Source organism: Physcomitrium patens, chromosome 2 (genome assembly GCF_059467195.1).
Source record: "Physcomitrium patens ecotype Gransden chromosome 2, ASM5946719v1, whole genome shotgun sequence".
Classification (NCBI taxonomy): Eukaryota; Viridiplantae; Streptophyta; class Bryopsida; order Funariales; family Funariaceae; genus Physcomitrium; species Physcomitrium patens.
This window is the reverse complement of record NC_143411.1, coordinates 6,382,270-6,443,217: the sequence shown is the minus strand read 5'-3', so window position 1 is coordinate 6,443,217 and position 60,948 is coordinate 6,382,270. Positions and strand designations below refer to the sequence as shown.

General features: G+C 34.7%; 4 protein-coding genes and 3 long non-coding RNA genes across 18 annotated transcripts in view; 2 read left to right on the top strand and 5 right to left on the bottom strand.

Moving 5' to 3' along the window:
- The first annotated feature begins 11,838 nt into the window (after positions 1-11,838).
- LOC141046526 (uncharacterized) lies at positions 11,839-13,223 on the top strand. The gene is made up of 2 exons (XM_073540929.2): positions 11,839-12,352; positions 12,606-13,223. The coding sequence occupies exon 2, from the start codon at positions 12,639-12,641 to the stop codon at positions 12,879-12,881; it is 243 nt and encodes an 80-aa protein (XP_073397030.1). The 5' UTR covers positions 11,839-12,352; positions 12,606-12,638; the 3' UTR covers positions 12,882-13,223.
- A 2,056-nt stretch (positions 13,224-15,279) lies between these two features.
- Positions 15,280-16,372, top strand: LOC149989707 (uncharacterized). Its single transcript, XR_016498522.1, has 3 exons — positions 15,280-15,406; positions 15,579-15,727; positions 15,934-16,372. It is a non-coding gene; the product is annotated as an uncharacterized LOC149989707 (long non-coding RNA).
- A 15,009-nt stretch (positions 16,373-31,381) lies between these two features.
- Positions 31,382-33,103, bottom strand: LOC141045072 (uncharacterized). 2 transcript variants are annotated; one of them, XM_090244580.1, is made up of 4 exons: positions 33,021-33,103; positions 32,458-32,568; positions 32,005-32,337; positions 31,382-31,866 (listed from the first exon to the last, which is right to left on the bottom strand). In XM_090244580.1, exons 3-4 carry the CDS (start codon positions 32,261-32,263, stop codon positions 31,721-31,723), a joined length of 405 nt encoding a protein of 134 aa, XP_090100706.1. In that variant the 5' UTR covers positions 32,264-32,337; positions 32,458-32,568; positions 33,021-33,103; the 3' UTR covers positions 31,382-31,720. The 2 variants fall into 2 exon arrangements, with proteins under 2 accessions (XP_090100706.1, XP_073388237.1); XM_073532136.2 differs by lacking the exon at positions 33,021-33,103 and having other exon boundaries at positions 32,458-32,927.
- Positions 33,104-33,145: 42 nt separating this feature from the next.
- Positions 33,146-35,092, bottom strand: LOC149989706 (uncharacterized). The gene is made up of 3 exons (XR_016498515.1): positions 34,764-35,092; positions 34,135-34,349; positions 33,146-33,826 (listed from the first exon to the last, which is right to left on the bottom strand). It is a non-coding gene; the product is annotated as an uncharacterized LOC149989706 (long non-coding RNA).
- Positions 35,093-42,183: 7,091 nt separating this feature from the next.
- LOC112293425 (cyclin-A1-4) lies at positions 42,184-46,159 on the bottom strand. The gene is made up of 7 exons (XM_024542805.3): positions 44,380-46,159; positions 44,109-44,254; positions 43,871-43,963; positions 43,578-43,711; positions 43,404-43,479; positions 42,916-43,311; positions 42,184-42,746 (listed from the first exon to the last, which is right to left on the bottom strand). The coding sequence occupies exons 1-7, from the start codon at positions 44,870-44,872 to the stop codon at positions 42,678-42,680; spliced, it is 1,407 nt and encodes a 468-aa protein (XP_024398573.1). The 5' UTR covers positions 44,873-46,159; the 3' UTR covers positions 42,184-42,677.
- A 6,810-nt stretch (positions 46,160-52,969) lies between these two features.
- On the bottom strand, positions 52,970-57,312 carry LOC149989705 (uncharacterized). 3 transcript variants are annotated; one of them, XR_016498469.1, is made up of 5 exons: positions 55,629-57,312; positions 55,161-55,388; positions 54,978-55,038; positions 54,568-54,706; positions 52,970-54,229 (listed from the first exon to the last, which is right to left on the bottom strand). It is a non-coding gene; the product is annotated as an uncharacterized LOC149989705 (long non-coding RNA). The 3 variants fall into 3 exon arrangements; XR_016498459.1 differs by having other exon boundaries at positions 55,161-57,312; XR_016498480.1 differs by lacking the exon at positions 52,970-54,229 and having other exon boundaries at positions 54,245-54,706; positions 55,161-57,312.
- Positions 57,313-57,571: 259 nt separating this feature from the next.
- Positions 57,572-60,948, bottom strand: part of LOC112275291 (uncharacterized) — a 5,322-nt gene continuing 1,945 nt past the window's right edge. For all 9 annotated transcript variants that reach the window (XM_024505558.3, XM_024505543.3, XM_024505566.3 and 6 more), the window contains 7 exons: positions 59,716-60,948; positions 59,411-59,512; positions 59,217-59,282; positions 59,014-59,079; positions 58,508-58,852; positions 58,246-58,394; positions 57,572-58,081 (listed from right to left, as the gene is read on the bottom strand). The exon at positions 59,716-60,948 is cut by the window's right edge. In XM_024505558.3, the coding sequence (XP_024361326.1) occupies positions 58,248-58,394; positions 58,508-58,852; positions 59,014-59,079; positions 59,217-59,282; positions 59,411-59,512; positions 59,716-60,948 (1,959 nt within the window). In that variant the 3' untranslated portion in view covers positions 57,572-58,081; positions 58,246-58,247. The remainder of the gene's footprint in view (positions 58,082-58,245; positions 58,395-58,507; positions 58,853-59,013; positions 59,080-59,216; positions 59,283-59,410; positions 59,513-59,715) is intronic.

The following is a 60,948-nucleotide window of genomic DNA, read 5'->3' as shown; positions in this document are numbered from 1 at the left end:
GAATAATAAAAGATTAATAGAAATGTCTATTGCAAGGAACAACCACAGTTCACTATAAGTGACAAGGTATGTCTATCTTATTGCAATATCAAGCTTACTTGTCTTTATTACAAGTTGGATTATTGGAAGCTTGGATTTTTTATTATTTGTAAATAAATCAATCATATTGCTTATTGATTATATCTACTGGAGTCTATAAAGATCTATCTTATATTTTACATGTCTCGTTTTAAGCCATATAAGACAATGAATATTTTGAGAAGAAGATAAATCCACCTCTTCTTATACAAGTGAATAATAATCAAGAGTTTGAGTTCAAAGAAGTCTTAGATTTACAGTGGTGCTAAAATAGATTGAAATATCTTGTTTATTAGTACGAATATGATATAAGTGAAAATATATAGGAGCTAGCAAAGAATCTTAAAAATGCAACAAAGAAGATTGGAGCTTTTTATCAACAACATCCATCAAAATCAAGATGAAGAATAGCAAATCTTTGCTATAAAAAAAACAAGATTCAAGAAAGATATCATTCTATCTTCTATCCTTATTTGTAACTTCTATGTATTTGTGAAGTTAAGAAGATAGAGAATCAACAACTAGTAGATTCAACTCAAGAGCTATCACTTGCTAACTTACTAGTGTCATATTATAATGCAACTATATGATAAAAATATAATAAAAAATAAATTTTTAATTAATATTCAATCATCTTGATTCAATAATAATTCAAGATATTTAAACATGGCTTTTATAAAAGCCTCTTAATTTATTTTCTTGTCTTAATAACTACTAGATTATAGGTTGATTAATAATTTTATCTTCTAGGTTGTAGAAATTTTTTTATTGCTTAAAAAGGCCATAAATTGATAAAATCACATTAAAAGAGATAAATAATTAGCATGGTTGGTACTAAAATTAAATTGAGGATAAGATTGGACTAAAAAATCCCTAGGATAGATTAGTTTGATATTCAAGAGTTGACCATTTGAGGGACAAGGTCAAAATTAGACTTCTAGCCACTAAAACAATTGCTTAGGACAAAATAGGGAAGAATTTGAAGATCAACAATTAAAATTGGTGAACTAGCTTTAAGTTAATTTTAAAAGTATAAGGCTTTTTTTTAGAAGATTTGGAATGACTTTGCAATTGCTATTCAAAATCAAGATATATATCAATGATTTGGAATTTATGCAATATAATTAAAACTAGCACTCTCAGCTAGTTCATGTAATTGGTGTCACATCTATAGTTCAAAATTTGGTAGTGCTTGGTTGATTGAGTGTCCTGAGATTATATAAAATTTTATATTAATTTAATAGTATAATTGAAAGATATTTAGGTTTTGGTATAAGAAAGTAATAGAAATTGGTAGTTTAGAGTTGGATAGGATTTCTATGATATGTAAAGATTTACTAGTTGAGTCAAGGTGAAATTTAGCATGGTTATAGAAGACTATAAGATCAAGGTATACATTGATTTTGAATTGAAATTAATTGTTAGAAAAAGAGAGATTGCTACTTGAATATCTACATTAACTTTCAAGTTGGTAGCCAAGTTGTATTAGTACAATTTTTGGGCTTTTTTTCACAATTTGTAAATTGAATTGGATTGAATTTTTTTGAATATATAAAAGGCTTATAGTAGTATTTATATGAAAAAATTTGCATCAAATGGACAGTCAAATTATAGGTTATAGTTCACCAAAACTTATTGACTAAGATTAGAATTTACAAAGAAAAATCAAAATTACCTAAATATGAAAGTAATAAAAAAATTAGAATTTATATATAATTGAAATTACTAAAAAGAATATTTTTGAGTACTTTGTATTAACTTTAAGCTCTTTTGAATTAAATTTGAATTGCATTCTTTTTATATGGGTGAAACCTATTAGGGTTTCTTAGATATTTATAAAACACAACTTCACCTTCTATAGTAAGGTGCTTGGTGTATTCTCAAACAAGACAACAACTATTACAACATTGAACAAGACATTGTGATTGTCACAATCTTTAAGATGACATGATTGAGATGAAAATCTTTAAAAATAACATGTCTTTCTTCAAATATATGATGAAATACAATGTATTTGATATGACAACCTTGGAAGAAACTCTTAATGCTTGGTGATTTTATTAGAGGTAGGAACAACTCTTAACAATATTTTAAATGTTTTATTTGAAAGGAGTTACAAAGGCCTCAAATATAATTAAATAATATGGTGGTCTTTCCACTCTAGTATAGAATACTTTCTATGGCTAAAAAGACTTATTAACTATCTTCAAAAAGAACAAAAATAAGAATATGTAATAAACACAATTTACTACATCTTCGATTCTCTCAACATATGATGATTGCTTATCATGGAACTTGTCTTTAGAAGAGGAAGTAATATAATGGACTTACATATTTAGTCTCATATTTTGTCTATATGATTAAGTAGAAATAAATATAAATAGATTTATTTCATAATATTTTTTAAAAAAAAAACTTCCTAGAAGCTTCATAGATGTTGTTTTGACTTTATATGTATTTGTAGTTGATTAGTAAGTTAGAAACTTAGTCAAAAAATTAACCTTATATTGATAGCTTGCAAAAAAAGTTAACTATGTGGCATATACATAAAAAACTTGCCTTGCAAGTTAAAATACATATCTTGCAAAGTCAACAAGTTTTGTAGGTCCTATAGGATATTGCTATATAGTACCTAGTTAAGAGTATATATAGAAGCAAGAGTGAAGCCTTCTTCACTCTTATCAATGCCTTTCTAATTGTTAATTTTAATTTAATACTATATTATCTTTGAGTAATTTTTTAGACTTTTTAAGTAACACAAGAGTATATTGACATTTTAGTTCTTTGAAGTTCATTTCTTCAATAGTAGATTGCTTAATAGCATTTTTCTTCTTCAATGAATGAAATTCAAAAGCTTCTTGCTTCTCAACTTTTGAATTTTTGAATGGTGCCTTTTTAAGCAACTTTGGAGATTTTGATATTTTTATTTTTTAATTTGTCCTTAGTTGGTTTTTTTTCAGTAGAAAACTTTCTTTCATTATCTTTTTTAGAAAAATTGAACTAAAATTAAAAAGTTGAATAAAAATCTTTTGACTTACTTAATAAAATTGAAAATAAATACATATAATCACAAATAAAAAGAGATGGCAATTGAAGTGAAATCACATCAAGAAAGATAAAAATCTCATCTCCTAGAATCACTATTGGTTTTGGGAGTACTTCTCTTGCTAGCATTTACAACTTTCACTGTCTCTTCTTTATTACTATTTTTGCCATGAAGAAAGAAAAAATAAAAAAATATGCAATCACTTAGTAAAAAAATATATAAAATAATAATAATGACAGCAATGAATCCTTGAACATAGAAAATAATGGAAAATTATAAAGTTAATTATGCAGAGTGGATATTGTCATTCTCATATTTAATATCCTTTCTATTACTTTGATGATATCACCAAAAATTCAAGACAACTATGAATCATCAAATTGATTCACTAATTATTTTAGGACAAAAGAATGCATGTAGAGTGCTAAAATTATAATTGTTACAAGAAGATGTACTTAGAGGATGTTTGTAATAAGATGTAGATAAGATAATTATATAAATAGTTAGAATCATGGAAGTTTTTAGAATTGGGATTAGATTAGTGGATCAAATAGGATCCACCATGAAACATTCTAAAAATAATTTAGGATGGTTATTTAGATGGAGCCTACCATAGAACCTTCTAAAAAAGACTTAGGATGGTTATCTAACTAAGGCCTTCTAAAAAACCTTCTAAAAAAGAAATTTAAGATAGTTATCTAGGTAGGATCCACCACCTAAGAACATTCTAGAGAGCCTAAGGTAGTAGGACAAGGTATAAATAGGATTGGCAAGGGCCTTTTGGAACATTTGGTTAAATATGGCTTTATATCCTTTTCTTTTAATAAAGTTTGGTTCTTCATCTTTCTATTCAAATTTGTTCTATTCTATTCTATTTTTGTTTGCTTAGTTTTGCCTTTCATGTCTTATTTTGTTTAATTACATTCAAATTTTTTTTGGTATATTTTGACCTATTCTATGGTGAGGCTTTATGTTGCTATGGATTAGAAGGATCTTGGTTTTTTGGAATAGTTTAGTCTTATTTTATTGGTATCACAACAAGTGTTAGACTATTTATTTTTGGTAGCATGTCAATAGTCATCATCTAGTATAAGGTCAGTTGTTATGGTCACACTGAGTATTATGTTGAGGCTACCATGGGCTACTCTTAAAAAATCAATTGAAAAGTAAAAAGATATTACAATAGCGGAGTCTACTAAAGAAATTATAGTATGGAAAATATGGTAGAGCAATCTTAGATGGAAGCTCAAATACAACACATCTTAGGCCAGATAGCTATTTTACAAGGAAAAATAGAAGCTTCAAGGATAAGAAAGTCGACATCTGCTAGATTGAAATTGAGTAAGCCTAATATATATTCTAGCACTTCAATACAAGAAGATGTATGTCAATGGCTCTTTAACATGTGACAATACCTCTAACTATCTAGATAAATACCATTGAAGGAATTATATATGCAACAAGCTATTTAAAAGATGCGGCAGTCATTTGGTGGTGACATCGAGTTCAAAGCTATGGAGCTTAAGGTGGATTTTTTGACTAGAAGGAGTTTTAGACCGAGTTTAAAAATCAATTTCGACCCATTAATGTAGAGAAGATAGCACACAATCAATTAACAAATCTTACACAAGCTAGGTTGGTGTAAGATTATGTCTTCCGATTCAAGTCCCTATGTCTCCAAATTGGCAATGTTTTAGAGGCAAAGATGATGGATCAATTCCTATGAGGTTTGAAACCTAAGGTCTAGCGATAGATAGAGCTAAGAGATCCACAAATATTCAAAGAGGCAATTTGAATTACAAAGAGGGTCGATACTATAGATTTTAGAAAACATGGAATACGACCTATAGTACAAAGTCTTATGCCATTGTCTAATACTATGGCACAATAATCAATGCCAATAGAGATTGATGAACTACAAGGATCATTGAGACTACAAAGATGACAAATGTTGGTACAAAAGAGATTGTGATTCTATTGTTGGGAGCAAGGCTATCAAATCGGAGGTTATCTAAAATATCACAGTACAAGTATCAGGAAGACAAGATGAGTTTACAATCTCAAAACTCATCAAGTTGATAATAAGTCAAAGCAAGAAAACAAAGATCTCTAATAAAGGTACTAAGGGCAATATTAAAAGTAGTTATTATTTTCAAAGACAAATAGCATAGCCTCAAACAACTATAAAAAGAGTTGACTAATACATCTAATATAACTATTAAAAGAACAACATGTCGAATGCTTGTAGATTGTGGCTCTACAAAAAATTACATGTCAATTAAAATTGTCAATCGACGTAGAATTAAAACCAAGAAAATTAAAGGAGGAAGTATATACCTTGTAGATGATTGAAAAAACATATTGAGTGAGATGTGTGAAAAAAAAAACCTTAAGATTGATAGACAGCTATGTCTTAAGAAAGTGATTTAGGATGAAAAAGCTAATGTATGATATTATCTTTGGTATTCCATGGCTGAAGATGAAAAATAAGCAAGTTAATTAGATAACAAAGACTATTTCTTTTAAAGATGGAAGACGCAAGGTGATTCTTTGTACCTCCACATCAAGTGAAGAAAAAAGACAATCTGCAATCAAAGACTTATTTATAGTGACGATCTTTATGAAGAAGCAACTACAGCATGAACAATTGGTATATATGGTGGTTTCAAATCTTATGTCAATGGTCGAAAAGATAGCCAAAAGAATAGAACAAGCAAAGCAATTCATACATAAATATCATGATGTCTTTCCAACCGACCTATCTCGTGGCATATCTCCTGTTTAAGGTGCCTTCTTTCAAATAGAACTATTGCTTAGAGTCAAATCAGTAAGTCGATTAATTCATTGCATAGCACCAAAAGAACTTGAAGAGCTATGGAAGACATTGGATGAGCTCCTAGAGAAAGGCCTCATTTGAAAAAGTACATCACCATGTGGAGCATCTATACTCTTTATATTTAAGATAGATAGTAGACTTCATATTTGTATTGACTATCAAAGTCTCAATAAGCACATTGTTAAAAATGTATATCCACTACCATGCATGGATGATCTTCTTGACTAATTTTAAGTTGTGACCATCTTAGTAAATTGGATCTTTGAAGCAACTATTGACAAACACCTATTACAAGAGAGGATATAAAAAAGATGGCATTTTATATGTGCTATGGATATTTTGAATAGTTGGTTTTATTCTTTGGCATCACCAATACTCTGGTCTCTTTTATAGGTCATATGAACAGATTATTTTGAGACCTTTTAGATAAGTATGTAGTCATCTTTATTGATGATATCTTTATATATAATAAAATTCTTAAAGAGCATGAATAACGCCTATAAGAGGTGTTGCGCCAGCTACAAATTAGTTGCTTCTACTGCTAGCAATCAAAATGTGAACTTTGGAAGTCAGAAGTCACTTTTTTGGGGCATGTCGTATCCTTCAAAAGCATGCATATGGAGTAAGATAAGATGAAAGCAGTAGATGATTGACCAACCTCCAAGGATGCTTGTGAAGTATGCTTATTTTTAGGCCTTGTTAGATACTATCAATATTTTATTCAGCAATTTAGTCATATTACTACGTCATTGATAAATCTATTAAAAAAAAGTGCCTCATTTGAATGGAAACTAGAGCAGCAAAATGCCTTTGATAAGTTGAAGGAGATACTCATTGTAACTCCAATATTGCAACCGTATGATCTTAATCTCTATTGTATACTTGACATTGATACTTTTGACTTTGCTATTGGAGTGGTCCTTCAACAAGACTTTAGTAGGGACCTTCAACCTATAGCGTATGAATCACTCAAGCTTAGAAGGGCAATGCATAATTACTCTACACGTAATCAGGAATAATTAACAATTGTACATGCGACAAAGTTGTAGCGACAATATCTATTAGAAAAGCTAGTGGTTGTTCAGATTGACCATTGGCGCTTGCTACACGATTTGCATTTAGAAAATATGAAATTGCAACATCATCGTTAGGAAGAACAGTTGCACCTTTTTGATATGCAACTTCAATACAAGTAAGGACGACAACATACTATGCCAAATAATTTATCATGGAGACTAGACTTGAAGGACAAATCAAAAAATAAGGCAGAAATCACTACCATTAATAATACCATTTTAGATCTAATCAAAGAGGCAAAATAAAAAGAAGCTATGCAACAAAATACTTATTTTAAAATGATTAGCGATCGGTTAAAGATAGGTAATATATAATATCAGAATTACATTCTTAATGATAGCTTGCTCTATTTTAAGAAGTAAATTTATATATGTGACAATGTTAAACTCTAAATGGACATATTTCAAGAGAGACATTACATTCCAATATATAGATATTTGAAACAAGAGAAGATCCTAGAACGGATCTCAAGGACATGGTTTTGAGCATATTTGGATTGTGATCTTCAAGTCTTTGTACACTCCTGCGAGTCATGTTAACATAACAAAGCATGCAATTCAACATCTCCTAGTTTATTGTAGCCTATTTTGCTACCTATGACATGTTGAAAGCAGGTGACTATGGATCTCATTATATATTTTTTGCAAATACCTCATAATTATACTATAGTTGCCATCTTTGTGAATTGATTCTTAAAGAAACTTTACTTGGTTGTAATGCAATTGGATATTGATGTCTTAATGTTTACACAAGTCTTCTTTGATGTTGTCTTTCATCACCATGGATTACCTACTGTCATCATTTTATATTGAGATCCATGCTTCAAGAGAAGTTTTTGACAAGCTATATTCAAACTAATAGATACATGACTTGCCATGTCTACAGCCCTCTATTTCCAAACAAATAGACAAACAGAGCATGTAAATCAAACCTTGGAAGATATGATGCATGTATTTGTGGTGATTCATCATAATAATTGGGATGAATATTTGACAGCCTTAGAGTTTATTTACAACAATAGTATTCAAGAAAGTACCAATCATTCACCATTTTTTCTTAATATTGCTCAATATTTCATTATACTAGCAACTCTCGATCATCCCATCAACACCAATAATCCAACATTGAAAGAATTTATATAACGGCTTACAACGGCCTTACAAGTAGTATGGCACTACTTCTTTATTGTACAAAATTGATAAAAGTAGTATGTAGATAACCATCAAAAACATAAGATCTTCTAAGAAGGTGCTGAGATATTACTCTCTAATACCAACTTATGACTTGCTACATCAATCCAAATCCACAAACTAATACCTCGGTGGCTTGGACCTTTCTGCATTTCTACAAAGATTTCTAATGTCGCATATCGTCTTGAACTTCTACCACATATTCGAGTCTATCTAGTCTTCTATATTTTGTAATTATAGGAATTTTATATCAAGCCAAAGGGCTATTGAGATCGATATCAACTACCACCACCACTAGTTGTAGTTAATGACCAATAAGAATATGAAGAGGACAACATTTTGGAGCATTGCTACCTTTGTTGTGGCAATAGGCATCCACAACTTTAGTACAAAGTTCTTTGGAAAGGTTATCCCATTCACAATGTAGCATGGTAACTTCTACAAAACCTCACCTATTTTCAAGAGACAATTTGAAGATACCATTGAGAGAAAAACAAGGATGTTCTACACTAGTAAAGGGGGATTAATTCTAACAAGGTATAGATAAGATAATTATATAAATAATTAGAACTATAGAAGTTTTTAGAATTGAAATTAGATTAATGGATTAGGTGGGATCTATCACAGAATTTTCTAAAAAAGGCCTAAGATCGTTATTTAAATGGAGCCTACTATAAAACCTTCTAGAAAAAGAAGTTTAAGGCGGTTATCTAGGTGGGATTTACATTCTAGAAAGTTTAGGATTGTAGGACAAGAAATAAATAAGACTAGCCAAGGCCTTTTAGGATATTTGGTAAATTATAGCTTCGGACCTTCCTCTTAGTAAAGTTTGGTTCTGCATCTTTTTGTTTAGATCTGTTTTGTTTTGTTTGTGTTGGCTCAGTTCTGCATTGCATATCATAATCTCTTTAATTCCGTTTAGTTTTATTCTATGATGAGGCTTTATGTTGCTATAGATTAGAAGGATCTTGAATTTTTGAGATAGTCTAGTCTTGATTCAATATTAAATGAAGATAAATAGTATTAATGGAGAAGAAATAGAATCTTAGTAAGTCTTAGAGGTAATTATTGTAGTTTGTTTAGGATTTTTACTTATTGTTGAGTAGAGAATATTAGTTATTAAGATTAATATCTATATTGACCTTTTATCTATATTTATTAATTATGAAAAAACTATAAATATTAGTTAGTAGTTAGAAGAAGGATGAGAAAGAATCTCATGTCTTTTTAGTTATTTATAAAGAAAGTAGAATTTATAGTATATTTAAATTAATTTTATTTCTATAAAAAATCATCAAGGCTAGAAAGTGTAGCTTCAAATTAATTTTAATACTATAAAAATATTACAAGAATTTTTAGAATTTATTTAGAATTTTTTAGGAATTTTTAGAATAATTTTCAAGACTTTGATAAAAATGAATTTTATCACTTTGGAAGCCATTATGAAGAAAAGGAGTAAGATTTGAAGGCCACACATAGGTCTTAGGCTAATTGGATGTTTTTAAAGACAATGGAGAAGTCAAAAATAAAAAATTATTGGTTTTACTAGTAGAAAGTAGGAGGACTAGCAACTACTGTAGTCCTTGTAAGAAGGAAAGTGCACAAGTCCTATATGGGTTGTAGCACCTCGAAGGTAGTTAGGAAGATAAGACTAAGGCCTTGTAGCCTCTCTTAGCAACCTATATATACTACTTCTTAGCCTTGGTGAGGCTTGAACTCTTGATCTCTTAAGCAAGTTATCCATGAGGTAGATATTATTTATTTAACTTTTCATTTATTTATTTGTTATTTTTCAAACCTTCATAACCTACTCATAGTAACTTAGATTTTTATGTTTTTTTATACCATTAGAAAGATAAAAAAGATCAAATTTCTAAAAATATATTTTTTTAATTTTATTTTTTATTGAGTGAAAATTCAATGAACAGACTATGATTAATTTTGTAGTGTACAATTGCTTAATTGCACTTGTTCCACTCATTTTGTGTTTTGCTTCTTTTGTTCTTGTTCTTACTACTTTCACTTCACATCACCTATTACAAACAACTTTTAATTGAGGTTGTCTTGTAATTAGGTTAAGAAGTGAATTTTACACTCTTAACAACATAAAACGCCTTGTGAACTTCCTATGATCAATGGTAAAATATTATGTTAACTCTTGACAACCTTGAGTTTTTTGATGAAAATAAAGGGAGGTACATGCAATAAATGAGAGCCACATTTCATTTCTGTAGAATCTAAACTTTTTTGATAAAAATAGAGACCAAATGAATGCATGAAGGTTCCCGCTTTGCAATATAATGTTTTGTAAAATGACCTATGAATTTTATGAAACAACCTATAAACTTTAGAGAAGGTAAACTTTTTTGATGAAAATAAAGATCCATCTATACAACTATTGAAAACCACTATTTATTTTCATTGAGCATTTTTAATATATAGATTAAGTGGCAACCATGATTGTAATCATGATAAAAAAAAAAAAAAATGGTAATCATGATAAATGTTATTGGTTTTCGTTGATTGCATATCCAATTGTAGAAAAATGAATGTAGATTTCATTTTTTTTTTTTTTTTTTTTTTTTTTTTCATGATGGTTATGATGGATGGATTGATTTAGTAAAATTTTGGATCGATTTAACATTCTCATGTATATATATTGAGCCATGATTTTGAATAAATAATATTATAATAAATACATGTTAGTAAGAAATTTCCTATTTGAATTTGACATTGCCATTAAATATTAAGGTAGGTTTTAATCTTATCAACTACAAAAAAAAATAAAGAAGTAAAAAGATAAAAATATAATTTAATACATATTGAGAATATTTTCATTAAAAATGCTAATAGATTTTAACATGAAAAAATAAAAAATGAATAATTTTGTGCTTTCAACAAATACATTTTGGCAATTGTTTTATATTTTTTCCAAAGTATATCTATTTATTGTAATTTTTATAGAAGTTATCACAAGTTGAATACAAAAAATATTAGAAAAAAAAAAAAAACAATTAAATTAATCCTTGCAACAAGAATCCTTTGTAAATTTGGATTTCAGTAGAAAAACTTGATGTTCTGCTTATCCCACCTTAGGTTAAAATATACAAATCTCTCCTAGCTCTCTCTTAGGGTAGTTAAAATGAATACTTTTGTGCAACAAAATGACTTCACAAAAACATCCAAGTATGCAAAATGTCCTAAAATACACGTTGCACCTGAAAACCAGATTAGACAAATTTACGAAAAAAACCCACAATTATTTGTGCCATGTCAGCAAAGTAGCGCCCGACATCATTTGTCCTTCCAGGAAGGACCCAAAGCCGAGGATTACAAGAGCAAAAGTCCTTTTGTGCCACTTTTCCTCCGACGCAACGCTGGCGTTGAGTGCGCAGCGGCTCCTTTGAAACACGTTCGAGTTTCCGTCCGAGAACATATGCGGGACACGTGCTTCTCAAATTTCCTGTAAAAAGAGGGAAAAAACGGGGAAAAAACGGGGAAAAACAGGGACTCACTAACTGGGTGTTGTGGATCTCGGTTATCCTCTCTATCCATCGCATGGTTTTTTCTTACAGCTCGTGACAACCTCGAGAAGCAAACCTGGTTTAGCACATGTGTTCGCGGTGTTGCTTTTTCCTCCTGATTTTGACCTCGGCTGGTGTGCCCCCGATCCATGAATCCCACTTTCGCCACTACGAGGATCCATGTTGCTCAAGCTGCGGGATCGGGGCATAGGTAACGGATGATGTTCTACTGCGGATGGTGCAGCAGTGACTCAGGATTCGTTCCTGGGGCTGGGCGATGAAGAAGTTGTTATGGCGCTAGAATCTTCCTCTTGCAAGTGGCCCTAGGCCAACCAAAGTTGCTGCGGTAGGTGGAAGAAGTGCTAAATCAGTGAACGCCCCGAGCCAGGCTTTGAGGCTTATTCTGGGCTGGTCTCTTGCTTTTTTACCCCGACGCTTACGGGACCACAATGTGCCCCTGGCTCGCGCATCGCTTCGCTGCCGGCGATTTAGTATAGCCAGAAAGCGGAAGTGGGAGTGTGCTTGCCAGTTTCGCCACCACCGCTCCTCCTTGCAATGCATGCAGGTGCAGTGGAGTCGCGGCTGCCCGTCTGCATCGCAGGTCAAGCTTTGTCGCTACCGTCGTCTGGTTGTTTGGAACCCTAATTTTTATGACAAGTTGTGGCGAAGATTAGTCCGAGAGGTTCTTGGATTGCGAGTTGGTGGTGGTGCAGAGTAGGGCATGTGGAGCAGCGCGCGTTTGGAGGAATGCGAAGGGTGGTGTTGTAGCATGAGTTTGTGGATCGAGAGGTCGTGATTGGGTTAACAGCTTGGAGTAAGATCTTGGGTTGGCGTGGTGGTTTGTCGTTGTGTAGAAGAGGGAGGGGCGAGGTTGAAGACGAGGGGATATGGTACTGGATCGTCGCTACGACGACTTCGCCAACAACAACACCTACTCCGACTTCTCGAATAGCAAGAGCAAGATGCCCAGATCGAATGCGTGGGCCACAACAGATCCCGAGATCAAGCGCAAGAAGCGTGTTGCCAAGTACAAAGTGTTCACGTTGGAGGGGAAAGTGAAGGATACCGTAAGGAGTAGCTGTCGCTGGATCAAGAATAAATACTTAGTTGTCCGATATGGCCAGTGTTGATCAGTCTTGTACAGCATCAGCTTCGCGGCCCGAGAAGCATGAAGGTATTACCTACCGTCACTCCTGCACCAGGTTAATGTAGAATCTCTAGATGTGAATGTCTTTCTGGCATGGACTAGTTATGTATTGATGCCGGGGTTCATTCTGGGGTTCATAGCAAAGATGCTGTAAAGCGGTTTGAATCCACAGATCAGCATCCGAATTCGGACGCTGGGTCTGCGTTGTTTTGATTATAATGTAGGTCATTCTTATGAGGGATGCGGTCTCATTGGACCCAATTTTTTGTTCGATAATTATAGTGTCTTATCAATACGAAGAAATTCTCATATCCCATTCCAGATAGTCAAATTTTCTCAGATTTGAGTGCATGAGAATGATGGGTAACGAAATCTTCATACTACATTGATGTGAGTCGCCTCCAATGCCGCAATTGTTATCTGATGTTACTGGAGCTCAATCCGTGGAACGGAATCAGTAATGCAGCGAAGAATGTTTATCATCTGAATTTTGTAGAGAACTATTGCACATAGTCGTAGTCTCAAGGTATTGAAGTAGAATTATCATTTCCTTAAGGATCCCTCGAAGGATCGGCTGTCATAATTTATCTAATATAGTCGAAAAAGTTAAGAGGTTGACTGTGGAAAATGAGCTCTTTTTGTCCGATACTGTTCTGTTTATCCAATGACTATCTAGTCCGGACTTTTCAGCATTATCATTGTCATCGATACTAGAAGAGGCGTCTTAAGCTCTGGGTTGACTTATTATTTTGAAAAAAGAAAAAGGTATCAATCTACGGTTGTATGTGTGTTCCGCTCTTGTAACTGTTAGGGCAACAACAGTTAAGATAATTTAGCGATCCATGAATTGGACGTACACGCAAATCTCTCGAAACTACTTCGTAGATTGTCCCTAAACGCCATGGGAAGCATGGACTGCGAATTGCGTAACCACTGAGAAGGCTCCTAGGAAGCGGAGGCTTGCACGCTACCATTGTTCTGCGCAGGCATGTTGTGATTGAGAAGGCTTGTTCAATGACCCTTGTTGCTGCTGTGCAAGTGCTGTGTTATATCGATATTATCACGTCGGTTTGAAAAGCTGGATTCAAATGGCAATTCTTTTTACGTTTCTTGTTTTAATTCTAAAAGTGCATGGTAATATGTGGGGAAGCCTAAATTAGGTACTGGACTAACTTAATCTCTGCAAGATCAAATGTGGTCCCACCACTTAATCAGAGGAGATTTACACGATCCGCGTTTCCATGAACCAAACACGTTGGTCATCTTGTATCACAGTACTTTGTAACAACGATACTTCCAATCTTAGCCGTCTAAGCATGGACAGAGGGCTCTCACCTTCACATGTCTTGTGCATATCTCAATCTTGTTAATTACCATCCTAAGTATGCGAATGCAAATTCTAAGCACCAGTGTCTGTTTGAGTACACATAGAGTCCAAATTCCCTACTTGAGTTGTTGGACTAAAACGGTGCTCGACAGTTTGATTCAAACGCAGACTAATAACTTGCTATGTAATGGCTTGGTCGCAGATTAGAAGCAGGGCTATCTTTTTCTTTGAATACTTGAGATGAAGTAGCTAAAGTTCGCTAGCAAGAACAATCATGAAGAATTCTCATTGTTGTAGACTTCCATTTTTTTCATGTCTCTCAATGAGCAAAGAGGAGAGTGCTTCATGCTTTTAGAGGTCTCGTTATGATCGGAGTCTCTAATAATTTCAATGTTTTTATTATGCCAATATGCTTCATACATGTCGAAAGTTTCTTTGAATGTGCTAAGACAGCAGTTCCAGGTACCACTCCTCGTGGCCTGTTTTGTCTTGGTATCCACGACAGAAGTGTAATATTGGGTTGGTCTATTACCAGCTGTCTAGGGATCTCTGCTCTACATGGAGTTTGAGATTGAATTGTTTTGTCCATTATTTAGTTCCACAGATAGCGGCTCACATGGAACTCGACCGTTATCCCGGGTTGTACGCTTGACGAAATTGGTGCCGGTACGTGGCTCTTCAGAATCCGTTTTAATTTGCATCTCTCCCAATGCCTGCCATGGTCACCTTGGCCCTGACCCTGACCCTGTAGCACTGTTTTGAAGGTGCACTATCTAAGTAGTGATGGGGCTGAAGGAGAGAATCCTTGTCATTGGAGACTAGCTCATTGATCCAAATAATATTCTCTTTTTCATGTCCACCGAGATCTGACGAACCTGCAGTATTTCTATATTTATCCTTCATGCGATGTCGCTATTGCCTAGCTCACCAGATTCGGTTGACAGTCTGCTGGTAAAACTTCTCCTTTCTGCGCATTCTACAACTGCCTCACATAACGATGAAGGGGACTGTTTGCTTCAGTTCTATCGTTTTGGCAGCTCATTCTCATGTGACTGACGTGGTTAACTGACATGATATGTTTTTGCTTGTGATGTACCGGGCGAAGCTGTAGGGCTGGCATCTGTAGTATGAGGATCTCTGGATGAGCTTCATCTGGTGACTTTATCGTTCAACTTGCATCGGTAAGACCCCAGTGAACATTTACACATTTGACATCGTGGTTGTAACTGGTAGTTGTTGTCAAAATTTAACCCTGATGATCAGCGGCCTGTTCTCGAGTGATATGTAACTCGGTAGTGGCGTTCTTAAATGACTATGAAAGGTTGCTACAACCGTTACACTGTCCTTGAGCAGAGTAGGGAGCGCGAATCCCTGAAAGCTCAATTTAGAGTACCAAACAGCTGGTCAGAGAATGCCGGTTTTTCTGAAAAGCGATATCCTGAAAGTTTTCGTGATAATTGGGAGAAGTTGTGAGATCACACTCGAGGAGGTTTCGAAGTGAGGTATTACTCGCAGACATGTGAATTGCATCTGTCAGATTAAGCGTAGTTCCAGTCCGTCTAATTGGGTATTAATCCTGCACATCTAAGAGAGATCGATTCTTTCGAAATCAGTGCTGCTTTGGTGCTGCAGTTCGAAACGGAGCCTACACTATCTATCTTTCAAATATCATGAACACGGCAGCTAACGTTTTCCAACACTTCCACAGGATATCATAGAATTTGCTACGTCGCAACGAACATTCAGTTGTTTCAGTGATGCTTAAGAGCAGTCGGAGCTGTTCGAATCAAATAATCCTGCCGAAGATGTAATGATCGAACAAGCCATGCATGCTGGATGATTAGTAAACCTCGAATCTCTTCTTACGTGCTCCAAAACGAGAGTGAAACATCAATCCACTACTTAGACGTGAAAAGCCTGCTCATTTACAGCCGATTTTAGATGCGCATTGTGCAGTGGCCGATAACAATGAACATCATCAGATGGTGAATTTCCGCATTAGTGATTGCAGTCTGAAAGCAAGTAAGAGCGAGAATTGCTGATACATCTGGCATACATAAATGACAATGAGGTCTTACTACTTCGGAGCAAAAGAAAATCGACCATCGAAAAACGATGATTTGATCAAAGCAATAGAGAATTATGATTTCCTTACCTGAAAATAGATTATATCTATAACTATGAAATATTAAATAGACCAATTCTTTCACTAAATAGACCCACTCATGGATTAAAAGTATAGTGGTTATTATGAATGTGGTTGGTTTCTATTGATTGCCAATACAATAGTGAAGAAATGGATCTAAAGACCATTTTTCTTTTCTCATGATGGTTAGGATGGATACGTCTGTTTGGTATAAACTTGGGTCTATTTAACATTTTCTAATATGTATAGGAGAATGATAAAGTGACCCAAATTTTTATTAAAGCAATCCATCTATCATCACAATTTGTATATAGATAGTGTAAATCTTCTTCATCATTAGGACCATAATCTACATTTAGATAAACAAAATCATTATTTTGGATATAGTTTCTAATGGTTCTTAATCGTTCCGAATGGTTCTCAATAGTTCCCAATGGCTAATAATAATATCTCTTTATTCCTCTTATCTTACTTGCCTTGTAAGTATGTGTGTATTCAATTTACTTCTTCATCTTATTCTAGTATATATTCTTTTTCAGATTGTATGTAGTGGACAAAAGAGAGAAAATTGTATATTTTATAATTTTTTTATATTTTGCAATGGAAAGTGAGGGATATATGTATGTACCACCAAAGAGGTATTTTGAGAGTATAGAAGAAATGAAAAGGTATTATTGCATTTGTTCATAATCAAGGCTATATCATATGCAAATTACATTTGCAACCGGCCAAAAAAGAACTAACTTTATAATTTCTACCTGCAAGCATCCCACCAAAAAATGTTGTTATTGCCTTACATGAAAATGATTCTAATAGCAAAGTCATTGCTCAAACTATTTATAATGAATAGCAAAAATTATATTGCATTACATTTGCTAGACAATCACTTGTTATATGTCTTATAGAAACTTTATAAGGTACTAATTACCATTTTATTTATCATTATGATGAGAAGGATAAAATTACTTATCTATTTTTTGCACATTCCAATTGTATTCAACTTGTAAAAAGGTACCATTTTTCTATTGTCATGGATTGTATATACAAAACAAATAGATTTAAAATAAAAATGTTACATATTGTAGGAATGACAAGTTTCAATATCTCATTTATCATTGGTATTGTTTTTTTCCAAGAAATACCAGAATCCTTCTATTGTTGGACATTAATCCAACTTCAATAAGTGTATGGAGAAATTCGATCCATTTGCATAGATGCTGATAGAAATTTAGCATTAATAAATGTCATTGAATTAATATTTTATACTTCAAACATATTACTCTCTATTTGGCATATACAAAAAAATGTATTAGCAAATTGCAAAAAATACTTTTCAAATGAAGTAGAGTTAGGATGGTCTTCATTCCTTGCAAATTAGACCATTGTGATTAATGCATGTTTTGTAGAGATTTTTTATTTGGAGTGTAATAATCTTTGCAATAAATCCATTTTTACTATTATTCATGAAATTATTGAGTACTTAAAGAATACTTGAATACTATACAAGAAGAGATTTATTAAAACTTGGATAAATAATCTAATTCATTTTAAAAGTGTTACTACATCTTGAGTAGAGGGTCAACATTCAACATTGAAATCCTACTTAAAAGTCTCTACTAAAGACCTTAGATAAGCTCAAATTTCTCTTTCTTATTTTTTTGAGAATACAACAAGACAATTGAATGCTTAAGAAAGTTCAGAACAAATTCATATTTCTCTTCAATACAATATTGGTTTCTTCACCAACGTTGTGAAACATATATTTTTACATGCTTTTAATCTTGTTGTTCAGCAATATAAACAAACAAGAGTAGAAATTGATGAACACAATTTTTCTTGCAGAAGGACAATAATAAATACATTTGATCTATGATATAAGCATCAAATGAAAATTTTATTGAAAAGAGAAGATGTTTTGTCAATTAGTAATTTTCATCATCAATATTACTTAGTAAATACTCCTAACTAGTTTATTCTAATACCACCTAGAGTTCCATTTTCTTCTGAAAGTTAATGTCCACTTTATACTATTAGTCAAAATTTGGATGTTTTACATCTTCATCAATAAAAGAATTTACATAAAATATTGGTTGAACTTTCAATAGGTAACTATGTCATTAGAAAATCCAAAAGTAAGTCACCCAAAGGAAAGACCACAAAGAAGAAGAAATAAAACCAAAAGTAACATGTATGCAATGATTTGTATCATAGTTTGAAACTATAGAAGTAAGAATAAAGAGGCACTTTTACAGCAATTGCAAGTTCATGAAACATAATATTTTCATATGTCTTATAAGAAAAAAAAAATCCTTATAATTATCTACAAATAATTTATAAATAGAATAGAGTTTAATAATATACTAGCAAAACTATTTTTAAAAATTACTATATATAGTTATTTAAAAAATTATGGATGGTTATTACTTCAAGTAATATTAATTATCAATTTATTTCATACTACTAAAGTAAAAATGATGTATATAACCTCATTTTCTAATTAATATTTATTAACATTTTAAAATAATGTGTATATCTAAATTTTATTTAAATGATATTCAAATTTTGTTTAAAGAAAAATTTAAGTTTAAATGAGTTTGGCTACATAGAGATTAACAAAATCTAAGAGTTGCTTTTAATTTTATTCTATTAAATTGATAATTACAATAGAAATTAATAATCGCAATGTCATTCAAAGAAAGATTCTTCTTGTAAAAGAAGGAAAGGCCAATCTTACCCTCATCTCAAGTAAGAATAGGGCAATGAGATAAACTTTTGCTTGAAGTTGCTTCATGGAGGCAATAAGTTCAATTGCTTACATAGAAAGAACATCTGATTCAGATTGCAATCATGATGAGTGCAATAAAACGGCCTCTTGAAAAGCATTATATTTCTTGATCAGCTTAGTGATATCATTCAACATACTATAGATGGCAAAGTCAACTTTTGCTTTTACAAAAAAGCCTCCATTGCTTTCCAACACACACTATTCAAAATCTTACACATGCATCCAAATTTTGCAACCCAATCTTTGGCAACACACTAACAAATCTATTTACTTATCCATCTATCCTTGCAACAAATACATAATCAAGAAGATAATCAATAGAAGTGAAGGCAACGATGGAGAGGATAGTAATGTAATGAGACATTGGTAGTAAAAAAGAAATAAAATACTAAGGAAAAGAAAGCAAAGCAGCTATTTTTATAAAAGAAGACAAGTCCAAGGACTCCGCCTTCATTTTAATAAGAAGCAAGGTAGTGAAATAAATCTATGGCAGGTCCCTCCTTCTTTTAAACAAATAATTAGACTTCTAAAATTAAAGATTACGGCAACTATCATTGTCCATGGTGGCAATGAAGATTAAATTATCTTGATTGTGGATGAATGTACTTTCATTTTATAGGTTGTGGATCAAGTGGTCAAAAAATGAATCACAAGTAATTATTTTTTCATGATTGTGATGATGGATGAATTCCTTTAGTAAAAATTTAGGTCACTTTATCATTCCCTTATATATATATATATATATATAGATATATATATACTTCTAAAATTATACAAGATTACATTGCTTGCGGGATAAATAACAATTGTGGTTTTGTTAGTAAAACCAATGTATGGAGTTGTTAAAGAATTGAACACTTTTTACATAACTAATGCTTATGATTGTAATAATAATCATTGGTCTAATTTTTTTTAAAATTAATGATAGATGAAATTTAGGTGGTAAAATTTAAAATTAGAACCATATAGATTTCTTTTTTGATATTGTAGTGAAAATTTGTATAAATCTTTTTAATGTAATTAGAAATAAATTTTATTATTTGCCAACAATCCTTATCTAAGAGAATTTCTTTTATAATAATTTTAAATTTTTATTAAATATTAATTTTTAAATAAGTAATAAAAATATTTCTAATATAAAAGGTATTAATATAAAAAATAGATAAGAATACTATTATTTCTTCTCCAAACTAAAAAAATTTGTATTGTATAATAAAAAAATATATTCATATTAAAATATAAGAATATAAAATGATAGCTGATTTAATAGTATAATGCTCTTTAATGATTCTTTTTTCTTCTTTTCTAATTTGTTATTGATAACTTTGTATATATACTTTCATTTCTTAAATACTGTTTTTTATAAAGTAATCCTATTTTTTTTTTTATACATATATTAATTGAACAGATTGTCTTATTAAATTTCTACTTGCTTCTTCCATCCATACTTCCTTCAAAAATTACTTTTAATTGACCAATTTATTGCTATATTGTGTGATTTCAACCATTGAAGTCTAATATTTATAAAATTTGAAGAAGATTGGATGATATTAAAAATAATAATTAATTCTTGATTTCTTGCAATTATTGTTAAATATTTCATTACTTTAACAATTTTACTTGACATTAGATGTTACACATGAATGACCTCAAAAAGAATTGAAAAGGCCTTCTTTGTAAGTACTAAGTTTCATTACTTGAAAACAAGTATGCCAATGCTTTGAATTATTACTTATAATAACTTATACAATGAATTAAATTGACACATTAATATTACAAGAAGCTAATATTGAATATCTTGAAATTAGATTAAAATTGATTGATAATTCTTTATATTATTTGAACCAATGTACAATCAAGTTCTTAAAATTCAATCATATATATTAAAGTAAGATACATTTATTTAATTTTAATTTAATTTAAAATAAATAGTATAACTTTTCTTAAGAAAAATTCTTTTTATTAATTTTTTTACATATTTCTTTACATTTATCAATAAAATTTTAGAAATTTTAAGAATTTTAGAATTTATTTTTAATACAATTTTATACCAATTCAAAGAAATACTACTTAGAAAAGTATTTAAATATTTACTTATATAAATCTATTATGGTAATCTAAAATATTTGTTTAAATGTTCTAGTGATAATTGTAAATAAAGTTCTTAGGATTTTTTCTTTCTAAGACACATCTTACTTGGCTTCTTGATATTTAATTTTAATATAATTGATTATTGATTCTTTACAAAAAAACATTGTGTGTATTTTGTTTTACATAAATAAAAATATTTTAAATATAAGTATAATTAATTTTTAAATCCTTAATTTTTTTAGTTAAATAGTACCAAATTGGATATTAAATAATTTTATGATTATTATTTAAATTTTTTTTGGAATTTTAGTAATCTATTGTCATGGACATAATCATGTAAGCTAGTAATTACATATACAAATAGGTAGAAGTAAGTAAAAGTACATAAAAGTAAATTAATTCTATAGTATTTAATATGGAAGCTTCCTAGAAGCTTCATAGACACTGCTTTGACTTCATAGGTGTCTTTAATTGACCTTTTGGATTAGAAACGTGGTCAACAAGTTGGCCATGTGCCACACATGTTGTTAGCTTGAAGATCAAGCTAACTATGTAGCCCACACGTAGAAAAACTTGCCTTGTAAGTCAAGGCATGTGTCCTACAAAGTCAACACATATTGGAGGTCTTATGGAATGTTGCCACGTAGCCCCTAGTAAGATAGTATATATAGAGACAAGAGTGAAGGCTTCTTCACTCTTGTCAACTCCTTTCTTGCTTCTAGTTTAGTTTCAAGGGTCTCTAGTTTTCTTATCTTTTGGCAATAGCCATTCCAGTTTCTCTTTCAATATATATACTTGTTTATTTATATTTTGGTACCTCTCTTTAATATACTTTATACTTATTCTACAAGCTATTATATAGTGAAGGCTCACTTATTTGAATTATTTTTTCATCGAGTTCTTGTCCTTGACAGATTGACAAGAGTACACCTGCAATATCAGAGCTTTGTCTAATCTTGATTAAGAGTGGATTACTTCTTTTTCTTGATAAGATATAAGCATATTAGAAGTTACGGATTACCCTCTTCTAAACTGATATTGTCCTTAGTATTTTCTTTGTTCTCAAGTCCTCTCTTCTATTTGTCTTGAGCGATATTAGACATCTTCTCTCTTCTAAGTGTTATCATGGCAGAACTTGTTGAAATGAAGAGTGCAATGGTACAAATGCAAGAGCAATTGAGGGAGTTAATGCTTGTGATGCATCAACTCAATTTACCACCATAAGGAGTAATAAGATTGGCAGGAAGTGAAGATATAGAAATGGTTGGAGCTGCTTCAATATCTGCACCAAACCATATCCTTTCTCCTATGGTGGAACGCCCTTCAAATGTTAGAGAACTAAGAATTGTCCTACCCGAGAAGTTTGATGGCACGAGATCTAAGTTTTGAAGATTTATCAATCAAGTGCAACTTCTGATTGAACTTCAACCCCAAAGCTATCCAACTCCAAGATCGCAAGTTAGATTCATTGGTATGTTTCTTTCAGGTTCAGCACTATCATGGTTTTCATCTTTTCTTGAATGACGAGATCCAATATTGGATAATCTAGAGGCTTTTTTGGCAGAGTTTTGATCCATGTATGGAGAACATGATGCAATTCGTGTTGCAACCAATAAGATCCGTATTTTACAACAAGGCAATCGATCAGTAACGTTATATGCTTCACAATTTTGTCAACTTGTAACTGATATCAAGTAGGATGATGCTGCACTTATTAGCCAATTTTTCTATGGATTACAATATGAGGTAAAAAAATTAATGCTCAACTTATCTGATCCTCAAACATTGAATCAAGCAATTCACTTTGCTCTAAAGTGCGACAATCGCCTTTTTGAATTCTGATCTGAGAACCGTATAAGTGGACCTCAATATTACTATAATTCAATGGCAACACCAACATCTCTTCAACACATACATTCGAAAGTAGAGGATATACAAATTAATGCAGTACGTTTCAAACCTCTTACTAAGCAAGAAAAGACTCGTCGTCGTCAAGAAGGATTATGTTTATATTGTGGAGAACCAAAGCACACTGCTCAACATTATCCAAAGAAACGACACAATCACAAAATGAGGAGTATGGCTGTGAAAGAAGATAATATGTTGGAAAACAAGTTTGTCTAGCTACAATAGGGACCGTGCGGCTGGAACCTTGCACAACATCTAGTAAAGGTCCTATTCTCTCCTCAGAGCCCTCTCCTTGTTTTACATTAAATATTATTTTAGGACCTAAACATTACAAAGTCTTTGCCTTGTTAGATTCAAGAGCCTCAGCATGTTTTTTAGATGAAGAATTTACTAAAAGACATAGCATATCTTTAGTAAAAAAAACTAAACCTGTTCATATAGAAGTCATAGATGGTCGTCCATTGTCTTCTGGAGATATTACTCATGAAATCCTTCCTATAGAAGTAATAATCAATGGTCATAATAGTTTTGTAGTATTTAATATCATTAGATCTTCCTCTAATCTAGTCATTTTAGGTTTATCGTGGTTAGAAAAATATAACCCTCAAATAGATTGGATTTTCCAAACTCTTAATTTCTCTAAAAGTATAACTAACAATGTAGTTAATCAAGTAGAGAGTCATAAGTCTAGTTTAATTAAACCCGTATTTATAGGTACAAAAGCTTTCTTGCATGCTATTATGAAAGAATCACCATATATTATTTATGCGACACCCGTTTCTACTGGTGAAAAGACTTCAAGTGGCATTCCAAGCCAATATCAAGAATTTCAAGATGTATTTGAAAAAAAGAATGCAGATACACTCCCATAACATCGTTCCTATGATTGCTCAATTGACCTTCAAGAAGGAGCACAACCGCCATTTAGACCAATCTACAGTTTATCACAAAATGAATTGGCTAAACTCAAGGAGTATATTGAAGAAAATCTAGCTAAGAATTTCATACGCCATTCTAAATCTCCGGCAGGAGCTTCAATTCTATTTGTGAAGAAAAAAGATGGATCATTACGGATGTGTGTTGATTATCGAGGACTCAACAAGATTACCATGAAGAACAGGTATCCACTACCTTTAATATCTGGACTTTTTGATCAGTTGAATCAAGCTAAGATCTATAGAATAATAGATCTTTGGGGAGCATACAATCTAGTATGCATCAAAGAAGGAGATGAATGGAAGACTGCGTTTCGAACTAGGTATGGACATTTTGAATACAACGTCATGCCTTTTGGACTTACAAATGCACCAACAGCTTTTCAACATCTAATGAATGATGTTTTTCAAGAGATTTTGGACGATTTTGTGGTATGTTATCTAAACGACATCTTGATTTATTCTAAGAATCCAAAAGAACATGAACTTCATGTTCGTCGTGTGTTACAAAAATTAAGAGATGCACGACTCTATGCCGAGATAAAAAAGTGTGTATTCCACACTACTCAAGTCGATTTCTTAGATTACATCATTTCAAATGATGGACTTATGATGGATCCTAAGAAAATTCAAACTATTATAGACTAGAAGATCCCAAAAACGGTAAGAGATGTCCAATGTTTTTTGGGATTTGCCAACTACTATCAAATCTTCATCAAAGACTTCTCTCGAGTTACAACTTCACTTACACGTTTGACTTGTAAAGACAAACTCCAATGGAATCAAGAAGCGGAAGTTGCTTTTGAATCTTTGAAGACAGCATTTGTTTCTGCACCAATCTTGTATTGTGTTGATTTTTCCAAAGCATTCTTTATGGAAACAGATGCATCAGACTTTGCTCTGGGTGCAGTTTTATCACAAATGGGAACAGATGACAAACTTCATCCAATAGCCTTTCATTCAAGAAAATTCTCAGCAGTAGAAATCAATTATGAGATCCACGACAAAGAACTTCTTGCAATTGTGGATTCTTTTCAAGAATGGCATCATTATCTACAAGGTGCTTCCAGTCTAGTCACCGTGTATACGGATCACAAGAACCTCGAATATTTTATGTCAGCACGTGCATTAAATTGTCTTCAAGCTCATTGGAGCATGTCTTTATCAAGATTTGAGTTCATCATCACTTATCGACTAGAAAAACAACAAGGTTTGTCTGATGCCTTGTCTAGACGTTCTTATCTTGCACCAAAAGAAGGAGATGCAGCTTTTGAGCAACAAAGAATGGTTCTTTTGAAGCCGGAGCAATTTCATCTTCGAGCAATAAAATCAACATTGACTATTGATTTAATTTTTCTTAAGCAAGTCCAGTTAAGTATGTCTTTAGACCTTCTTGTTCATGATATCAAGAATAATTCTTCTAAATCTCATAATCCCTCTAAATTTGAATTCAAGAACAACCTACTCTATTTTGAAGGACGCCTATATGTTCCTGAAGGAGAAGCATGTTTACGTGTTCTTCAAGCTCGTCATGACTTCCCTGTAGCAGGATATTTTGGATATAATAAGACTTTGGAGCTGATATCTAGGGATTTTTGATGGCCTCAAATGTGGAAGGCAGTTAAAGATTTTGTACAATCATGTGATGTTTGCTCAAGTTTGAAAACTCCTCGTTATCGACCTTTTGGACTTCTTCAGCCATTACCCATTCCAGAACAACCATGGTCTTCTATTTCTATGGACTTCATCACGGATCTTCCAATCTCAGGTTCTTATGACTCTAAATTCATGATAGTAGATCGTTTTACCAAGATGGCACATTTTGTACCATGTACAAAATCTATCACAGGTGAAGAAACAGCTAAGCTCTTTCTTGACAATATCTATCGCTATCATGGATTACCCAAGGATATTATATCAGATAGGGGATCTCAATTTATATCAAGATTTTGGCGTACTCTTTTCAAGATTCTAAAAGTGGATATAAAACTATCTTTGGTATTCCATCCTCAAACTGATGGACAAACGAAGCGTATTAATCAAGTTTTGAAGCAATATTTAAGATGTATCATTAATTACCAACAAGATGATTGGACAATTATTTTGCCATTGGCAGAGTTTGCTTACAATAACACGGTACATTCTTCTACAAAACAAACACCTTTCTTTGCTAATTATGGTTATCATCGATGACTTGATACTTTTGACTTTTCAAAAGTTGATAATCCTGCTGCGAAAGATTTGGCGATTCATTTATCAAAGCTACTGTCACGGACACAAAATACAGACTTGAAATCTAACAAGAAGTTCAAGAAGAAGTGGCAGAACTAGATTAAACAGATGAGTACAAGAACAACACCAGAAAGGTGAGCTAGAACTCCAAGAGATGTGTTGTCGAGACTGAAGAACCCTTCAACCTCGACTCCTATATATACTACTGAATAGGAAGCTTCTCGAGCTACTTCCGCTAACTAGGACGCTTCTCCAACAACTTCTACTAATTAGAAAACTTCTCGAGCAACTTCCTAGAATCTATCAGAATATTCTAGAACCTTCTAAGAATATTCTAGAACCTTCTAAGAATATTCTAGAACCTTCTAAGAGAATCTTTAGGAAATATTCTAAGAATCTTCTAGAACCTTCTAAAGGACACGCGCCGTGTTGATTTGCATGTCTGTTGCCTCCGAATGTGAGTTTAAGCTATTTACAGACATAGTCACGTCGTAACGAGTCATTTGGTGTCTTGGACGTTGGTCTTGGCGACGCTGGAATAGGCGGTTGTCACACTTTACAGCTTGGCTAATAGCTTCGTTGAGCGTTTGAGGATCAGGAAGAGATAACAGCAAGTCCTTCACATCATCCTTCAAGCCCCAATAAAACTGACTCACCAACGCCTCTTCACCCCAATTAATGTCACTTGCCAATTGTCTGAAATCCGAGGCATAGACTGATGCAGAGTGTGTTCCTTGTCGTAGCGATCGGATCTTTGTTGTAGCCCATCGAACTTTATCATGCTCGCCAAATGCTTCTGCAAACGCCTCCAAGAACGTTTCAAAGTTGCTCAGGATTGGCGATCGCTTCTCGAACAAGGGAGTAAACCAAGACAAAGCTTGTGCTGTAAGCAAGGTTCCAACAAGCCCAACACGCGCTTCCTCCGTCGGATAACGTTCGGGCTGTAAAATTGTTATCAACCTGATTTGGTTGACAAAACCTCGAAACTTGGAACGAGTTCCATCAAACTTATCCGGAAGACTAACTCGAGGCTCCTTTCATTGTAGGACTACTCGATCTTGTTGAAATGGAGGTAGAACTGCTTCTTCTGGCGCAGAAATTTGAGGCTGATATGCTTTAGATGGCGCTATCCCAGATGCTCCATTGTTATGGAGTCCTACCATGACTCCTTCGATCTCTGTTGTCCTATGTGACAACGAGGCAAGAGCATTTATGATGGCGTCTAGTTTGGATTCCAAACTTTCAGCCATTTTAACGTCTTAACCTTCGGCTAACCTTCAGAAAGAAGAAAAAAGAGTTTTGACAAAAGGACAATATTGGTTCAGAGGAGAGTACTCCGCAACCTCTAAAACGCCTTAAGACTCCAAGATGAGGGGTAATCCACTCTCTCCAAGAAGAATAAGGCTCCAATATTGAGAAAGAAGAGATATCAGTTTAGAGGAGGGTAATCCGCAACCTCTAAAACACTAGCACACCTTCAAGAAGAGGGGTAATCCACTCTCTAACAAGAAGGAACTAGCTCTGATACCAATGAAAATGCAGTCTCGACAAACTGTCACGGACACAAAATACAGACTTGAAATCTAACAAGAAGTTCAAGAAGAAGTGGCAAAACTAGATTAAACAGATGAGTACAAGAACAATACCAGAAAGGTGAGCTAGAACTCCAAGAGATGTGTTGTCGAGACTGAAGAACCCTTCAGCCTCGACTCCTATATATACTACTGAATAGGAAGCTTCTCGAGCTACTTCCGCTAACTAGGACGCTTCTCCAACAACTTCTACTAATTAGGAAACTTCTCGAGCAACTTCCTAGAATCTATCAGAATATTCTAAAACCTTCTAAGAATATTCTAGAATCTTCTAAGAGAATCTTTAGGGAATATTCTAAGAATCTTCTAGAACCTTCTAAAGGAATCTTTAGAGAATATTTAGAGAATATTCGAAGAATCTTCCAATGTATGTCCATGACAGCTACATGCAACGATGAAGGCGCAGTTAAAAGAGGCTCAAGAACAACAAAAGGTCAATGTGGATGTCTATCGAAAGGAACAACCATCATTCATCTTGGGTGATAAGGTATGGTTACTTCATCGCAATATCAAGACCACTCGTCCATGTGACAAGTTGGACTATCGGAGGCTAGGACCATTTTCTCTTTCTGTACAAATCAATCCAGTTGCATATCGTTTACATCTACCGAAATCAATAAAAATCCATCTAGTATTCCACGTGTCTTTTCTTGAACCATACAAGATAGTGGACATACCAAGAAGACGACAAGTTCTACCTCCTCCTATAGAAGTGGACAATAATGAAGAGTTTGAAGTAGAAGAAGTCTTAGATTCAAGGTGGCACCGAAATAAATTAGAATATCTTGTCCAGTGGCACGGATATGGTATTAGTGAACGCACATGGGAGCCAATAAAGAATCTTGCAAATGCAGCAAAGACAGTGGAGGCTTTTCATCGACGACATCCATCAAAATCAAGATGAAAACCTTCTTTATAAAAGAAACAATATCTAGGCAAGATAACATTCTACTTTCAATTCTTGTTCGTAGCTTCTTTGTAGTAGTGACGCTCAGGAGATGGAGAACCAACAAGCAGCGGATTTGACTCAAGAGCCTTCATTTGCTGACCTGCCGGACGAGACATTACGATTGTCACAACCTTCAAGACGACGCAATCGAGATGAAGATCTTCAAGAACGACATGTTCTTCCTCGAATAGATGGCGAGATACAACGCGTTTGGTATCACGATTTGGGAAGGGACTCCCGATGTTTGGTGATTGTGTTAGAGGTAGGAACAACTCCTGATGGTGTTCCAAATATTCTATTCGAAGGAAGTTACGAAGGCCTCAACAATGATCAAATAACTGGGTAGTCTTCTCGCCTTGGTATGGGACACTACCGATGGTTAAGAGGCCCTATCAATCATCTTCGAAGAGAACAAAGATGAGAGTATGTGGTGAATATAATTTGTCGCATCATAGATTTTCTCAACATATGATGACCGCTCCTCGTGGAACTCGTCCCTAGAAGGGAGGGTAATGTCACAAATATAATCATGTAATCTACTAATTACATATACAAATAGGTAGAAGTAAGTAAAAGTAGGTAAAAATAAATTAATTCTATAGTATTTAATATGGAAGCTTCCTAGAAGCTTCATAGATGCTGCTTTGACTTCATAGGTGTCTTTAATTGACCTTTTGGATTAGAAACGTGGTCAACAAGTTGGCCATGTGCCACACATGTTGTTAGCTTGAAGATCAAGCTAACTATGTCGCCCACACGTAGAAAAACTTGCCTTGTAAGTCAAGGCATGTGTCCTACAAAGTCAACACATATTGGAGGTCCTATAGAATGTCGCCACGTAGCCCCTAGTTAGATAGTATATATAGAGACAAGAGTGAAGGCTTCTTCACTCTTGTCAACTCCTTTCTTGCTTCTAGTCTAGTTTCAAGGGTCTCTAGTTTTCTTGTCTTTTGGCAATAGCCATTCCAGTTTCTCTTTCAATATATATACTTGTTTATTTATATTTCGTTATCTCTCTTTGAGTGAAGGCTCACTTCTTTGAATTGTTTTTTCATCGAGTTCTTGTCCTTGACATCTATTTAATTTTGCTTACTACTATAAATTAATAATTTTTTGTACAAATATAATATTTAGTTACAATTTTAGTTTAGAAGAAGATTATTTTCTTAATTTAAAACATATTAGTAATATCAAAGGCCAAAAATATCTACTCACTTTTCAATTTATCCTACACCTATATGTATATAGAAAAAATTAAAATATTAAAAAAATAGTACTTCAAATAATAATAATAATAGTAATAAAATTTTATAAATAAAAAATTAATTGAACATTCGGTTTTTTAAATAAAGATTATTCTTAGGTATAATCTGAACTCAAAAGTGGATATTTTGTAACCTTTAAGATCGAATATAATCCTTCAAAAAAGATAGTAATTTTTTTACTTTAAAGAATATAAAACTTCTATAAAATAAAAATTTGTACAAAACTATTAAAGGTAAAAAATAAAACAAAAATAAAATAGAACCAGGAGACTTAAAAGTAAAAAAAAAAAAAAAAAAAAAAAAAAAAAAAAAACGAGATACTATGTTACATAAGAGACTAGAAACTTTTTAATTTTTTAATTTTTTGAAAATTTAATTTAAATAATTAAATTAATTTTTAAAAAAATGAATGGATAGGACTAAAGTGTTTATTTTTTTACCCCCTTATTTTTACTATAGGAACTAGGTCCTAACAAGATTTTTGGGAAAAGTTCTAAACATTGTAAACTAATTTAGAAATATGAAGAATTTTCTATATCAGTCTTTGAATGACTTTAAAAGATTTTAAGCTATTAAAGAAGCTTTTAGAATATTATAGAAGTTTCTTAGATACTTTCAAAGAAATACATGAGCGTCAATGATCTGATAAAAGGTAATATAAGATTTCTATGATTTTTAAAGTCTCTAAATAAATGATACATCAGTACTTTTCTATTAAATTATGTAAATATTAGAGATTTCATATCAATCAAATTATTTTTTTAATCTGAAAAAATCTATTTTTATGTCTTTGATTTGTTTAAAATGTACTATTTTAATTTTATCATTCAGGTATTTAATTTATTCAGAGTATTATCATTTCAAAGTTTGAATAAATTACTTTTTAATTTCCATATATAAATATATTAAAATTATTACAAACTACATGTTAGAAAAAATATAGATTGATATATTTTTTTTAAATTAGATTTATTCTACATTATGTTTATTTGCTTAATACATGTACCTATGTGTTTGTATGAAATATATATGTGTGTGTGTATATATATATATATATATATATATATAATTTCTCATACCAATTGTGATGGTAAAACTTAAAAAATCAAAACAAGTGGTGTTATTTTTAATTACTTCTGATAAAATTAAAATTAATGTGAATTTGGAAAAATAAAAATATTATATACATATATAATATATGTGTTTTCAGACAGTTTAAAAGTAGATCACAAAATAAATTGATAAGATATATGTTGTTGCATCTCAAGTTTCTTTTCTTTGATTTATTTTTACTATCTCACATGTTTGTTTGTTTGTTTTGTTTTATTTTTTATTTTTTTTCATTTATGAATGTTAAAACCTAAATTTTAATTTTTTTTTTTCTCTATGCAAATGTTCGTTTTGTATTCTTCTTCTTACCAAATTTTTTAGTGTTTGTTTAGTAATAATATGTTTGCTGAATTTTGGATTACATTGTTAGCATAGTAATTTTATATTGTATTGTATAGTATTGCATACCAATAACTTATGTTAACATATCATTCCAAAGCAAAGCAAGGGGGCCAATGCTAGTATAAACATTTTTCAGTGTACTACACTACAGCAAAGGATTGTATTGTAAAGGTAATCTCCCCTGCACATTCTGGTTTGTTGTTTTTGCTGGGGGCACTCACCAGTACAACGATGTCCCTTCTGCTGTGCAGAGCTCTTCTGTCCATTTGTGTTTCCGTCTTGGAAGCTGCAGTTACATGGCAACGTCAATCCAAGGCTTTTGTCAGGAAGCGGAAGAGTTTCGGTGCCTGCCATGACCAGACCCCATCAGCCAGAAAACTCAAAATGTCATCATCTGCTTACCAATTTTGTATTTGAAACATACCCAAGTTTTGAATAGCATTCTCTTCATGGTTCAGGGGTTGTTCTTCCTGCCTCCTCTTCCTCCTGACAGTCAGTGCTCTGCTGCCCTTCAAAATCCTTCCTGGGTTCGTTGTCAATCCCATTGCAGTTATTTGCGAAAATCTCAGGAGATGACGATCAGTACAATCATGCCGGTTCGAAGTTCCAAGGAGAAAAAAAAAAGTTCCAGCTAAACGATTTTCACCGCTCTTCGGTTCTCCCTCCAGTTCCATCTTTGCCATTGTTTTTGATCCGCCTTTCTGTTCGTGAACGTAACTGGCTATTTTCTCTTGAGTTTAGGAAGGAGCGATGAGGCCTGAAAACATTGTCACTGGTCATTAGCTTTGACTTGAAAAATACTTTGTTAAATCAACACTGTTCAGTGCCTTGGCTCTAACACAACGCAGTTAGATTGTGGTTATGGTAGATTTCGTACACATGAGACATATATTTGTTGTAAAGAAGCTCTTCACGATGCCAGCGTCAAGCGTAGAAAGCCCTTGGACTCTCAAGGATTTGAAAAGCTACGATAGGCACTATAGCCAAACTGGCAGCCACACGTACACTGAATTAGCAGTGATAACTTCACATTTAAGGAAGGTCAAGCAAATGATGAGCCTGCAGTCACTGAGCCATATAACCTCATAGAAACAAGTTCTGCGAGGTTACAAAAGCAACTACAGTTTTGGCCCCCAGTGCTGCAGTCTGGTGCCAGGCTCTCAGGTAGTTTAAGGCAACCGAATTCTCCACATTGCACAACCGGAATGCATCATTTAAGTGATTGACATCCTGAAGTACACGACTGCTAGACCAATCCATCCACACTATCCATAATGATATTGTTTGGCAGAATTGCTTTCACAATCGTGGCACCTACTAGGGCAGTGGAATCAACACAGTTCTCAGCCACCATCCACTTCAAAATTACAACCTCCTCCACCTAATTTCAAATGGACAAAAAACCGTAGATACTCTCACTGAAAGTGATCGGATGCCAACCCAGTTCGGATAGGCAGGGAGTCAATCAGGACTCCATGGTCCCAGTCATTAAACGATTGCAAGAAACAGACAGGCCTGCACAAGAATAGAAAATTTTAAGCCAATGAGCGGCAAAGGAGTAACAAAGACGCCTCCGACATGCCAGAAATTTGCCGACTGAATTGAAAATTGGGAGGGAAAGTTAAGACAAGCCAGCATAAAGGATTCAAGTTTTTCAATCAGTTTGGGATTTGAAATTTACGACAGAAAAAGACCCAGCATTAAATACAACATTGACCGTTGTACCCCACCTCCCCTCCCCCCTGCCAAGCCCTGCCACGCGGACGGAAATAGTACATGAACCACAATTTTCATCAAATGATAAACCCAGAGCTGCTGTGGCAACGGATTTGAAAGTGGAGGCCCGTCCGCGAGGACGATAGATGCAGAGACGGCGCGCCTCGTCGCTCCCAAATTCCAGTGTAGCTGCTGCTGCGTGTGATCTCTCCCTTTCTCGCCCTCTCTCTGACCCTGATTTCTACTTTCAGTTGCAAACGTGAGCTGTAACGGACCAAAATTCGTGTCTAAGCAGTAACCTCTCGAGATTCCGGATTCATTGAACCATATTACAAGGGACTCATTCAAGCCCTCGACTCTACAATCTCCAGGAGTCCTACTCTTCTTGTCCATGCCCTCCTCTCTTCCGCTGCCAAGTTACTCCTAGTATCAGGCACAAGTAAGCAGGTTGACTTCTATATCCACGTCCAGGTTTAATTCCTTACATACACAATAACATATCGTGTAGAATTGTCAACGAGAAAGAGCCCCTGCAGACATCGTCCACAATTTGTATTTAAGAACAGTGTGCTGAGTTGCTATGAGGTTTTTTAAATTATGGAGAAGAGAATACGGAGAATATAGCTTCACATACCCAGAATCTTGTTGAAGTCATCATTTGGTAGAAAACACTTGAGAACAGAGTATCATTACCAACTGCGAGTGAGCAAAATCGACTAAGACTTGGATGATACGAAGATGAGAACGGTGATAATACAACTTTACATGTACGCGCTTCTTCTACAGGCAATGAAAGTATTGATAATAAAAAAAAGCTACGCTCAATTTAGCAATATACCCGAATTTCAAAGTCCCCAGTGAAAATTCAAAAGGTGTTCTTTATCTTCATCTTCTGACGAAGAATTTTGTCAAAATGGCACGGTTCGACGAAAGCGTCTTGCTTTTCGTGCGAAATTTAATCTTCTGCAGATCGGCTCAATCGAATTTGACGTGCAAATGAGAGAGGACGGAAACGTCTGGCTCGTACCCAGGAAGTGCACCAGAAATGGCAGCCTGTGCAAACCAAGTGAACCGTGTGAGCCAGTACCATAGAGCTAGTACTACCATCGACGCATCTCACCGCTACACATCGTGTCCAAGATCGGCGACGCGTGTGCGCACCGTAGCTATACTCCAACACTCAGCAGCAAATGATCACACAAATCTACACCAATGCAGTGAAAGATGGAATGGAATCACAACACAACGCTAAGCAGGCGTTCCAACACGTAATTCGTTCACTGGAAGGGCAGTCAATGATTATGCTCTCCTTCGGCTTAACGATTTTATTTTTAACGGCATCGGAGACGTCTTACACAAATTGCTCACTTCTGACCCTTGACAGACATAATTTTATACGAAACCCCTCAGTCTGTTGCATGATTCTCTCAGAGCAAGTGCTCAGTTAAACTAACTTTAACAACCCACCTTTGGTTGCGACACAAGTTTAACTGGGATTAGCTTGTGTGGCCGACCAGGGATGGAAACGAGAAAACAAACGTGAGCTTCTGCTGCTGCTACGAGGTCATTCGCAACAAGAGCATCCCAGCTTCTTCGACGGCGCTCTGTTTCATGGCCGGGCACTTCAGTGCACTTCCAGGGTACCGAAGTGAAGGTGGAAAGCTGGAGAACCCTCACTCACTCCATGGACTTATTTGCATCGCAGTCCAGCTGAAGTGTAGAAGGTTGCAAAACTGAAGGGTGGCATTTGTTCGATGCCAATGTTGGCTGAGGGAGAGAGCGAGAGGATTATCCACCACCACTCAGTCGTCGAAGGTGTACGTAATGTTCAAAAATTAAGGTTTGAACATCAATGCGCAACAAATTTCAACCCTTGTAACGTTCAAGTGTGATAAATATCTTATCTCTACCCATAAGGATCTTCTCATTGGGCTGAAATCAAAGAAATTATTAACTAGTAGAAAGTCCTACATAACTTGTTAAAAGATTTCTAGTTTATTATTTGTAAACAATTTTTCTGTACCCAACAACACATGTTTTTGCTGGAATATATTTTATATATATATATATATATATATATATATAGAAAAATGTAAAAATGATCTATCAATTTACTAAATTTATCCACCTTATTATAACCATCATTAGAAAAATGAATCATTTCTAGAAACCATCATTAGAATCTCAACCCTCTTTACTTCCAATCCCCGCTTTTTCCATGCTTAGCCTTTATCCCAACCTCCCTTGTTCTTAGGCCCTACTTCCTTTATTCTTCGCCTTCATCTCAACCCCGTCATTTACAGCCCCTACTCCTTCCATTTCTAGCCTTCATCTTCACCCCCTTTGTTTTGAGGCCCTCCTTTTTGTGTTCTTAATCTTCAATCCAACCCTCTCAGATCTTCCCACTTCTAATCATCATCCCAACTCCTTTTAGATTTATAGCTTCAATGAATATTACAAACATAACTTCATCTATATACTAAAAGTTGCACCAAAGACAATTACACACTCTAACAAAGTTCCTAAAGACATGCTAGTATTGCTAGGGGGAGAGATTCTCATTATTAATGATAGTAGACAAAGAAGTGTGGATTAGAAATAGCAATTAAGCCAATTCTTAGGCATATGTTTTATAATCTTTCACTCAACATCTTTTTTTACTGAGAAACCACCATTAGATTCTAATTATATTATTGTGTGGCAATTATCCACCTCAATATAAAAATCCTTACTGCTAGTAGTAATCCAAATATTGGATATAAGTTTAAGAATGTAGAATACAAGACTAAGCATTGGATTGAAATATATAGTCTATAATACATTAATAAATCATACAACATCCAGCAATCTAAAAAATTACTTCACCTTGAACTATGAACTATAATATTGGCTTCATAATTACCTTTATACTTAATTTAAAATTATATTCAAATACTATTATGTTGACCATGTTCTTCTTCACCAACCCAGCCATCTTCTACTCAATCTTGGCACTTGCCAACAAAGCACAATGTTCTTAATTGGCTCTACTATTGCACAATTATTATGTATCATAAGCCTCTCAAAAAGATTTATATTACTTTGCTTGAAGTGTCAAATTTATACTGACATAAATAATAGTGAGATTAAAATATTTGCAAATTTTTTATCTCAGAGCCATGATTGAGCTTAGACAAGATGACTCTATGTGAAAGTTTTGAATTTGAAACTTGTATTTGTAATTTTAAATTTGAAGTATAGATAATTCTTGCATGGAATATTAGGAAGTAAAATGTCGATGGGGATTTTTGAGATAGAGAAGAGATTTAGCTTTGATTTGTGGATTGTAGGCATGAAGACAATCCAATTGAAGCATTGGCATAATGCTTACATATTGAAGTCAAAGGGTGCCTCAAAAAAGCCCACAATATTGTTTCTTCATAACTTTTTGATGAATGGGACTTTTGGCTAAAAGAGACAATTCAAATATTTTACAAAGAAATTTAATTTTTATGTTCTTGATTTGGTGTTCTTTAATGGATCGTTGTCAACTTCAACAAAGAAGACAAAGATATTTTCAGATTGCATAGTGAAGATGTTCTACATTCTAGAGGATTACAATGAAATAAGTAAATGAGCATAACATGCTTATAGCTAGAAAGGCTCCCAAGGGGGTAGAAGAAGGATTAAGATGAAGGGAACAAAGGAACAAGATGTTAGGAGCAAGAGGGTCAAGATTCTAATGATGGATTCTAAAGATGATTCATTTTTTTTTTAATAATGGTTACAATAGGGTAGATTATTTTAATATTTTATTATATCTATATTGGTATTGGAGCTCTTTGCTTTGCTTAGGAAATTATAAGTTAAAGAATGGAGGTCTTGAGACATTTTTAAAGAGATAAAAGTTAATTGCTAAGGTCAATTTGGTCTATAAAATAACATCATAGCAAATACCATATGTCTCTTGCAAAGTAAAAAATACATAATAAAATTAAAGATTATGAAGTGTGGTTCTTGATATTAGATTTAGATGCTACATCTCCCTCAACTAGAATTGGCTAATAAATCTTATGAATTTATTGATAGATAGATGCATAAAGAAATGGATGGTAATTTGGATAGATGTATACAAATAGGAGAAAAAATTATATATATAATAAAATGATAAATTTCTATTACTAATTCAATAAGAAAATAAAATTAGTTTAACTTTAACAAAATCCTTTCATAGAGCTTTTGGAGCCTTTTAATAATAATAATAAGCTTATAATAATAATAATAATAATAATAATTGTAATAAGAACTTAAATATATAATAAATATTTAATTACAGTAAATTTCTATTTTTAGTATTGTATTATTATATTTTTATTATTATATTTAGAAATTTTAATATTCATGATAAAAAAAATATATTCTAATATAAAATTAGATAATTCATAATAAAATAAAATTTGGTTAATATTTTATTTTGTAATGATTTTATTAATATATATTTTTTAGAATTAATCATTTCAAAGAACTAATGAAAGTATCAAAATCTAAAATATTATAAAGCATATGTGCATTTTAATTATTATGCAAGGAAATATTTAAAAGAACGTCATAGATTAAGATTTTAAAATATATATATTTTTTATAAATTCAAATAATCTGTTTTAGAGAATAATATTTGTATTTTTATGTGTGTGTATATATATATATATATCAAGTTTAATATTTTAAATTATTATTTATCAATTTTATTACTATCTTTTTAATAATGCAATTGGTACACTTTTTATTTCTATTTTATTGTAAAATGTAAAATTTAGAGTTTTATCTTCTTTTAATTTTATTCTTCAACCACACAATAAAATTATCAAATATATACTCTCTTTCTATTTTATACTCCAATTTTTTTATCTACTAGTTACTCTAAGTCTTTAAATATCGTCCACTACTTAATTTTCACTTCAAGGAATTAAATCTAACATTTATTTAAAAAGCATTCAATGAAGATAAGAATTTTATTAAATTCTTTCAATTGATAGAATTCTTATAAATCTTCAAATATCATAATTTACAACTTCCCATAACTTGGTGCCACATGTTGTTCCAATACTAAGATATAAAAATCTACATTTTTACCTACAAATCATCTTTTATAAGTGGATAAATTACTTTGATTAGATCTAGATCTAAGTTATTTGCAATTTTTTTCATACCTTTTCTATTCTTTACATTTTAAATTATTATTGTTGGATAAAAAATCAGTAAAGAAAATAATTTCAATTCTATTGGTTTTTTTGTAAATAATGACATGAATGTCATTACTTACAAATTGCTAATAGCCACCAATTCTCTATAGAAATCCTTAATAAAATATCTTTAAAAATAAAATAAAATTTTAAATTTTTTATGAAAAATAGATTTTATCCTAGATTTTTTTCATAAAATATTTTTTTAATATAAATCTCTTTTTCATACCTCTTAAAATATATTTTTTTCAAATCTACTTAATTTAAATAGCTTTGACCATATTATTATATACTATAAATATTTTTAATGAAAGAATGTATTTATAAGTGTCTAATAAATTCTTAATTCGTATCATTTATTTAGTAGCATCCAAATCTACAATCTAATTGGATATAAAAACTAAAGAACTTCTTTTATTTTTTGAAAATATGTAGTTATATCTTTTCAATTTATATCTTCTATTTATGAAATATTCTATCTTTAATTTTTTGGCATTAATAAAATTTTAAGTAATATGTTTTGTTTTTTACAAATTAAATAAGTATGATAAAAGATTTTCCTCTTATAACTTTATGATTCAATCTTGTCCTTATGTAATTAATTATAATGATTTAAATAGAATTTGAAGCTATAATAAAGTATATATATGGAATTTAAGAACTCATAGAGAGATACATCATTATATCCAAATGTTTTAAGAAATCATTTGTAACAACAAATAAGTTTGCAAAGTATCTTATTAATATATGCAATTAAGTCTTTATTTTATTTTATTTTTTGTAGATGTTGCAAAATTTCTTCTACAATGTTTTTAATTTATTGCAAAAAATATTTTGTAGGAAGTTAAGATTTTCTAAATTAGAAGTAAATATGCCAAAAAAATATTTCACATATCAATTAATCTCCTACACTTTAAAATTTGTACATTTTGGTAGAAGATCTTTAAAATCCATCAAAATATTTAAAAAAGATTTTTTTTTTGTAGTAAATATTATATTATTAAATTTTAATAATAGATTTTTTAAAAAATAATTTAGCGATCTTCAATTCTTTATTTTTATTTAAAACTATATCACATACAACAGATTATTTTTATTCAATCAATTACTAATATTAGATATTTTAAAATTATACTAAATTACTTTTAAAAAATAATATAAAAAAAATCTTAGAATTTTAAAAGGCTACTTTCAACTTCAGACAGTTTAAAGTTTTGATATGCAATTATAAATACTTAGAAGATGAACAAAATGCATGTAAGAATTTGTGTAAGATAAATGCAAATTTACTTGTACCATATTTAATTCATGAATAAAAATATATATTATAAAATTTCTTGTGATATATTTAACATTAGATTATATCCAAAGATGATTATTTTTGTAATTTTTCAACTGAAAATTCTATTTAGTTGAAGTTTTCTTTAAAATATTTATTCTAAACTTTTATCTATTATATAAACTTTAATTATTGTTTGCTTTAGTTACCACTAATCTTTTTTTTTCTTCAACCACAAGCAATCTATATTTTAAAAGCTTCAGGGTCTTAACTTTACCTAGAATTTGTATCATAAGTTAATTTTTTAATTCATTTATAACTATTTTTAAATAGAAAAAACTTAATAAATTAATGAAAACTAATTTTTACTATTAACTTGATATAATATTTTATATTAATAGAAAATTTAATAAGTTCAATATAAAATAATAAAAAAAAGAATTTACCTACTACATATAGAATAAATATCTAAAGGTGATTTTCCTACAATAATAGACACATAAAAACACAATAAATAAATAAATAAATAAATGAAATTAAAAGGAAAATAATTTGAATAAAGTCATAACCTTTTACTAATTAGAAATCTAGAACATGAGAAACTAAAATATTATAAGAAAATCCGTTTATTACCACATCAGAATCTAATTTAATCTACAAATAAACTTGTAGTATGTCTGTATTGTTTCCAACCAATTATATTTAAGAGATAATAAATAAATCAATAAGTAATGATTAAATGTAGAAATATTTTTTTATCAAATTTTAACAATGAAATATAATTCCAAAATATAATACTACAAAAATTAGAAGATCTATACAATAATTCATATTATTAATCTTTTTTAAAAGTGTAAAAAACCAATATGTTCTTATGTATAACCATGGCTTCAGTATATAAATATATATATATATATATATATATATATATTCATATAATTTCATATAAAGTTATTAAATAAATTACAACTAAATTTAAGACTAAACAAGCAGATTCTTCAATTATTTTTTATTATCTAATGATTATAATCTTTTTAAAGCTGGAGAATTATTAACAATAATGAAAATTATGAATTTAAATACAAATGACTTTTAACAAAAATAAAAAGGTGTTTTCCCCTTAATTGGTGTATTACCACATACATGCTGCTAAAATGCTTTATAATAAAGGGTACAGAATAAAATAAGTTGAGTAAAACATGTTTGTTTTAAAATTAATTATTTTTTAAGGTGACTTTTAGGAAAGTAGGCAAGTCATTTGTTGAATTGTCATACACCTTCATCCACCATACATACTCCAAAGCCAAGTGTTACTTACACAAAGTTGCACAAACTCAGATACCATATTTCATGTCATGCAAATAACGATCTTCATTTATTTCAAAAAAAATCATTTTGAGAAGGAGATCCAATTTATCTAGAGGACCTCAGCTATTGGGTGCCCCTGCTTTCTATAACTATGACATATCCACTTCACTATAACAAACAAGTAGCTGGACTGGTGCCTGACAACCAGGTGGAATTCTATATCTCAGCAAAGCATATGGGATCCAGGGCTCTTGGTACTTGATTCAACTTCTTTTATGGCAGAGACATTGTTGTCTTACCCATTCCAAGGCAAAAAAAGTAGTACTTCTGACACACTCCAGCTTTGACCAATATGGCCTCATCTGAATGCTTGATTTCGTGGCTGTTCCTGTTCTATTTCACCATTGAATTTCTCCTCTTCTGCCATGCCCCATAGAGTTCCTTTGGCCATTGATCTGCAGAGTCTTACTGAAAGCTTTGGATTAGCAACATTGCATTGAACGTTGTATCAGACCCTGGGAAAAGGCTCTGATCTAATCTGTGATTCTGATGTAATCATGTGACACAGCTTTTTTCTGCAGTTGCTGTGGTGGTATTGGCTGGCAGAGAGGACAGAAACAGAACTGCTCCCAGATAAGAGTGTTTTTCATGTATGTAAATAGTGTCCAGCCGCATTGGAGATGACTATGTTGGAGATATAGACATGTTTGAAGGCATCACTGTGGAGTCAGTAGGGTTAAAAGGAAGTAAGGGACGTTGCTGGGACAGGGCACTGCAGAATGACAATTTTGGGGAGGTGTTGGAGTGTGCCAAGATTGCTGATAGACAGACTAGAATAGAACGGCAGGTCTGCACAGAGAGCCCACCTCAGTGCTACAGCAATCATACCAAAAGTCGCCGCAATCAGAATGATGATTATAAACAGAATCGGCAGAAGACGAAAATATGCCCGAAAAGATTTCACCTTCTCGGAAAATTAGACTGGGAAGAGACAGGTACCCAGCGATAGATATGAATGTCCAAATGCACTACGTCAACTATTTCGACAATGTTTATCACAGGAGCTCCTGTGCAGAAGTGAATGTCAAGTGGTATTTTCTTTTTGTATTGAAAAATGTTTCTGAAGTGCAGTGAGTTGAGTTTACATATTATTACAATGAGGCAATTCCAGTTGTGTGAAACATTCATCTACGTGGCAACATCCTCCGAGGTACGCAAATAGGAGCCAAACTCGGTGAACCCATCCGCCATTTCCCAGTTTGGACTGCTTTCGTAGGTGCTCTCTCTCTCTCTCGTCTCATGTGCAAAGGGAGTACACCCCAACACCGTTCATCCCGAACAGTCATATTAATCATGACGACGAAGTAGCAGGATACTTTGTACCGATCTGCATCATGAGGAACGCTGAAGCGCAAAGCTCATGATAGGTTTCTCCAGGGCAACAACCTCGGCAACTTGACGACATCGAATACCCAGCACGATCTTGAATTTGATGGCGTATGTCAAGGTTCTGTGTTGTTTCTTGTTTTTTGGACTATTTCACGCGGTTGCACAATACTGCTACACCATTGTTTAATCACGATCCAGGAAGTATTCTTCTGGAAGGACGGCTGGAGGTGCTAGGGTTGCCACACACTTGAACTGCAATAATTACGAAAGGTAAAATCAGAGACAGCATCACCAACAGCTCCTTCAGCAGCAGTGAAAGAAGATCGACACATACGCTTAAAAAAAACCGTAATTACAAAACGAAGCTTCTACTGACCGTTGCTAATGTGCATCAATGGAACAGACTTTAGTTTCTACTCACCTTATGCTGCCTGTATTTCTCTCGAACGGCAGGGAGTGAACAGCTGTCTGTATTCCGCTGCAATTCATGGATAGCTTTGACACAATGCCCCAGTTCCGATGGCCTGTAACCGGTGTAGTGTTGCAGTGTTGCATCCCACGGACAAGTCGACGAGTCAAGAGTTATCTTGGCGAGATACACAGCAGACGCGGCTATCATAGAGGGAAGGAATGGCAAGAATCCATACTCCAGAAGGGTCAGTTCAGCAAGATAATTCCCTAGAAACTCCAGTACAAGAGTGGGAGTTTTGTAACTAGCTTGAGCTGCTCTGATGAATCGTCTCAAGAAGCTCTTAGTTGTCGGAGTGGTGAGCTCAAATTTTAATACATTTAACACAGCCCTCTCCATTTCCAATACCTGAAAACATTCACATAGGATAATCAGTTTCTCGAGCACAATGCCTGCAGGAATACAAGATACTACAGGGATGAAGATTTCGCAGGACGAACCTCTTCGCGGCAATAGGTGTTGTCTGTGATGTAGCAAAACTCCTCAACCTGAGGGGCGCAAATCTCTTCGTATTTGCTGAAACACAATAAAGACGATCAGTGTCAGGTCGACTGATATTACAATCGCATTACCAACTAACGGAGTTCTACGGGAGAAGTGAATAGATCACTCACGCAGCAATGAGCATGCAAGCCACACCCAGGAGCTGGAGCCGTTGTCGGGTAACAACATGTAAAGAAAGGTATCGATCAATGTAAGACACTGTCAAGTACAATGTGTCAGGAACCAGTTTATATTCTTCAGCAACCTGGGCACAAGAACCACACTTTGTCATCAGCAATGTAGCAACGTAGAATACAGAACACTTAACAACCAATCGTGCTGGTAGGTGGACACAAACTAGAGAAAAACTAAAGGATGCCGAATAAGGTTACCGAACCCAGTGAGGGACAACGAAGAGCTGTACCTCCACAAGCCAGTCAACGAGAATTCCTCGCATAGTCGGGTTGATATCCTGCTGCATCGACTCCATAAAGTTACCCGAAGGCCTCCTTTTAATCTGCATGTGCACCAAGTAACCGTTATTCAAATAGCGCTAAGCAGGAGCAGAACTGCAACTCAGTAAACATTCTAGGTCATTGAGTATTCTAAAAGACACCGTTAAGTCAAGACACTCCCGTAGGATGAGTGTTTTATGGTCTCACCTCAGCCATGCGCAGATATGAATAAATATCTGTAGCATAGGTACTGCACATTTGAGGATCCGAATGATCATTATCAATATCTTGATAGGCCACAATCCCCGGCAATTCAGGTGTTACAGAGAAACTCTTATCGCTGAATAGATTCCCTACATGACGAGAGATTACCAGTGTTAAAGGCATGCTGGATGAGTTGTGAATAAGGTTTCACAGAATGCTTCACTAATGGTTTTCGAAGGCATTGAAATGACTGACATTTCCCGGACGATTGTACCTTGCTTCACCCGGTCTTTCGCCTCCTGAGATATGTAGAGATTTTGTACGGTTCGCCTCTCCAATGAAGCAATCGCTTCAGAGTCGCTTCTTGAATCACGCTCAATTTCACATTCCAATGCGGCCTCTAGATGGGCACCTTTGACAGTCGGTTGGGCGCGGTTAACTGAATGTAAATTCTCGTCCCCTCGAGTGATCTGAGAAGCTTTCAAATCTACGCTCTTCACGTCAGCTAAGCCTACCATGGGGCGACCAGATGGGATAACATAATGTTGATTCGAGATGTTCGAAAGTGCGGCACGTTTTCGAACCGGCTGAGCACCGACCCGTTTGCTAGGATGCACTGTGCTGTTTCCAGGTCTAGAGGAGGTTTCTTCCATAACTGATCGCTTAGCTGCAGCCCTCGTTTGCCTTACTTCATCCGCGGTAGGCACTGATAGAGAACTTGACGAACGCGAGCGCAAGCGTCGTGCACTTTCGACTACACCTGTCATCCTAAGTTTATGCACAGTCGAGCACCGAAGGCGTTCTGGAACGAGCGATGACTACGGTGAAGCACGCATGACGAACTAGGATTGCCTCCTCCTTCAGGCCCTCACTAGATCGTTTTGAGGTTCTACGAATGGAATAAATATTGCACTGGATTTGTCGAAGCTGAAAGTCTAGCTGATCGTAAAAATTCCAGAAAGAACGTGCAATGACGACGCTCTAGTCAACCAAATCCACTATTCTTGGGAGTGAACTATCTCAGAGACTGCTCACTGGTTACAATTTCCGAGGCAAATGAAGGTACTTAATTTTGTCAAGAAATTAAATCTACTAGGAAGACTGTGTGCACAGTAAAGTTACCAAACAAGGACACACAAGCATATATGTTTATATATATGTATATATAAATATATATATATTCGTCAGCGATGTACTCAAGGATCTCCTACTCTGTACAGCACCATCTATCATTGAAAGCTCGCACCACCAATCACTCTCACGAGCCACTCAAGACTCTCACGTGTCGTTCCGGTGACGACGGCAGTACCACTACATTACTCACTCAACCAAAACTTCGCACCACCCTCTCGCCCGCTCCTCTGCTCAAAAATCGAGCAATGCGGACGAGGCGCAACTCACAATCCTCTGATTCAGAACCGTCCGCCGCCAACCTACAAGGGCCCGACCAGCCCCGCCGCGAGATTCTTCACAATTAATCCTTCCTTCACCAGACAAAAAAAAAAGAGCTCAACACCACAACCGCGACTGAAACAAATTACCACCCCAAGCTCTATGACGACCAATGCGGAATCTCCCTCGCACCAAGAAATCGATAAAGAAAAACCTCCCGCGACAACGCCGACCTACAACTACAGTGCAGTTACCACTCCACTGGATCTCCAACTCCTCTCTCTAACTCTCAAACACACACTCCCTGCCCTCCTTCCCTCCCGCCCGCCGTCCACACCGGAACAATGCGAAGAACGAGAACGACAACAGCCCGCACCTCTCAGTCCCTGACTCTACCACTTGGCAACGCCACAAGAGAGGAGAGGCGAGAAGAGAAGAAGCCGAGAGAGAGAGAATCAGGCCAAGATGGAGCGCGAGGGTCCAAGGAATGGATCAAGAGGAGCGGCGGGGGGTAGGGGTTAAGTGCACATGCGATGATTGGGAGAGTATCCGTTCTGAGCCGTTTCTGTTGCGAGATTGAAATTGAAATTTTGGAATCGGAGGCAAACAGATAGGAGGGGGGAAGGGAGGGAAAGAGGGGGGGGGGGATGGGAAGAGCAGGAGGAGCAGCAGGAGCAGAAGCAGCAGGAGCAGGAGGAGGAGGAGGAGGAGGAGCGGGCAGTGCCGTTCTGTTTGGGTGTGGCGCTGCTAGGCTGGCCGGGCCTAGGAAGGCGCGGCAGACCGAGGGCGCGGTGTTCCCTGACGACGTTCAAATGCGGGACTCCGACTCCCGATTAGCCTGCCCCCGCTCACCCGTCCGTCTGCCCGCCCTTGCCGCTCCCACACTTCCCAGCCCATTTTCAAATCCGAAGCCTTGCTTGAACTATGGTACCATGTCAACAAAGGTACAACTGATGCGCCTCATGTCCTTTGCAGTAGTCCATTCTCAACTCTGCCACTGGCTACCCCCCTCCTCGCGCCTTTCCATCTACCTTATCTTCCTGATTCTGTAGATTTTGATTCATTTAAAGAGATCTAAGTGACGTGATATTTTGATTTTCAAACTAATAGACATGTGGGAGCCCGGCGTGGAAGATATCTGTGACACCTGGAAAGTTCTCAGGAACTCAATACAAAGTGCCATCTGAGTATTTTGTAACAGAATAGCTGTGGATGAGATTCTTTTACATCCATTCGTGTAACTGGGATACCCACACTTTGTTGAATGCTGAAGTGTGCCAACTTTTTGGTTGTGTTTCAACGTGTTTGATTTAGTTATTTATTAATTGTTTATGTTCTCTGTTGAGGCAATCATGATTTACCTTATCCATGTGTGTGTGTGTGTGTGTGTGTGTGAGTGAGTGAGTCAGTGAGAGAGTTAAAAAAACACACTCGAATTAGCATGTAATTGTGAGAAAAAAAACTATATTTTTAATGTTACATGGTCTATGTTCATCTTTTCCTAATGTAAGAGCACAATATGTGGTTTTGCATCTTTTTATGGATATTCTTTCTGAAAAATTACTTTTGTTTTTCTACTCTCATTATTATACATGCTAAACCTAATACTGCAAAGCCAAGTTGTGCTTTTTAATTAGTAATATGTTATACAACACAATCCTTACATGAATTATGTAAGTGTATGCAATAAAAAATATATATACACACACACACACACAGTATTTATTTTATTTTATTGTTGAATGTAATGATCCTTGATGTGTATATTCATTTTTATAGTAATGCTATTATTCAGTAAGCAATACAACTTGTTGAAATTAGACAAAAAAGTCATGTAACATCAGATACCACAAGCACATCTTTTTCTTCTTTTGTATACCACTTTTGTATGTACTCCCCTCATTTGCATGGATTCATCTTCAGTTCTTCAAATCTACAATTTTCAGAAGAGAATGAAGTGTCTACATAAGTTACCCTTCTATTCATCATGTATATATTCACGACAGAATTTTAAGTTAAGTTTCAAATTTCTATTGAAAACACAATGATGGCCATGAACAGCCTGAGCTAACAGTACCAATTCAAACCATGAATGATAAAAAGATTCAAGCAATGATACACCCATACCACAAAAAGAAAACAAAAAGTTTAAGGTACAATACAAAAGTAAACAGATGATAGAAAGAGGGAGAGAGAGGAGCCCTAATCCATACATGAACTCTATATGTGTGTGCTTAAATAAGGGGGGGGGGATATTATGGCTCAACAAAATTCTATTTGAAAATGATGAAAGAGAGGGAGAGAGAGAGAGAGAGAGAGAGGATGTGTGAGAGTGATTAGACTTGTAGAAGGGGGTGTTGAGATGTCTTTCCCCCTGTCTCCCATGGAGTGTACCCACACCCCCCATTAAGATTAAGAGAGTCCTTTTTCTTTCTTTTGCTCTTGACTCTGGGCTCTACTTAGAGACCCCTCCAGATGGGTCCATTTCCATACTAAATATGGGGCACATTTCTGAAGAGTGCAGGGGCAGGGCAGCACTTAATTGTGTGACAGAGCTACCCTGCCATGAGATTGAAAATACAAAGAAAAAAGGATGGATGAACGAATGGGTATGTTAGTTGGTGGATGGATGGATGGATGGATGTGCTAGTTGCTGGATATATGGATGGATGAGTAAACTGCTATAATCATCCCCATGCTGATATTTGAAGTGTGTTGCTTGCTAGGAATGAATAATAAACTTGAGGAATACTTGGTATAAACTTTTTTTTGGATTGTGGGTTTGATGTCCTTGACAAGGATGAACAATGCAATTTGAGTGAGTATGTGTTTGTTTTGTAGGTTCCATTGTGGAATTAAGAGACCCGCCAAAATACTCCTACCATTCTTTTCTTGGATAATTTAATAAAGTGCTTATAATCCATTTTGGTTGGAATATGTGTGCATGCATGGGTCTCTTAAATAAACACTACTACTTCTTATGTTTTTTGATCTTTTGAAAAGATAAAGAAATAGACAAATAGTGTCCAATGAAAGTAGCCTATGCGATTTGGAAAAAGAAGATGAAATTTAAATGATGACCACCACATGGGTGTTCTTGACATAGATGGTTAGGATATTCTAACAATAATTGTATAAGAATTTCTTTGAATGATGTTAAGAAATTCAATGCTATTTCTAGTTTGATGATATTATTGACCATCATCATATATATTTATTTTAGTTCTATATATTCTTTTAAGAGAATTAATTCAAATTCAAGCATAAAATTGTTACATATGAAGAAGTTCAATAGATAAAATTTATTTCATAGTTAAACTTGAAATTAAAACCATGTAAAGATTTGTGCTATTGCTAATATTATTAAAAATATAGGCTAAATAATAATTAATTGGGTGTATCAATAAAAATAAGAATATTACTATCAAATATAATGATATCAACAAATTTAAAATACTATATATATATATATATTTGTATTACAAGTGCTTGGTTAATTCTAATTGTACATGATTTATATATGAAACTATTTTTATACTCTTCCTTTGAATTTTTTTTCAATGTATTCTTTCTTAATCATACTAAACATAAAAAGGTTATAAAAAAGTCAAAATCATAATTAAATTCTAAAATGTTTTCTGTTAACTTGAATTTATTTGAAACATTGTAGTGTACTCTAGAATTCTCTTACATGTTTCATCCATCATTCACTTAGACGTCCTACAATAAAGTATTTGTAACCAAAAAATGATTTGATTTAAAAAGAATGATCCTGAAATACGACAGATTTCAACCTTAAATTGCTTCAGGTAACCTCAGTGTCTATCACACTAACTTGCCAACTATTTTCTTTATCTTTTATCTTAAAACCATTAATTATTTGTGCCTCTATTTTTCATTTATATATATAAATATATATATATATATATATACATATATATATAATTCAATGTCAAATTACATTAAAATCTGCGGCTTAAGAAAAATAAAATAAAATATTAAGTATGCTATGTATTATAAAATTAATGAGATAATTTAAGGCTATACACATATATACAGATTTTTCTCTTATTTTGTACATGTAAATCTACAATACCTATAACCGTGTAAATATTAAAAATAAAAAGCTCTACAATATAGAATATCAATATTACAACATAATTAAAATTAATTAAAAAATGTATTATATTTGGTAGTATTGAATGAAAATCAAGATTAAATCCACCATTCTATATATATATATATATATAATTAAATCCGTTTCTGTTTATTTCATGTTTTTCTTGTATTTCTGTATTGAATCAAGATTCTTTAAATCTTTATATTCAATAATAGCTATTATTTTATTATATATATATATATATATATATATATATAAAAGTACAGAATACTTTATATTAATGGTATAAATTGTAAATACACAATATTATACAAAGAAGACAAATGTGTTTTTAAAATAACTAAAAAATTAGAAAATTATGCATGGTCAAATATTTTTAATAATGCACAAAAAGTATTGGAAATAGCTGAAAAATTAAGACCAAAGGCTAAAATTATAATACATTATTTAACAAATTATATAAAATTATTAATATTTTTGAAACTAAGTTTAAAAAAAAAATTCTATAGAAAATAAAAACTTATAGTTGATTTTTTAGTTTTCTTCTTAAATTTTCCAAACCACATTAAAAAATAATTATGATTTTTAAGAACATAAATTTAAATTATATGCTTTATTAAATTCTTAATATTAATGGTAAGTTTAGTTTTTTTTGTTTCTTGGACTATTTATAAATACTGAAAGTCTAAAATAGAAAACAAAGATAGATTGTAACAATTTTCGAATTACATACCAAAAATATAGAAAATTACATATAAAAATCGTATAGTCAAAGATAGATATAACAAATAGCTATATGTTTTTCATGATTGAAATTCAAATTTGTCAATTTTAATTAGTGGTTGACTTAGTTATATAATTTAAATAATTTTTACTACTATTATTTTTGTATTACCTAATGATATATTTGAACTTGTTTCTATGATTGTTGTTGATAAAGCAAGCTCAATTTTAATGTTTCAACTCTTTTTTTATTTTTATTCTTAATTCAAATACTTTCCTAATTTATCCTTTGTTAGATTCTTTTTATGTAATTTTACCCAATAAATATATAATTTTAATTTTTTTAACAACAACATTATAATTATATGTACAAACAAACATAAAGATAAAAAAATCATTTATTAAATATTCTATTTATACTTGAACAGATTAATATAAAATATTTGTATTTACATTTAGATTTATAAAACATTGCAAGATCCCTCTCTTATAATATATATTATGCAGAAGGGTTTTTTCAATTCACTTTTATTTATATAATAAATTTAAATTTTAACTTATTTTAGTTTTTTAAAATAAAGAAGGTTCTTAAAATAATATTTATGTACATTTATTGATTTTTTTAATAATTTGACATAGTCTTCTTTAGTTTTAAAATTATTATCCATAGTTAGCAAAATTGACGTAATTAGAAGAAATAAGTAAAAATTAAGAAAAGTTTATATTGGCATTTAACTTACAGAGGTAATTAAATCTTGTTATGAACAACCTCAGCAATAATCATTAAATAAAAAGAAAAGAACATAAATATTATAAATAATTATTATTCAAAATAGTTTGATTATTTAAAGAAAATCAAATATATTTTTTGTTTAGATTTAAAATTGATGTAGTAAGATAATAATTTAATTAAGTATTAAGAAAACCTTGCAATGAAACTGTAAAATATATACATCAGATTTCAATGATATGTTATTATATTAGTAAAATATATTGTTTGAGTTTATCATATGTATAATAAATTAATTGTCTTTTGTTAATGAAAATTTGTAAGAAAAGAATAAAATATTCTGAACCCGAAGCAATTACGTGACTAGTGGAACAATTTTGCTCTTTTATAGTAAAAACGCATGATTTTGTCTTGGTGTCATATACACTTGGAGTGTTGATGCTTTCACAACCCTTTTCCACAAATCAACAGTAATCGGGGCTGGCTTGCTATGAGCATCCAACCACCCAGTTTTTGTTCGAAAAATCGTCTAAGTCCGGAAGACTCAACTGCTGGGCTTATCACAAATCTCCTCAAAGCCAAATACAACTGATGCAAATCAGGTAGAAAGGCGGTGTACCGACTGCACCCGGAGATTGGACCATCAAGTTTCAGACCGGTGTTGCTTTTGTTGGTGTCAGTGAAGAAACGGGGAGTGGATCTCCACACAATCGGTCCACCAGTAGCTCCAAGTTTCAAGCTCTGATTGACTCACAGTGTCAAAGTAACGTGCTCAAAGCTCTGGTTTGTGGAGCTGGAGCGATGCCGAAAGTTCCTGTGGGTTGTCGATCCTGCAGGTCTCGCACTGCACCGGTTTGAGGCTTCAGGATTGCCCAGTGTTCGGTGTCCGGTGGTTACATGGCAGTGACCATTTGCCGGAAATTTCACGTATCAGAGATGCTACTTGCAAATTCAGACGATGGTTGAACCTGTCTCTGAGTGGCACTGGGCTGGATCAGTGCACCCACTGCAGGCGAAGGGGCTAGTTCACCAGTCCAGACAGACTTCGAACGTTCCAGTGGATTGCTAGATCCACTCCGAAACTGAAGAGCGAGTTGCCGATTCTCAGCCTTTAAATTGGTTAGTCTCAGAGATGTAGGCTTGATGTTCAAGGAAATCGATGATCTCACTCATCGTAAGGAATCCTTGTCACTTTTCGATGGTTTGCTACACTGCTTCAGCCCGTGTCTAGAACAAAATCTCCGGTCTGAGAATCTGACGATATGTTCTCGATAGGAAAAGTAAGATGCTTAAATGATGTTTAAATGCAGTCCATGACAGGCAGCCGGATTCAATTGCACGCTGGTTAAAGCGAAGGATGTCAGGAAGCTGCGGCAGCTGCTTCATTGTTAGACTGTGACAACTGAACGTGCACGGTGGTATTAATCTAGACCCTCTTGAAGTTGCTTGATCATGAGCTTGCAATACGCATTTCGAAGTTGTCTAATTAGTGAATAGCATTTCTGACACAGAATCCGTCAATATCAAGACTCGATTAGCAGTAAAGGCCGAATCATCACCTATGCGTTGCCAGCAGTCCCCAGTCGCTGGTGACGAATTCGGAGCTGTGTGTGTCTGCACCTTAACTCTAATCACATGAAATATATGGGTAGAATGAACAGGGCTCTTTGAGAGGCTAAAGGTTGACCGTTCAGGCATCACTTTCTCAGAAGCAAATCTGCGATGAAGCGTCCTAAACCCTAAACCCTAAACCTAGGTAAACGGGCCGAGACTGTTCACCTCAACCACTACAAGGCTTAGAAAAATTACTGCATGAAGGCTACTGAAGTTCAGACACGGAAATGTGATATCATCCTTTGATTCTTATGATACGATCAATGCAACGTTAGCACCCTTTGTTACTCTTGTTGGTTCTTTGGTACTGTGATGATGAGAATTCTTGTTCAAAATAACGTCTCTGGAACAATTACAATCTAGTTCCCACATGACCCATTTCAAATCTGCGTTCGTCTTTGAAGACAAAGAGGGACTATCCAAAAAGCCTTGGACACCTTCCAATCGTGTTCATTCAAAGTCTAGATGCATACAAACTTGTTGAAACTATCAAAGGTGCTGAACATTTCTAGAAACTCGAGTAATCGCAGAAACAAAAGGGGTTAAAAACTAAAGAGCAGAATGATCTTTCCGAGCTTGCGCGAACTGTGCATCACCAAAGAGCGGGCAATGAATATTCTCTGCACAAAGGGAACGTCCCACACACCCATAACGGAATATGTCTCTCAAGCGTTCATACATTCCGAGCTCCTCGTAAGTCACGCCCATGTCCTCATCAATCAGAGTACATATATGTAAAACAGAGATTACACTACCATGAAAAAACAGCATCATTGCTTGAGAAAATCACATTTCTTTGCTGGGAACTGACCCCACTGAGAAGAACTTCTTCGTGACGAGCAATTAGAATATTTCCACTCTCATCACTTAAACCAGCGCGTTAAATGCTATGCTCCGGTTCTTGAATTTCCTAGGGTCTTGAATCATTGCTGTAGTTGCAGCCTTATGATTAGTTAGATTATCCACATGTATGTGCTACTCTGTTAAGGGCCCAAATTCTGCTGTCGGTGGTGCGCATCTAGCTCCCGTTCATGTTTCACACTGAAGGTGCACAGCATGCGGTATCGGAGAAATTAGAAAAATCACGCACACTTATACACAATTCGCACGGAAGTTGACCTGCATAAAATTGTTCTGAGTGCCCATATTTGCTTCAATTGTAAGCTGTTGGGCAAAGTCCTCAGCAATCCCAGGTTTCAATTCTTTGTACATTTACCAGGGTGGACATTAACAATAGTGGGTTGCTGGACACCTTCCTTCACCCCTGAATCGAATTTTAATATGAGTCTGAAAAGATTACACTCTAACTAGAAATGGAAGTTTAACCCAAAACAATTTTGTAATATGTCAATAAAAAGAGGGGTATTAATACAAGCTTTGACAATAAGCTGGCACAAACAATCAACAATAGTAGCCATGAATACGGTGTCGGCAATCCTCTGAAAGTAGTAACTGAAATCTTGTTGCTTCCTTGCAGCGCAGATTATCCCCAAGCCAGAAAGTTGGACCATGAAGTAATTTCTTGTAAGGATTAAGGTGGCACACCTACAACAAACAGGATTTTAGTAAACTAGGTGAACAATCATATTTACGATAGGTAAAAGAGGTCATGCGCTTTAGGAAACCTCTGCCATTGGGCATGAAGAAGCTGTAAAATGATGTTGTACACATAGTATACTTGAGGTCTTTCTGCAGGTTATGAAATGAGAAGCTTTCTTTGTCCCTTTATTATATAGATAGGCGAAAGAGGTCATGCTCATTAAAATAAAGGAGGCAATGGAGTATTTCTTATCAAGTTATCTCCAATACTCTAAACAGGCTGCTGTGAAGTTAAGTACAGGGAAATGTTTTGTAACTGTAGACCACAATGAACTGAAGCTTACCTCAACGAGAATCAAAGAATACTGATAGGAGAAATTCATCTCTCGTGAGGGTTAAAATCTCATTGAAATAGACGACGGCGGTGGAGCTTCACTAACTTTTCCTCTCTAACTCCATTTCTGTACTTTTAAAACTTGTAACCTGCCAATTGCAAATGTTTCTGCTTGAAAAACGTATTCATACTATTTTCGAAGGAGTAGACGTCAAGGAATACAACTGTGAAATCCGTCACAAGGCGAATTTGTGTTTGACACGGCAAAGCCGACCTCACTTGACGGAGAAAGTACTCATCCCAAATTCCGCTCCCTCAAGAACCCCGCGGAACCGAGTGTTCGTTGATGAACCCTCAACGTTGTGGACAGGACTGAGATGATAAACGTTCACACATGACACCACAACCTCACCATCTTACATGGGGAATTGCTAGCTTTGCGCAACATCGTCTCCATTCACCATTACACAGGCACATCCACCTGCGTCACATGAGATTATTTTTGAGATTTATTAGAAACGTCTGATTAGCAGTTGAAAGAAATCGACAAAACATGACGATTAAATTAGGTTGGTATAGAGTAGGGGCGATGTGAATAAATACCGACTAAAAATCATATGTGATGGAAGAGACGAACTCTTAAAGCTTTCAAGTAAGATTTGTGTGGAACCATAACCACTAGGCATGAATGTGATCAATGTAAGAGACACCGTAGTAACGACGGTCCCCAGCACAGCCTTGCTAATTGGCATAGAAATGGAAGCCATCGTATTTCCTAGTCATTTTAGCATCAGCATCAGCCTCGTATTAAGCTTGCGATGCTGGTGATAGCTGCCACATTCATTAGCAACAATTTTATCCATCTCACAGGTTTCTGTGGTTACTGTCCCATGTCAAACAAACAAAAGTCCGCATTAATGTAACGCACGGTAAGCATCCTGCATTTCTAAATTGCAATCACCAGTCGAAACCTGCAATCGCAGGCACAGCTCGCCTTAACCTTCGATAAATTAGGATATGTTTCTGGATAAACTTGTGTTAAGCTCAAAAATCATCGGGTGGAATACTCACGTATCTTCAAAGAAAACGTATTCATCCCTGAAAGGAACACCGACTTGTCCTGAGACTCCCCGAAGGATCTGGTACGTCTCGAACTGACGAAGGTGTTTAAAAAAAGAAAACCAACGAAGGTCACGGAAGCTTCGATCGTTGGCTGAGTAAAGTTTGGGTCGCATGAGCAGAATTTTGCTGTCAAGGCAAAGTTGTAGATCACTCCACATTTTTTGACCAGTGAACTGATATCGTAGACTACCCCATTGGTGAGGTCTAAAGCTTTACAAAAAATCCGTATATTCCCATTTGACTGTAACTTCCATCCGATCTGCTGTCGACGTGATGGGCAAATGTAACTTGTTCGCTTGGAAGATTAACCTGTTCTTGGAATGAAAAGTCGAGTGTGGAGCAATTCTCACCCCTTCGAAGAGATGCATGATAACATGTAACCCTTTAATTCATGCCCATCACGTCGACTGCATCTCGGATTCTAAAACAGTACACATTGACCACTTTTCCCTGTTCACTCAACTACACGGAGCACCCACTGACAGCTCGCTAAGGAGCGAATTGCGAGGGGAGGAAAATAAACCACTCATTCATTCAGAGATACATGAGCAGAGCCTATAGTACTTCCGCTCATTCAGGAAGAAGTTGCACAATTCTCTTAAATTCAAATTGCAGCGATAGAATAAGTAACTTGGCGGAAGAGAAGTCTTGGTTAAAAACCTAAAAGCACTCTGGTAGAGGTGCCTTCCATGGCAGTTATCAATTTCGAGGTTCTTAACGACAATCAAACAGCTCAAACATTTCAGGCAGACCGTGCAAGATATTTGGACTCCATCGCTCTCAACCAAATGAAACGAAACCCTAAAATGAGAGAAACATTAATTTCACATCAACCTCTGACCGCGAGTCTTCATTTTTCATTACAAGTAATAGAACACAATCATCGGCAACGGCTCGGAATTACAGGAGAATCATATTAATATAGCAGCGTGTCGCCCTCCACGAAGTGTTGCTTGCATCGGTGACCAGAGAACTCGAACTTGGACCCGACACCAAATGCTACGCCAACAGAATTGCCTGCCAAATGAACTGATTGGTCTGGGAGAAACTGGTCCTCGAAATTCAGCGCCCAGTAATTCAGACTACATGATACGAACTTAACCTTCATCTTGCCATCTTCAATCTCTCCCCGCACTAGGAGCACAAAACTGTCCTCTTAGAACCCAAAATTGCAAGACTGCAGTTTAGCAAACACTGTTTACGAAGGATGCTTTCACAAATCAGATCCCCAACTCGACAGAATGTCACCATCAAAGAATTCCTCGACTGAAAACGTTTTGGCATGGAAGTCCACGTCTGCACCTCAGAAAGCGTTGAGTTCGAGTTTGGCAGCTTACGCAAGCCACGGTTGTCTTTTCTTCTAAATATCGACGAATTCCTTAATCTATGCAAGAATCAACTTTCAGTCAATATCATTTCAGCAATCATTATCACGTCCATTCACTTAGAATCGCCGTCCTTTGGCCCTAAGCTCTGAACGGTGCGTAGGAAACGAAAATCCTGCTGTACATTCCTCATCTCTGGAGCTGTAGCGTGGTGGATATACCAGCTATATTAATCATACACTCTGCACACACTGGCTACCTCAACGCAGATTTCAGTGATTTTGTCCAAGAATACACATGGTTTTAGAGTGTCTTCACATAATTTCGTTTCTGCCGCGTGCGCGAATTTTAACACTGAGTACATCCTTTGTCTTTTGCTGGAATGTAAGATTCAGGAAATGACAGGCTTAGGGTTTAACCCGAATCTTTCGACCCAAGGATTGAAAGACATAGCATCGAGCGCTAGGAACAACCACATTTTTAGGAAGTGGAGCTGGATACATTTTCAAAAATTACCAATCCAATGAGATCATTAACCCTAAACGGCAAGTAAATTGTTAGGCAAGGTTTAAGAACTGAGCCACTGTACCTTATTCTTGTACGTGCGATGTCACTGATATATCTTGCAAGTGACTGATAGTGATCATGTTTACAATTCCGCTTCTGACTATGACGACTGACACAAATCTCACAACTCTTTGCATAACTGCAGAAAAATACTAGCTAATTGATAATCATGGAGTCTCCGAGACCCCTGCATCTACTGAAACTTCAGAGTGGTTTGGCAATGACCACTATTTAACGGTCTCAGCATTTGGCCTACTCAATCTCCCTGATAAGAAGGATTCCACGAAAATAGGTGAAGTGAAGATTACACCGTCAACGACTTGCTCGCAAGTGTGCATTGCTTCATCAACCACCGCAATGGTCAAAGCCCTTAGGCTTTGATACCACCCACAGCACGAGTTGTAGACTCCTGTTCGAGTCCTTCTCACCTCAAGTTCCAGAGAATCGATTTTACATTCCACCTTGTTACAAAGCTGCACTAGCTTTCGCAGTAGCCAGTTTTCCAAAAGCCTGTCCAAAGCAAAGCCATCAGATTCACTTTCTGAAAAAAGTGCCTCATCTTCACATATAAACTTGGCAAAATCCTTACAGGCAGTTCCACAATTCACTTTCTTCACAAAAATCCACATTTCAACCAAAGCACATTCCTACGCGAAATGTGAGGAGTCGTTTACCATTAATGAGGAGGACCGCCATTCATATTAGGAGCCTGCTGATGCTGTTGATGTTGCAGGTGTTGAGGTTGCTGTTGGTGCTGCCGTAGATGTTGCTGAAGTTGGCACTGTTGCAACATGTAGGCATTATATTTGTCTATACTGACAGCCTGCACAGAGTGCGACAAACGAGTATAAATGCCACAGAACACAAATGGTGTAAAGCTACTGAAACAGACAAACTCACCATATCACACTGAACAACGTTGCTTCTGGGTCTAACCTGAGTCATTTGCATTGGCTGATGCTGACGAGTCATGTACGCGTTATAAGGATCCATAACACCTGACGTTTGATACCGAGGGTCATGAACATCAGCCATAGACGATGCGCTTGCAATAGCGCCATTCAAGGATGGTCCCACATGCGATTGCAAGGGCATCATTGCTCTTCCTTGGGCAGCCACTCCCATGTCCATCATCATCCCATGACCAAGATTCATTGGCACCATCCCCATTCCCATTCCCATAGATGGCATTGCTGCAATCTGCGGCATCTGCATATGTTGTTGTAAGCTAGCAGGCATTACCATTGGTGGCAAAGTCATACCCGTCCTGATCGACATCATCTGCGAGGACAAGAGAATGCCATTAGTCATTCAACTTGCTATAAGTGCATCGTATAAACACAAACCGGGTCCTAACATATAGTCCCTGAAAAAACAAGAAAGAATGGGGAAGGATTATCGAAAGATAGCCAATAAGCGAAAGCAAACTACACAGCACATACCTGGAGCTGAAGCTGAAGCATTTTTAGGTATTCAATTGCTTCGTCCAGCATAGATGCCTTGTCAGTCTGCCACGCAAGTTTCACACAGTCAGCCATGACTACGAACCCAATGAGTTTGGAAGTCACAGAAACTAGGTTTGAAGGTAGACCTGAAACAATTTCAGAACTCCGAGTAAATGCAGAGAACTGAAGACTGTACGCACCTTATTGGAGTTTGGTATCAGCTCTTGCAGAGCTCTCATCTTCTCATTTATTCGGTCTCTTCGCCGCTGCAAGGACAAACCACCAAAAATATGAGTAACAACCCACAGAAACTTCACTCGAGCAAATATGCATAAGCTCCTTCCCCGCTGAAAAATTCAGATACATGCCCGGAATATGAAAAACGTTAGCTCACTCTTTCTGACTGATTGTGGACTTCGGCAGCCCTGCTTCTTTTAGCTGTACTTCCACGACCAGTTACAGGTTTCTTGGTGTCCACTGACTCATCTTCCCCATCCTACAGTTCAGAAGATATAAAAGGTAACAATCAGTATGTGATGAGAAAAGGACTAATTCTATTGATGCTGTAACCAGTAATTTGGAGGTCATTGCATTAGCAAACGTGGCAACCATAAGCCAAGACATAATTATCCTCAACCGAAAGAACTCATGTTAATCCCGCTACTCCAGTTTCCACATCTCTCCACCCTAAAAACTTACTTCACTCTGGCATTCCGTTTCTTCCCTCTCATTTGACTTCCTTTTGTTACTTGTCGCGGCCTCTTTTAGTCTGTCTGTACTCGTCCCATATCCACCTGAAGAGGATGTGATGGTTGGCTCTTGTATATCAGGGTGATGTGTAATACGTGACATTCCTTTTTCGGAAGAGGCCGGCACAGCGTCACTTATTACAACTGATGGCCGGCAAGTTTCCTGATCAGCCGGAGAATTTTTACAATCTCCTGACACAACACAATCTCGATCCTTCTTCGGTGACAGACCAGGTGCAACTTGCCATCTAGAATCCTCAGTGCCATTACTCTGCTCCCTCTCCATAATTAAAGGTTGCACCTTCGCATCCTTATGCAAACCCGATTGCCCATTCCCCGCTGAGGTGGACTCAGCAATAGAAGAACCAGTTGATGTGCACGCCTCCACAGTTGGCTTTACCAAGTGACTATGCTGCTGCTTGAACCGTGCATTAGGTGGAGGCGCAGCGTTTATCCCTGCCAAACTGTGCAAATTTGCCTTAATTATGGCTGCAGGCCTCGAGAAGTGAGAAAAATTCATAGATCCTGGCCGGTTGTTGGGTGGGGAAGGTTGCGTATTAACAGTAGGAGCTGCAGGCTGAGTTTTGGGTGGTAACATAGGATTTGAAGGAGTTGCCGAAGTAGGTACCGATGTGGGTGCCCTAGTAGTTGTCACATTAGCCGTCGCGCACACAGTGGAACCATTTGATGAGCTGGGATGTGGTTGTTGACACCTGGTAACGGAAGAAGGTTGCAGGGAGTGGATTGTACGCACTTTACTGAACGCTTCTACTCCAGCCTGAGGTAGAAGTCCTGCCGCGCGTCCGGCACCTAACATCATGGCAGTATCCGCGGTGGAAGCTCTGTTAACAAAACCATCGTTCCCTGGTGCTCCAGAATAAGGAGTGCGTAATGTCTTCGCAGCTCCTTGCCCAAAAGACTCTCTCAACAACTGGATGTGGGAATCTGGCAGCTCTCCAAAAAAATCAGAGCAATAATCCCTTTCCAAGGTATCATCCAGTGGATACTGCAACCAAGATACCATTTCATCATGCTCTGCATCGATTTGATGCGTTGGATGCGCTTCAGTGGCCGTTTCATTAACCACGTCCTCCAGAGCGGCGTCACTCTTCGGGGAAACTGGTTTTCCCGGGGTCACCCCATCCTCAGTTCCCTGCTCACTATTCCACGCCGATGTATAATT

What these genes read in the sequence shown, in the direction of transcription:
- LOC141045072 (XM_090244580.1), bottom strand. Translation starts at nt 32,263, where the DNA reads ATGGCAAAGATGGAACTGGAGGGAGAACCGAAGAGCGGTGAAAATCGT. An exon ending in GAATGCTATTCAAAACTTGG is followed by an intron (nt 31,867 to 32,004) that starts GTATGTTTCAAA and finishes ATGTAACTGCAG; the next exon opens with CTTCCAAGACGGAAACACAA.
- LOC141046526 (XM_073540929.2), top strand. Translation starts at nt 12,639, where the DNA reads ATGGTACTGGATCGTCGCTACGACGACTTCGCCAACAACAACACCTAC.
- LOC112293425 (XM_024542805.3), bottom strand. Translation starts at nt 44,872, where the DNA reads ATGACAGGTGTAGTCGAAAGTGCACGACGCTTGCGCTCGCGTTCGTCA. An exon ending in ACACCTATTGCCGCGAAGAG is followed by an intron (nt 43,312 to 43,403) that starts GTTCGTCCTGCG and finishes GAATGTTTTCAG; the next exon opens with GTATTGGAAATGGAGAGGGC. An exon ending in AGAAATACAGGCAGCATAAG is followed by an intron (nt 42,747 to 42,915) that starts GTGAGTAGAAAC and finishes TAATTATTGCAG; the next exon opens with TTCAAGTGTGTGGCAACCCT.